Here is a 66,035-nt window from a genome sequence, read left to right on the forward strand (position 1 = left end):
TGTCGGGAGTAGGTGATCACTGTGGGTTGTTATTCAGCGTTGCAGGTGATATCTGCCAATGGTAACGTATGAATTGGAGATGCATTGAGGGACACTGTGTTTGATCCCTATGTGATCTTCATCAAGTAGTTAATCTTATGGAAAATCATGTGGAAAACAGAAATGGAATTGTACTGAATGAGGCACAGAAACAGACTGAGGCTGATACAGTAGGATGGATCCATTTATTCAATGGCTTGCAGCCAACCCTGCTGGTCTCTATAACTAGACCATTCTAACAATTCAAACTATTTATTATTACTTACATTCTCTGAAGCTCAATTTACAAGCACTATTAAAACTGGCAATACACTAACCACTAGAAGACAAAATCCATTCTACAAATGGCCTCCGAAAGAGGATAAGGCTAAATATCACAGAAAGCAATTACAGGTCAATCAGGCACCAGTTCCTGCTTGCACACTCACAACCCAGTTCAAGAAGGCAAAGAGTTACAGGGAAACTCAAACCATGGGCCATGAAAATATTGGCACCCCATTATAAACAGGTTACACACAAAGACCAGATCATCACTATATACACAGCTCAGTCTGTAACACGCAGAGTTATTCACCCCCAGTTCAGCCTCGTCTGAGTAAGAGACTTTACAATAACATCACTGAGCTCACACCTTATAGTCAGTGATGGACTGTTATTAATATTAATAACACTTTAACATCTGGACTCGAGCTTTTAATGTGGAAAAGGCTTTTAATCATAACTAACGGTCCGTATACAACACAGCACAGCCCGTCTGAGAGAGCGGCCTCTGTAGAAGAACTAAAGCTTCAATCTGCCAGTAAAATGTCTTTTAACCGTCAGCAGTGAGTTTAACACACCTGTACAGCAGGTAGATCCAGCTCTGCTCGGGAACCTCGGTCCTTAAACAGGAGGGGAGTTTAAACAGCCCTGCAGTCACACCATGTTCACTCTCCAACAGTCGCTCCGTCCTCCTTTTAGAGCTCGGCTTCTCTCTCCAACAGTCGCTCCGTCCTCCTTTTAGAGCTCGGCTTCGCTCTCCGACAGTCGCTCCGTCCTCCTTATAGAGCTCGGCTTCGCTCTCCGACAGTCGCTCCGTCCTCCTTATAGAGCTCGGCTTCGCTCTCAGACAGTCGCTCCGTCCTCCTTATAGAGCTCGGCTTCGCTCTCCGACAGTCGCTCCGTCCTCCTTATAGAGCTCGGCTTCGCTCTCCGACAGTCGCTCCGTCCTCCTTTTAGAGCTCGGCTTCCCTCTCCGACCGTCGCTCCGTCCTCCTTATAGAGCTCGGCTTCGCTCTCCGACAGTCGCTCCGTCCTCCTTATAGAGCTCGGCTTCGCTCTCCGACAGTCGCTCCGTCCTCCTTTTAGAGCTCGGCTTCGCTCTCCGACAGTCGCTCCGTCCTCCTTATAGAGCTCGGCTTCGCTCTCCGACAGTCGCTCCGTCCTCCTTATAGAGCTCGGCTTCGCTCTCCGACAGTCGCTCCGTCCTCCTTATAGAGCTCGGCTTCGCTCTCCGACAGTCGCTCCGTCCTCCTTTTAGAGCTCGGCTTCGCTCTCCGACAGTCGCTCCGTCCTCCTTTTAGAGCTCGGCTTCGCTCTCTGACAGTCGCTCCGTCCTCCTTATAGAGCTCGGCTTCGCTCTCCGACAGTCGCTCCGTCCTCCTTATAGAGCTCGGCTTCGCTCTCCGACAGTCGCTCCGTCCTCCTTATAGAGCTCGGCTTCGCTCTCCGACAGTCGCTCCGTCCTCCTTATAGAGCTCGGCTTCGCTCTCCGACAGTCGCTCCGTCCTCCTTTTAGAGCTCGGCTTCCCTCTCCGACCGTCGCTCCGTCCTCCTTATAGAGCTCGGCTTCGCTCTCCGACAGTCGCTCCGTCCTCCTTATAGAGCTCGGCTTCGCTCTCCGACAGTCGCTCCGTCCTCCTTTTAGAGCTCGGCTTCGCTCTCCGACAGTCGCTCCGTCCTCCTTTTAGAGCTCGGCTTCGCTCTCCGACAGTCGCTCCGTCCTCCTTATAGAGCTCGGCTTCGCTCTCCGACAGTCGCTCCGTCCTCCTTATAGAGCTCGGCTTCGCTCTCCGACAGTCGCTCCGTCCTCCTTATAGAGCTCGGCTTCGCTCTCCGACCGTCGCTCCATCCTCCTTTTAGAGCTCGGCTTCGCTCTCCGACCGTCGCTCCATCCTCCTTTTAGAGCTCGGCTTCGCTCTCCGACAGTCGCTCCGTCCTCCTTTTAGAGCTCGGCTTCGCTCTCCGACAGTCGCTCCGTCCTCCTTTTAGAGCTCGGCTTCGCTCTCCGACAGTCGCTCCGTCCTCCTTTTAGAGCTCGGCTTCGCTCTCCGACAGTCGCTCCGTCCTCCTTATAGAGCTCGGCTTCGCTCTCCGACAGTCGCTCCGTCCTCCTTATAGAGCTCGGCTTCGCTCTCAGACAGTCGCTCTTTCCTCCTTTTAGAGCTCGGCTTCGCTCTCCGACAGTCGCTCCGTCCTCCTTTTAGAGCTCGGCTTCGCTCTCCGACAGTCGCTCTTTCCTCCTTTTAGAGCTCGGCTTCGCTCTCCGACAGTCGCTCCGTCCTCCTTTTAGAGCTCGGCTTCGCTCTCCGACAGTCGCTCCGTCCTCCTTATAGAGCTCGGCTTCGCTCTCAGACAGTCGCTCCGTCCTCCTTATAGAGCTCGGCTTCGCTCTCCGACAGTCGCTCCGTCCTCCTTATAGAGCTCGGCTTCGCTCTCCGACAGTCGCTCCGTCTTCCTTATAGAGCTCGGCTTCGCTCTCCGACAGTCGCTCCGTCCTCCTTATAGAGCTCGGCTTCGCTCTCCGACAGTCGCTCCGTCCTCCTTTTAGAGCTCGGCTTCGCTCTCCGACAGTCGCTCCGTCCTCCTTATAGAGCTCGGCTTCGCTCTCCGACAGTCGCTCCGTCTGCAGTGCAGATCTTCTACACTGAGCTCCCGGCAGACGAGACCAACCGAGGCGTCAACAACACATCGCGAGAGTATGTATCTCCATAATGGCTGCCGTATAGGCGCTATTTCAAATTAAAAGTCCCCACCTAAGCTTTTTTGACGGTAAAAAAGTAAATTGGCCAGCAACAAGATCAAGATCTACTATGATAAACTATGACATTTCAGAATCGTTTGAAAGCAATAATTAGAAAGGTTACTTGGATCTTGATCTGCATGGTTACCACCTGTGATAAATTAATCACTGTGTATTACCTACCATAGTTAACACTGGATCACCAGACTTAATGTAAAATACACAGCAAATGACATTTTGTAGAATTTTGAAGTACAAGAAAATAAAAGTACGCACAACCTCTTCAGCAAACTATGTTTCTGCACAATAATTAATCATCTATATATGATTTCAGGGCAGCCTTTACAGTTTAGTTAGCGTGAGATTCCAGCAAACTTAGTCTTCTGGACTATCTCACCAACCGACCACAGTATGTGAGGGCATGGGACAGTGTGCCTGACATGGTGTTCAGCAGCACAGGGCACCGTTCCTCTTCACCCTGTACACAGCAGACCTCATGTACACCTCACCAAACTGCCATTTACAGAAGTTCCCTGATGGCTCAGCAATCATCAGACTCATTACAGATGAGGACAGAGAACTGACCCAGGACTTTGTGGACTGGTGTCTGAGGAACCATCTCCTAATCAACGTGTGATAGAGTTTATATGTAGTAATATAGACATTTTTCACTTTCCAGCCGCTCAATCTCAAACATTACTATAAAGTTGTGTGAGCATCAGATCTCGTCCGTAGTCGAATCTGACCCGTGTCCAGTTCAACACTATATGTCCATTCAAAATAAAACCACTACTATTAAGCAAAATATAATATGCACAAATATAATTTTTGACTAACGTGCTCATAAGATCATGTTCTGTCACATCAAATGACTTGATAATGTGTGACAAAATGTAGGCCTTCTGCTTTTGTTCAGTTCTATTCATTTGTTGTTAACTCTCCTGGTCAGTCTGCACTACTTAGGGCAAAATGCACTCCAAATACAGAGAATATAGCATATAAACCAGTTTAAAAAGTGTTTGTTAGTGGCCACATTTTCCCCATGGTAGCAGGCTATAAGCCCAGATTTCAAATCTAACAGCTACACAGTGGAGATGGGTGAGAACAGCCTGCTTTTAGCTGACCTAACTATGGACTCCACTAAATATCAGCAAATTCTGGAAGCAAAAGGTGACACAGCTAAGAAAATATATGAACTATTACTGTCCTTTTCATGCTTGGAGCACCTGCCTCCTGTTTTTAAGGGACTAGCTGTAGAGCCAGTACAGATTAAGAGTAGCACTATAATATTAGCAGAATTCAAATACAAGCATGATTATACTGATTTAAATTTAGCTCTAACTACAGACAAAAAGGCCTAGCGGGCGCTGAGGGTTCCTCACTGCTAGTTAACTTAGTGAAAATGACTTGCTAAACATGTGTTATCCGTGAAGTTAGACATGAACTATTAACTCAGATTATTCTGAAACTTTATGACTTTAATAGTGAACAGCTCTGTGTTTGAAGGCTCACGCGCGGTATGTAAATGAACACAGTACTTCATCACTTCATGACAGTTTTGAACATTTAGCAGACATGAGGGACCCTGATTTTTCCTTAGGTCCCATTTGACTGATTACCCGTTTGTCGTTGAGTTTAAGAGTTTAGCTTGGGCGACATTTAATTTGACAGCAGCGTCGCTATGGCAGCCATTATCGGGACCCACGTAGTCTCGCGTTGCGTTGTTGACGTGCCGTCGTTGGTGTCTGATAGGAAGATGGATTTTACAGATTTCTCTCTTTTTGCTGAAGCCGAGCTCTAAAAGGAGGACGGAGCGACTGTCGGAGAGCGAAGCCGAGCTCTATAAGGAAGACGGAGCGACTGTCGGAGAGCGAAGCCGAGCTCTATAAGGAGGACGGAGCGACTGTCGGAGAGCGAAGCCGAGCTCTAAAAGGAGGACGGAGCGACTGTCGGAGAGCGAAGCCGAGCTCTAAAAGGAGGACGGAGCGACTGTCGGAGAGCGAAGCCGAGCTCTATAAGGAGGACGGAGCGACTGTCGGAGAGCGAAGCCGAGCTCTATAAGGAGGACGGAGCGACTGTCGGAGAGCGAAGCCGAGCTCTATAAGGAGGACGGAGCGACTGTCGGAGAGCGAAGCCGAGCTCTATAAGGAAGACGGAGCGACTGTCGGAGAGCGAAGCCGAGCTCTATAAGGAGGACGGAGCGACTGTCGGAGAGCGAAGCCGAGCTCTAAAAGGAGGACGGAGCGACTGTCGGAGAGCGAAGCCGAGCTCTAAAAGGAGGACGGAGCGACTGTCGGAGAGCGAAGCCGAGCTCTATAAGGAGGACGGAGCGACTGTCGGAGAGCGAAGCCGAGCTCTATAAGGAGGACGGAGCGACTGTCGGAGAGCGAAGCCGAGCTCTATAAGGAGGACGGAGCGACGGTCGGAGAGCGAAGCCGAGCTCTAAAAGGAGGACGGAGCGACTGTCGGAGAGCGAAGCCGAGCTCTATAAGGAGGACGGAGCGACTGTCGGAGAGCGAAGCCGAGCTCTAAAAGGAGGACGGAGCGACTGTCGGAGAGCGAAGCCGAGCTCTAAAAGGAGGACGGAGCGACTGTCGGAGAGTGAACATGGTGTGACTGCAGGGCTGTTTAAACTCCCCTCCTGTTTAAGGACCGAGGTATTAATATTAATAACAGTCCATCACTGAGCTTTATAAGGTGTGAGCTCAGTGATGTTATTGTAAAGTCTCTTACTCAGACGAGGCTGAACTGGGGGTGAATAACTGACGTGTTACAGACTGAGCTGTGTATATAGTGATGATCTGGTCCTCTTTAGTTTGAGTCGAGCCATCTAACGTATATGTTACGGAGACAGTTGTATCTGTAGTGGTTATAGCTGCTTTTTATTTTCTTCCGTAAGTATGTTGGTAGTGTAATACAACCCCATTTCCAGAAAGTTGAGACACTGTGCAGAATGTAATAAATACAAAATGCAATGATGTGCAAAACCCTATATTTCATTGAAAATACTACAAAGACAACATATCGCTGTTTTCAGAAGAAAATTTTGTATCTCCATTTTTCAGTTTTTCACATAAATTGAAAATACATGTTGTACCTTACAAAGTTTGTAAATTTCATGATGAATGGTCCAAGAGAAATGACCCAAAAAGTTCCATTGACTTACATTAAAAGTAAAGTATGTTTTTTTTCTTTTCCTGTGAAGTCGTCATTTTGGAGATACAAGGTTTTTTTCTGACAACAGAAATATCTAATGTTGAAACTGAGAAGTGTTATTGTTTTATATATTGTTTATATTGTTTGTAATATGTGCACATTTTGAATTTGATGCCAACAACATGTTCCAAAAAAGTTTTCTCCTACTTGATGCCTTCAGAACTGAAATTTTGGTTGGACTACTGCAGTGCTCTGCTAGCTGAATGTCCCAGTGGTAACTTCTTATTAGGTCAGAGAAGACCGACTATATCAGGTCTGTCCTATCCAGCTTTCATTGGATACTGATCAAACGTTGTATTGGTGAGATGCTGTCCAGGTATAAATAAACAGTATTGGAACAGGCCATTTTATTAAATGAATTAGCTTTTATAATCCTCCTTGGTTATCAAAGTAGGATAAGATTGTAGGATAAGATTACTGATAGCAGGTGACCCAAACTGATAGCAGAGCCCTGAAATTCTGAAATAATTTACTTATTCAAATTCTGCTGCTGTAACAAAATTTAAATCTAGGTTAAAAATAATTTAGTTTTTAATTAAAACTTTTATATGATTAGAAGTCATTTTTGAAACTGTCAGCAGCTGATAGCTTTTCCAATGAACTTATTCAATCCCTGACAAACCTGTTGGTCAGAATTGTTGCATTTTGACATTGAATGTTCCTTCTTTTTTTTCCTAGGAGATGCTGGAGAAATACTTCTAAACATGGGAGAGTTTTAATGTGAGCTTTTGGCATCCAGAAGCAGCTCTGCTACTCAGCAAACACCTTCTGATCCTCTCCACACAAAAACATCTCACACAACAATGCAGAAAAATCCCAGCGAAGAGAGAACTCACCACTGCTCGGAGTGTGGACAGAGTTTTTCTCGCAGAAGTCATCTCCAGCGACACCAGCGCATTCACACAGGAGAGAAACCGTATCAGTGCTTAGAGTGTGGGAAGTGTTTTAGTGCACAGGGTAATCTCCAAAGACACCAGCGCATTCACACAGGAGTAAAACCATTTTTCTGTTCAGACTGTGGAATGAATTTTAATCAAAAGAGTCATCTGCAAGTACACCAGAGCGTTCACACAGGCGTGAAGCCATATCAGTGCTCTGAGTGTGAAAAGAGCTTTACTGACAGATGCAATTTCCAAAGACACCAGCGCATCCACACAGGGGAAAAACCTTATTCCTGTTCAGAGTGCGGAATGAGCTTCACTCTGCAGAGCAGTCTCCAAGAACACGAGCGCATTCACACAGGAGAGAAACCGTTTCAGTGCTCAGAGTGTGGAAAAAACTTTAATCGAAAGAGCAACCTCCAAATACATCAGCGCATTCACACAGGAGAGAAGCCGTATTACTGTTCGGAGTGTGGAATGAGCTTCACGGTGCAGATTAATCTCCAAATACACCAGCGCGTACACACAGGAGAGAAACCGTATCAGTGCTCAGAATGTGGGAAGAGTTTTTCACATAATGGTGCCTTCAGAAAACACCAGCGCATGCACATGGTAAAGAAAGCTGGACAAGGATGGATGGAGTCAAACATCTACTCTGGACTTCAAACTTTCAACCTCACAGAAGCAGATCAGCCACCAAAGTGAAAAATACCACGACCCCACAGGCAGGTTTAGGGGATAATTGGGTCATTATTGGCTAATTGGCTCCCACCTGCAACCATAATGTCATGTCCCGCTCCCGCCCGCAGTTCCTTCAAGGAGAAATGACATCCAGTATTTGTCATAGTCTATTCACAAATACATTATCCTCTGCTGAAATAATACAGCTGCCATGGTCATCAGGCTTACTGTGAAGTAACTTCACCAAACACCATTTATTCCCACTAAACACAAAGGGAGAGTTAAACCACAGAACAGTTATTTTTTGTGTTTTGCTGGGCTCTTTAGGTGTGGCCGTCAGACTGAAGGCTTTGCTGTTTCTGTTGGCTGCGAGTTTGAATGTTGTTCACATGATGAAAAAAACTGAAAATTTGTCCTGTGTGGCAGGAGTGCAGACCTATAGTTGGAGGCATTTACGTTTAATGGCATTTTTTAATGGGCACCATCAGTCATTTCAAGCGCCTTAAAGCTATACCAAACATGTTTTGTTTTAGGATAAATCTGACAATGAAAATTTGGTGTCATTGTTGTATTAATGAATAATTTCTAATTCTGAAAGTCATTGATATGTAATAGTATTATTAGCTGTAAAATATTAATATATTGGCTGGATGGGTAAAGTACAGTATTATTATAATCACCCTCTTGTAATACAGCACTGTTTTGAAGCATATAAACAACTCTCTCCATCAGCTGGTCAAGCGAAAGCACAGCCTCAACACAGGGGTGTTCGTTTTCCAAAAGCATCTTATTGTAAAGATCACCGGGTGATCTAAATAAACTGGTAGAGAGGTTTAATGTGATGTGACGCAGAGTCATCTTTGTGCCAAGATACTTTTGGGTTAACCAACTGGACTTAGTTTAAGCTCTTCACTCCAGAAGTGGTGTAACTGTCTGTGCTGCAAAAAATGATAACTTGGTAAGTGAAATCATCTTAACTCCAGTTAACATCTGATATTTCTCATTTTGAGGTTGTTGTAATAAGTTTGCAACATTATTTAAAGGGTCCATATCCTACCTTTTTGTCTTGAAGTCCACTTGGAAAAGTTTGTGTGGGTTAAGGTACCAGTCAGTCATACTTCTTGACCATTTTCCAACCTTTCTTTACTCCCTAAAATTAAACAGGCTGTATTTAGTATCTTTAAGATCTGGTTTTGTGCTTAAAAGGCCAGCACGGTAAACTTCAAATAGTTGGGGCCAGCAAGTGGAGAGGGAGGGGGATGTTATATTGATGTTATATTGATAACATGTTATATTGGTGTAATGTTATATTAACAATAAAAACAACTCACTAATACGAAACTGACCTTTTGTATAGTAACAAATGCATGGCTTGGATCACACTAGAATCACTTGACTGCAGAGTCATTTCTCCAGATTTCTAATAGCTTAATAATTGTCATTCTCTTAGCGTTCATGCTGAGAGGCTGAGCTGGTAAACCTGAACGCAAAACACCATCATGGTGAGCATAACAAAATCATGTAAACTGCATCCAGATTTCATATCTGCATATAACTAGAGTATACTACGTCAAACAGAATATTTTAATTTATAGATGTAATTATATGTTAATTAACAGAACCCAACAAAAGCGCCAAGAATACTGGGAAGTGGAAGACTAGAGTCTATAAGACTCATCCAAAATGAACTGATAAGGTAACAAAAAAGGTAAAGATTTACCTTCTTAACTAAGGATTGTTGCTAGATTTGTATATGTAATTTTAACAAATTAGTAAACCAAAAAAATAAGTGCAAGTATTGGTTTACAGTGTATGTTACTGGAACTAGAACTGAGTATGTCTCAATACAGAGGTGATCGTTTGGGAACCCAGCAGGCCTTTCTGGCATCATTAAGAGAAACACTATCTTTGTTGACCGCTGTGTTGAGTATTGTTTTGGGGCCATACAAGTCTGCATCATAATAGTTTTGATTTGTAATGATGAATCAGAAATTGTATTCATACAGTATGTCTAATATAATTTGCATAAAGATATAACTGCTTTGACCAATTCTGTGTTAGGCAGGGCAAACACATGTGGGTGCACTCAGCCCGACCATCTGTCCACCCACCCAATGTTTGTTTGTGTGACCATGATAAGCTGTTAAAGATTATTTCTCTTTATTTTATGCATTCATTAAATGATGTTCACTTTTTTCTATTCCTGTAATCCTGAAAAAAGCTTCATTATAAAAAATGTATAATCCATTTCACTTTTCAGTTTTTGTGGGGTCTATTGCATCACAGAAATGATGAATGACTGTTTCTCATACAGTTCTACATTTGCATCTTCCGCACACTGTGGTAAACTACCCAACATACTGAATTAGTATTTTTAACATAATGCACTTTTGTCAGTATCTAGACTGTCAGGTGTCTGAATGATGAGCTGAAAGTGTCAGTTCTTGTAGAGGAGCTGATACAACTGATCTGACTCACTAAAGAGTCTGAATGCCCATCGGTAGCTGTGCCAGTGTACATGCTGCTGTCCACTGCATTTTAACTCCAAAAAAACTCTGGCACTTTGATCTCTACACTTTCAGAAATGAAGGTAATAAACTGTCACAGGGGCAGGACCACTCTTGTCACTCTCAAGGGTACATCTCAGCACCTTTAGTCAGTTAGAACATGATAGTACCATAATCAAGTGAAATGATATTTTTCCAAGTTGTATTGACTCCACACAGCGTCTTTTATTATAAGGGTTTAAAATTACATTACTCATCTATTTGACTGGAAAGAAAACAGTTATGGCCTCATACGAAGCCCACTTTCTGAATGTAGCTTATGAAATATGAAAGTTATGAAGAATATGAGGAAGTGCGTTTTGGAACCACTGGTGCTTCTGATCGTACCACATATTGTAAGTGTCAAACAGAGACACAAAGCTTGTTTTTTTTTGGCTTCTTACATGCTGTATCACTGCAATCAACTTGAAATACAGTGGAATGATGAAGTATAGGTATTTTCGTTAACTGCACAATGTTCTCATGTGTTTCACATGTTCTGTGGTTGCAACAGAGATGTGAAGGATTTTTCATCTGGCCAATAGCGGAGCTGTAGAAGTACTACACTACACTAATTAGGGTTTATAGGAACATGGGTGGAGAATAAGATCGGCTGTGATCATGTAGTTCTAGTGTGATGCTCCTTGCAGCCTAGATGGTGGTGCTGTTTCTGTACCTCTTCTGTGCTTGCCCTTATCAACAGTTCAAGCCTCTGCACGGTTACAGAGTTGCTGGAGAAACAACACTGTTGAAAGTAGAGACTTATTTTTTCCATATTGCTTACATTGTGTTTTTAATTGACTTAAATGGTTTGAGAGACGTTCTCTTGTGAAATGTAGGCTGGAAAGCAGCCTTTGTGCTGACCTTTACTGTTTGCTGTTACCACTTTGTTTGACAAGCGCGTGATAGAAAACACAATATATCCTTATCCTTATTAGGATTCAAGACTGTGCTGAGCATGTTAATGAACTGTGCTGAACACTAATATGATTTTAATTTTTTTTTCTTTTTAATTATGAATTGAATTCAGATTTATACGGTCATCATTGACTAAACGGATAATCTTTCTGAAGACCCGTCCTACTTTGCAGCATCAATTCCAAACAACATTAAAACAGACAATACGGAAAAGACAAAATAAGAGTATTAAAAATGTGACTTCACCAATCATATTTAATATGCAGTCATGTAGTAGTATGCAAAGTGGCCCTGACATGTATGTGATAACAGACTAAATTATTACATAAGTTAGTATTTTTCTCCTTCAGACTGTGGTAATCTGTGTGTCAAGTGTCACCTATTAAAACTCGCTTTTTTCCTGGTTGGATAAGTGACTAGAAAGGTTTTATCTTGATTGGTTAGCTGTAATCACATGGTGCTCTTTCTTGACAGTCAGTACAGAAGCTGATGGCTTCTCAACTTAAACGTCTGGTCTAAAAATGCAAAGTGTGTTGTGCAGGCTAGAAGAACACTTCAGTTCATGGTGCTTTTCAAAGAACAATGAAAAGTGTGCTTGAGTTTAAAGTCTTCTAAACACTGGCTTTAAAACTTACCAATTCAGTGGCAGGGCTTAAAGGAAATCAACGCTATCATCTCCTCGCCCAAAACACAGCTTAGCCACGACATGTCTGGTGTCTAAAGCTTGTTTCTTTAGTTTTAGCACAGGAGCTACAAAGCTAATTTAACTTAAAATTAGCCGTATTAGTGCTAAAACTAAAGAAGCAAGCTTTAGACATCAAACATGTGGCTCATACCCCATGTTTTGGGTGAGGAGAAAACTGAGTAAATTTGATTTTTCAGTGAACCACTTCACACTGAAGCTACATCCACACTGCAAGGTACTGATATTTGTGATATATTGTGAACTTGGGAAGCAAATTAAGCACAGAGTGGGCTGGCGGCGCTGTCTGCTTGGCTAAATAAATAAATAAACAAACAAACATTCATTATATGTTACAAAACCACAAAGCTGCGTGACGTAGTCGTGATGTAAAACTCAAGCTTCATGGGGCAGTTTTATTTTTAATCCTTCACTTTGTTGAGAATGTAGTTGGTTTCACCGCCGCTTCAAAGGTGTTTGAACGCTGCTCGCTCGTTTCCAGTAGAGCTGCCTGTTCTGCACATATGCAGACTGAGAAATCCGAAAGAAATCAGATTAAGAGTTCACAGCACTGAAAAATCTGATGACTGAGCTAAAATCTAGCTCTCTTCATTGGATTCCTTAATCGGATTTCTTTGTATTGACCATTTGAATAATTGCACCATGTTCCAAATTATTATGCAAATTGGATTTAAATGTCAAAGATTACATTTTCTGTTTTTCAGTTAAACTCATGGGTGCTATTGTGTCTCAGGGCTCTATGGATCACTGGGCGTGTCAACAAAAAAACAAAAATAGCAGCTGATAAACTGCATTTGAAAGACTGTATTTCAGTTATTCATCAGCCATAACATTAACACTGCAGACTGAAACCATCCACACATGGCAATACAGATATACTGTATAAACACAGAGTCTCTTTAATACCAGAATAATAAAAGTAAACCAAAAAAAATTATTTCCACCAAAACCACTTGAACACAAATCAAGTCTTCCTTACGACCTCCAAAGCCATTAGTAGGAGCTTCCTAGGGGGATTAGAAGGCAGCATAAGACATAATAAAGAACATGCATCAAAACAGTAATAAACCTTACTACCTTCTTTTCATAGGTAGGTTAGTACTTCTGTGTTGTCGTCAAAGTTTTGGTTGCAGCTGCAGTTTCTTTCTGGAATTCTGTAGAAATTCACATTAGTATAAATCAAGTTTATAAGGGTTTGTTAATGTAATAATGTCTCCATTTCAGTTTTCCAAGCACTTTGTATTATAGAACAGTGACGCTTAAGAATGTAATAATTCTTCCTAACTTTCATATTTCATAAGCTACATTCAGAAGGTGGGTGTCATTTGAGAGCTGTATCTGTCTTCTTTCCCGTCAGATAGACGGGTAATGTACATTGAAACCCTTATAATAAAGGAAGCTGAGTTGTTTGCTGAAAGTCGACCCATTTTTCCACAAATCTGGGCTATAAACTATAAACTGATGGCCTCTCTTCAGTGATTTACTCTGGAAAAATTATTTTTATAAAAAAATACAAAGAGTGTCTAAGATTTCTGGCTTTCAGCTGTAAATTGTAAGCATATAGCAACATGTGTAGATCATAAAACACATGTTCGGTTCGTCTGGGGGGAGCTTTTACAATAAATAAATAAATAAATAAATAAAAATGTACATTTATTTCATGCAGTTACTGAATAATTTGCCTTACCATTTGGTCATATTCATTCAGATGGACCAACCAACATGTACCCTGGAGAATAAGAAGTTAAACAGACAAGCTCTTATATCTTTAGTTAGTTGATCACCATTCATATTTTTGAAGATAGGTGCTCCCAACTGGCTCTGTCAGTAACAAGAACAAGAACTTTTACCTCTTAACTTTGATGATTATGATAAAGAACGTACAGGAGAGTGTTAAACAGAACTATATGTTTACTTTTTAATCTCATATGTATATTTTTCCTTACAGGTTGCACACACGTACATATGTAATAACCAGGGATGGCTGTAAATAGTTGGTCATTTCAATTAAAATGCAAACGAATTTAATTCCCATTGCAGTTAGAGGGTATATGTCTGGCACAGGTCAACATTTTAACAAAACAATATTAGTCAAGGCCTGTTTTTGCCCCAGTTTGTTTTCTTCTTCTTTTATAATTACTATACTAGCATGTTGGCCTAAAAGAAAAGAGTTATTTTAGGCCTTATTTGAGTTGGATTAGTTTTCCCAGAGGTGGTGTTCAGTAATGTAATTTTGTGCAGAAGTACTTCACAAAGCAGGATTTCTCAGTTTAGGGGGGTAACTTAAGCCTGTCCACTAGGAAAAGAACTGAGGGGCATTCCTTTTGGATGATCATCATCTTTGAGCTTATCTGGCTTAACTGAGGACTTCTTGTCTGGCCATTCATACAGAATCTGGGCATTTTTCCTTTACCCAGATAGCCGTAGTTACTATATAGGTTCACTTTGTAGATCCACAGTTACAGACTGTAGTCCGTCTGTTTCTCTGCACACTTTGTTAGCCCCCTTTTACCCTGTTCTTCAATGGGACCAGACGTTCAGGGGAAGACTGTATAAGGATCACAGTCTATTTTATCGACTTTGTCCTCTTCCAAAGCTGAAGTGAGTAACTTTAGCCGTCTTTCATCTCTTGTTGCGCTTGTGCAGAGCAGCGAAGCCGGGCATTCAGTCCCAAACACGGCGTCCTCAGCTGAAAAGCCACATGCCTGAAACCCTAGGATACATCTGAGTATCAAACATGAATATAATAACCAGTGGTGGACAGTAACTGAGTAAATGTAATTAGTTTCTGTACTTAAGTAGTTTTTTTCGTGTATCTGTACTTAAGTTTTTCCATTTTGGGCGACTTTTTACTTTCACTCCACTACATTTCAAAGTCAAATATCTGACTTTTTCCTCCACTACATTTTGAGAAATCTATCGTTCCTTTTGGTTTTTGTGAGTATAAAAACGTAACATGTCAAAACCACAGAACCACAAAGCATCATACCGACCCAGTGCAGCACACGGTTCAACATCAGTGCAGCAGTAAAGATTTGGGAGCACATACGTCACCTAAATGATGAACTAACCTAACTTTGTGTAAACAGACCACAATATAGAAATATGTCCACATACGCAGTCGTGACTGGCACGTTTCTTTTTTTCTGAATTCATACAAACACTTTGATTTTATAGTAAATTAGTTTGGGTTAGTTTATGTTTATGAACAGAGACCTACAGATCAACACAGTAAAGGAGAACTTATTTGTGATCCTGAGTTTAAAACCAGTTTTTATTCAACTTAATTTTTATAATTTTAATAGACGTCAGCGTCACTAATTAATGACGTTCTATTAAAAGACTGGTTTACCAAGAGAGACGCTGGAGGATTTTCACCTAAAATGAGTTCATGAAGCCAGTCTTGTTATAAAAATGATAACAGGACATCAGAGCCAGAATTACTGTTTTAGTACTTTTACTTTTGATACTTAAGTTCATTTGAAGGCAAATACTTTAGTACTTTTACTCAAGTTGAGGTCTAGAGTAAGGACTTCTACTTTTACTGGAGTAATATTTTACCTTGGGTATCTCTACTTTAACTCCAGTACATGATTTGTGTACAGTACTTCGTCCACCTCTGAGAATAGCCACAAACGCTCCGAAGTTCAGGAGGCTACACAGGTTGGATCTGCCTGGTTGTTGTCTGAGCTTCTAGCAGTGAGGACTAAGTTCTGTCATCATCACGCCGTTTCTCAGCTCACACCGCCCGGTGGTGAGCAGCTGAAATCTGCAGCCATCTGGCTTCCGACAGATGTTTCCCCCGCCGGCTTTGACGGAGGTAAAGAGTCTTCTGGCTCTCCTCAAGTCTCCCTCCGCTCTCCAGCTCTGCAGGCGGCAGTAACAGCCCTTACTAAGACCTGCCAAGCGTGACTCCGACAAAGAAGAAGAAGAGGGAAACGGCGTTTCGGGCTTGTTTAACAAACACATTTGCTCTTCTTGTTGAAACCATTGAGTTTAATGCGCTCTGTAAGTGTTCCTGGTTTTCTCTGAAAGCTGGCTTGTTTGTTACACGTGCTCCTGGTTTTATTGCATCCAGTGTGGGTTTGTATGGGTTTTGTTATGCTATCATGCTATTTTGCTAATAGCGCTCTGTACAGGTAATGCTGAGTTAATAGTTTCAGGTAAAGTCATGGTGTGGGTTAGGCTTTAGGTTGAGGTTAAGATTAGGGTTAGGGTTAGGGTTAGGATTAGGATTAAGCCCATGGTGTGGATTAGGTTTTAGGTTGGGTTTAAGGATAGGATTAATGCCAAGGGGACAGTTAGGATTAGGTTTTGGGTTGGGTATGAGGTTAGGGGTTGGATTAGGGCCAGGATGAAGATTAGAATTAGGTTTTGGGTTGAGGTCAAGGTTAGGATTAGAGCTAGGCTGAGGGTTAGGATTAGGATTAGGATTAAGGGCAGCGTGACTGTGATGAATAGGTTTTGGGTTAAGGTTAGGGTTAGTATAAGGGCCAGGTTGAGGGTTAGGATTACGTTTTGGTTTGAGGTTAAGGTTAGGGTTAGGATTAGAGCCAGGGTTAGGTTTTGGGTCAAGGTTAGGGTTAGGTTTTGGGTTAAGGTTGGGTAAGTTGAGATTTTGCTTAATGGAAGTACAATGCAAAATCTATTTCATGTAACATGAGCAGTATATCTACATAATGTAAGAAATGTATCAACAGTCCTTTAAGATTTTTACTTATAACAATATATACAGATGCTTCACTGCTCCAACTAAGATTTACATTCATGCCATTTTGACAGACGCTCTTACCCAGAGTGACTTACAATTTGATCATTTTTACGCAGGTAGGTGTAGGTAGTAGAGTCTTGCCCAAGGACTCTTCTTGATATAGTGTAGGGTGTTTACCCAGTTGGGGATTGAACCCCAGTCTACAGTCCTTTAGTGAAGTCATTCACTACATAAACATATGCTGTCTCAGTAATACATACAGAATGAAAACCTGATTGAAATTTCTCAAGCTGTTTAATTATTTGATATGCTTTTAATTATTTGAAAACAGCCTTTTCTAAGACTTAAAAACAAAGGTTTGAAATTGATCTAAATTACTGAGTACAATAGGATCTATGCTCAGCAACCTGCGCTATGCTATGTCTTATAAAAGCTTTCTTTATTTTGAAAATGACAAGACAAGTCAAATCCTGTTTTAGGTCTTATTTAACTGATTACTGGTTTGTCATTTTAAATAATGAATGCTCTGAACAAAACAAGATCAAACGTGGTGTTCCTCTGGGCTCTGTGCTAAGGCTTGAAACAATTAATGTTTGTCCCTTAAGTCAGGGGACTTTCACAACTCACAGTTACATGCTGTATATGAGATGTTATAGATAAATTGTCATAATTTTCTCTTCATTATGCTATCACAACTGACTCTTTGCTCATGGGCTCTAAGGAAAACAGTGTCTTAAATTTTACCACGAGTCTCAATATATATCAAAAGATAGAATTAGGAATGTCAACTATTCAACATGCTGAGAAAGTACATTAGTAGTAGTAGTATGTCGGTATTACCTAAAGGTTGGATTACTGCAGTATGCTGCTGATGGATGCTCCAGTGGGTTTCTGAGTTGGATCCAACTTCTACATACCACAGCAGCAAGGGTTCTTTATTAGAAAAAGATTGCATTAGATGTGTTTGCATTGGATACTGTTTGTATTTTGAGCTGATTACAAAATTCTGATGATGTATAAAGAACTACAAGGCATAGCCCACCTCTGTTTAAGTGGACTGGTGACCTTTTGTAATCTTTCTTGTTTATTAAATTCATAGTGCAGGTTGCTTAATGACATCAAAGGTCAAATCTAAGTTTTGGTTATACCAAGGATCAAAAAATCTACAGCAAGAGAGGCATTTGAATGTAGAGCCTGTAAATTAAAGAATAATTTACCAATTGAAATTCAGCTACTGTAACAATTAAATACAAGTTTAAAATATTGTAACTAGAGATCGTTTTTGTTAAACTGTCAGGAGCTGATACAGCCTTTTATTACTTCCCTGATCAGCTTGTGTTTATCAGACTTTTCATTTGACATTGATTGGTTTATGTCTTTTCTTTTACCAGGAATATCAACTGATACTCTCAGCAAGAAGACATCTCACAGAAAAGTACAGGGAAACAGAGAACTCGGCACTGCTGTTGTTGACAGATTTCATCTCCTATCACTTCCGTGGCCACAGGTGTATAAAACCAGGCACCTGGGCTTGGAGACTGCTTCTACGAACGTTTGTGAAAGAATGGGTCGCTCTCAGGAGCTCAGTGACTTTGAGCGTGGTGCTGTGATAGGATGCCACTTGTGCAGCAAGTCCAGTCGTGAAATTTCCTCGCTACTAAATATTCCACAGTCAACTGTCAGTTGTATTATAACAAAGTGGAAGCGACTGGGAACGACAGCAACTCAGCCACGAAGTGGTCGGCCACGTAAAATGACAGAGCAGGGTCAGCGGATGCTGAAGCACATAGTCCGCAGAGGTCACCAACTTTCTGCAGAGTCAATCGCTACAGACCTCCAAACTTCATGTGGCCTTCAGATTAGCACAAGCACTGTGCGTAGAGAGCTTCATGAAATGGGTTTCCATGGCGGAGCAGCTGCATCCAAGCCTTACACCCCCAAGCGCATTGCAGAGCGTCGAATGCAGTGGTGTAAAGCACACCGCCACTGGACTCTAGAGCAGTGGAGACGTGTTCTCTGGAGTGACAATTCACGCTTCTCTGTCTGGCAATCAGATGGACGAGTCTGGGTTTGTCGGTTGCCAGAAGAACGGTACTTGTCTGACTGCATTGTGCCAAGTGTAAAGTTTGGTGGAGGGGGGATTATGGTGTGGGGTTGTTTTTCACAAAGTGGGCTCGGCCCCTTAGTTCCAGTGAAGGGAACTCTTAATGCTTCTGCATACCAAGAGATTTTGGACAATTTCGTGCTCCCAACTTTGTGGGAACAGTTTGGGGACGGCCCCTTCCTGTTTCAACATGACTGCGCACCAGTGCACAAAGCAAGATCCATAAAGACATGGATGAGCGAGTTTGGTGTGGAAGAACTTGACTGGCCGGCACAGAGTCCTGACCTCAACCCGATGGAACACCTTTGGGATGAATTAGAGCAGAGACTGCGAGACAGGCTTTTTCGTCCAACATCAGTGTCTGATCTCATAAATGCGCTTCAGGAAGAATGGTTAAAAATTCCCATAAACACACTTCTAAACATTGTGGAAAGCCTTCCCAGAAGAGTTGAAGCTGTTATAATTGCAAAGGGTGGGCCGACCTCATATGCATGTGAGGGCAAACAAGCAAATACTCACACAGGATCCTCACAGGAGAAAAATAATATTACTGTTTAGTGTGTAGAATGGGTTTTACAGTGAAGAGCAGTTTCCAAAGACTCCACTGTGTTCACACAGGAGAGAAACTATATCAGTGCTCAGAGGGTGGGAAGACTTTTTCACAGAGTGGTTCCCTCAAAAAAACACCAGAGCCTTCACACAGCAAAGGAAGCTGAACAGGAGGTCAGACGTTTACACTCTGCTTCAACTTCCTTAACCTTTCGACAGCAGTTAAACCAGAAGCCGTAAAGTTGAGAGGATTTAAATGACCCCTAGATTAGAAATGAATCTGCCAAAAAAAAATCAGCTTGTGTATTAGTAGTTTAGTTTTGGAACCGTGTGTGTGTGTGTATGTATATATGTGTGTGTGTGTGTGTGTGTGTGTATATATATATATATATATATATATATATATATATATATATATATATATGTATATATGTATATACACACACACACACAGTGGGGCAAAAAAGTATTTAGTCAGCCACTGATTGTGCAAGTTCTCGTACTTAGAAAGATGAGCGAGGTCTGTAATTTTCATCATAGATACACTTCAACTATCAGAGACAATATGAGGAAAAAAAATCCAGGAAATCACATTGTAGGATTTTTAAAGAATTTATTTGTAAATTATGGTGGAAAATAAGTATTTGGTCAATAACAAAAGTTCAACTCAATACTTTGTAACATAACCTTTGTTGGCAATGACAGAGGTCAAATGTTTCCTGTAAGTCTAAGTACACTGTAGCTGGTATTTTGGCCCATTCCTCCATGCAGATCTCCTCTAGAGCAGTGATGTTTTGGGGCTGTCGCTGGGCAACATGAACTTTCAAATCCCTCCACAAATTTTCTATGGGGTTGAGGTCTGGAGACTGGCTAGGCCACTCCAGGACCTTGAAATGGTTTTTACGGAGCCACTCCTTCGTTGCCCGAGCGGTGTGTTTGGGATCATTGTCATGCTGGAAGACCCAGCCACGTTCCATCTTCAGTGCTCTCACTGATGGAAGGTTTTGGCTTAAAATCTCACGATACATGGCCCCGTTCATTCTTCCCTCAACACGGATCAGTCGTCCTGTCCCCTTTGCAGAAAAACAGCTCCAAAGCATGATGTTTCCACCTCCATGCTTCACAGTAGGTATGGTGTTCTTGGGATGCAACTCAGCATTCTTCTTCCTCCAAAACGATGAGTTGAGTTTTTACCAAAAAGTTCTATTTTGGTTTCATCTGACCACATGATATTCTCCCAATCCTCTTCTGGATCATCCATATGCTCTCTGGCAAACTTCAGATGGGCCTGGACATGTACTGGCTTAAGCAGGGGGGCACGCCTGGCACTGCAGGATTTGAGTCCCTCTCGGCGTAGTGTGTTATTGATGGTAACCTTTGTTACTTTGGTCCCAGCTCTCTGCAGGTCATTCATCAGGTCCCTCTGTGTAGTTCTGGGATTTTTGCTCACCGTTCTCATGATCATTTTGACCCCACTGGATGGGATCTTGTGTGGACCCCAGATCGAGGGAGATTATCAGTGGTCTTGTATGTCTTCCATTTTGTTACAATTGCTCCCACAGTTGATTTATTCACAACAACCTGCTTGCCTATTGTAGATTCACTCTTCCCAGCCTGGTGCAGGTCTTCTTCCTGGTGTCCTTCGACAGCTCTTTGGTCTTGGCCATGGTTGAGTTTGGAGTCTGACTGTTTGAGGTTGTGGACAGGGGTCTTTAATACAGATAACGAGGTCAAACAGGTGCCATTAATACAGGTAAAGATTGGAGGACAGAAGAGCTTCTTAAAGAAGTTGTTACAGGTCTGTGAGAGCCAGAAATCTTGCTTGTTTGTGGGTGACCAAATACTTATTTTCCACCATAATTTACAAATAAATTCTTTAAAAATCCTACAATGAGATTTCCTGGATTGTTTTTCTCTCATATTGTCTCTCATGGTTGAAGTGTACCTATGATGAAAATTACAGACCTCTCTCATCTTTCTAAGTAGGAGAACCTGCACAATCAGTGGCTGACTAAATACTTTTTTACCCCACTGTGTGTGTGTGTGTGTGTGTGTGTGTGTGTGTGTATATATATATATATATATATATATATATATATATATATATATATATATATACACACACACACTTTTTTCCAAGCAAATTTGAGTAATTTCTGTTGGTCCTTTCATCATAAAATTTACACACAGTATATAGCACTACAGGCATTTCCAAATTGTGTCAAAAAATGACAAAAATGGACATACAAGGTTTTGTTCTGACAGCAGATATATAATATAGTGTACATGGTATGTATGTAACATGCTAACATTGCCTATAATAGTGTACTAAATCTATGCAAACACAAAAATATAAGAAATTATTATAATCTCGAAATAAATATTATTCGCAGAAAGAGATGTCATCTATCGATGTCATCTATCACGGCAAATGAAATTTTGACCATTAGGTACAGTAACACAGACAGACAGACAGATGTGTAGGGTGCTTGTAGAACTTTAGATGCTGTCGAGTCTTAAATAACCCCAAAACTTCCACTGGTTGAGATCAAGTCAAGACTGAGTTTAAAGGGTTTTCAAGACCAGGCCTTAACTGATCTTTATCTGCTTCCAGTACACTAAGATCATGAACTACAGTACTAATAAAGAAATGTCTTTTGTAAGTAAGTGCAACCGTTGCCTGCTCTGAATAAATGCAACCATGCATGTATCATGAAATATCCTGATAATGTCTTTAAAAATCACAGCCCACCTGTTTCTGCCTTGATGGCTTAATTGATGGCTAAATTAATCACGTGCTATACTTGGCTGTTTTAAGTAATCCTTTTTTGTCAGTTATGGCATCAAAATTGTATCAATATATCTTGTGATTCCTTTCTGATTGATAGGAAAGTTGAAAGAAAGGCTTTATAGCAAAATGAACTGTTCAAGTCAATGTCCCCCATCTGACGTCAAGACCCTTCCCTGTCCTTTTACCTACTTGGGTCAACTGTCTCTTGTTTTTAAGAGAATATAAACTTTCATTTACTTTTAAAATTTCCATTTGTTGTCATATTGGCATCCTCCTCATGAATGATATACTGGAGATACTTCTAAATGTTCACATCATGGCAAAAGTGTTCCGAGATTACAGGTGTGAGGACGCGACTTGCAGGACATTGTCATCTTTCTGGTCAGCATTAAGAGTCTGTGGTGTTTTCCTCCAGCAGATGGTAGTTCTCCCTACATGGTGGGCTGGCTTTTGGATTATTTTGTTGGGGGTTTTTTTTTCCCAGTGCTGGGCATTTTTGTGTAGCTCGGCCGCTGGGTCGGGTTGGGTCACTCTCAGTGAGAGTGACTTTGTTTTGTTATATATTTTATGCGGCAGTAACATTTTGACTTAAGTTACATTAGTCGTTGACATTAGCTTAGTTGGTTAGCATTGCTGTGTAATTATGCCAAATTGTTACTTTATTAAATTGTTGGTTATGAAATGAAAATGAATATGCAAGAGTTTGTCATTTCTTAAAAATAACACTGAGATTAATAACACTGAAAAAGAAATGTAAACATGGCCCATTAAGAAGGTTCATTGGCGCTACGTTTTCAGTTCACTACGCCCAGCGCCAATGAGGAAGTGAGCAGTATTAATATTGAATAGTATAGAGTGCTCACCACATAGTATCTGGTGCTCACATAAGAGTTGAGTGCTCACCATATAGTATCCGGTGCGCACATGATGGTATTGAGTGCTCAACACATAGTATCTGGTGCTCACATAATACTATTGAGTGCTCACCACATAGTATCCGGTGCTCACTTGATAGTATTGAGTGCTCACCACATAGTATCCAGTGCTTAAAACCCAGTTTCTGTTTGCAGCTGCTACTCACAAAAATCTGGTTCAGTAACACACAGCACTGATGCTGAGTCTCTAAAGTTTGATTGATGCTTGATGGCATTATTTCATTTAGCCAGAAGTCATTATTCATGTTTTTGTTTAAGAGTAAGAGAAAAGTTGATATATAATGATATATAAGTAATTCATTATACATTTACAGGATACAGTCCCACCACTGAATGAACTACAATATGGGTTGAATACTCAGTTTAGCTTGCTGGATTAGTTTCAACATTCACCACTTACTGCATGAATCTACATTAAGATATGATCATACCTCAGTATAGATTGATGGCATTTTTAGTTAATTCATACATATTGATGTAAACAGTGCTTGACAGCGCTCTGTCTCTTAATTTTGAAGGTCTAATATTTTTGGAGTATGTCTAAATGTATAAAGACATTATTATTGTTCCGTCATTGCATTTAACTCAAACTAGATTTTTTCCCCTTTATTCATATGAAATTACGGAGTATATACAGGGCATTGTAGGGCAAAATAGTCCTCAAATAATAGTTTTTTTTCCACCAATATTACATATAGAAAAGAAGACAATTGTAGGGTCACTGGTGGTTTTGGATAGTAAATAAAATGGCTATATTTGTGTTGTAGTCATGGTTCCCATCCCCACCCCTGGTTCCCATCACCACCACTTTAAAGAAATCTAAAGAGTCTGTGATGTAACCCAAAGTCTCCGAAGCTTTCCCGGTGCTGTAGACCTTTTGTGTTTATCACCACTGCAAACATCTGAGAAACGCCTGGACAAAGAAAATGAAACAGTCATTTTGCTAAAAACAGACATTTATAGCTTCTTCCTCTTGTGGCCTTGATGATTAGGAAAACATATACATATGTATATAAAAACAAGAAAACGCAGGGTATGGGCCCTTTAATCCTGAAGAGCCAGATTAGCTCAAACAGGAGTCGAATCAAGTGAAATCAAGAGGCCTGATATTTTGTGTAAGAGCTGCTTTCCTATTTAATGATGACATTTTAGTATACGAATAATAAAAAGTACAATGTCTAAATACCCGGTTTTGATATGGTTTGTTAACGAACAGCGTCTACGTGCGTAGCTGCGTCTCACCTCAACTACAGCAACGCAACTGTGGAATTTCCCTCACAACATAAGCCCCGCCCCTTCCTCCGCCTTCGCGGCGGTTCTGATTGGCTGGAGCAACTTTACTCTCGTCGTTCATTGGTTTTCGGTGGTGCCAATCATTTCGCTTCCTGTTTTTTTTTCTGCGTGCTGAAGTAGAAAGCAAAAAAGTTTAAAAGGCAGCGATGTCAAGGCTGGTAAGTGGAAATTTCACGTTGTAAATTGTTACAAATCGTCAGTTTTTGAGCGTTTGTGAAATGTATTTCTAACTCGCTAAAAAGACTTTTAACTGCTTAACTAGCTGGTCAATGTACTGCAAGTTTGCCTCAAAGAGAAGCTCCGCCGCTGGCTTCTGTAAAGGCCTTCTAACTGCGCTCTAAAGGGGAGTTCCACCTATTTTTCAAAATTTCTTCAAATTTCAACGGTTGAGAGGTAAACGACGTCATTCAGGGTGGTTTGACGTGTAATGGCTCATTGTAGAGACTCACATTTCTGTACAGTGGTGGTGATAGGAACCAGGGGTCCCTGTGCCTTCAACACAAATATAGGACATTTTATTTACTATCCAAAAGCACCAGTGAACCTTTAGCCACATGTCTTCAAAGTTTTATATGCATGTTGTTGATGGTAAAGTAAATATGAAAAAAATTGGGGCTATTTTAGCTTGAACATCCTGCATGTATCCTTCCACCAGGAATGGACTATAAATTGATTAAAATATATTTTAAGCCAAAACTTTGTCACAAAACTACTGTCAAACAGTGTCTCAGGCTGGGTGCTCAGAACCATTTCATGTTAGAACTTTCTGCAAGGGAGCTTTCAGATGTGGACGTCTGGTTCCTATCACCACCACTGTGAATTGCTCTGACTCTGCAAGTTTCTCCACAATGAAGAATTTCACGTCAAAGCACTGTGTAAGACTATGTTGGCATGTTAACCATTTCATCATTGAGAAACTTTGAAAAAATCAGTGTAGTTCCCCTTTCATGTATCACAGCGTTCTTTCTTCTATCACAGCAACTTCTTTTTGCACAAACAGTGAGGTGCTTCCTTCACCATGTCCGGTGTCACACATCAAACCCGGAGGCGGCGCCCCTCAAAAATGTACGTGGTCACGTCCGACCATAAGGTGCAGGACCATCTGGATGGCACCATTCGCCTTCAGAGGGGGCATCTGTGCCAGGAGCAGGATGGTGGAGGGGAACGTGGCGGAAGGGGCGATTACGTGTGGGTGAAGGTAAGGGGTTCCTACTCTCTCACTGATTCACTCACACATTGTCTCTCGCTCTCTGTCTCACTCACTCTAATTCTCGGTCACCTAGTATTAGGAAACCCCACACAACAATAAATTGTTACAGTGACTTGAGTCGTAGTAGTACCAGATGAAAAAAAACTACTTAAACTGAAATCAAATTTGACCTTTTCACTTTAACAGTTAGTTAATAGCTGTTGCTGGTCTTTTAAAGCATGAATCATCATTTCATACTGTGCACTAGTGGTTGCGGGGGTGGGGGGGGGGTAATATTTATCAGTAATGTTTTCCTGTCTGCCTCCTGCCACTCCCATCTACCATCAAGTAAGAGACCCTCCTTAATACCACGTTTTACTAGAAAATTAGTCACAGTGTTGAAGGAAGATGCGTTCTGATTTCCGATTGAAGTTGACTTTAGTTCTCAGTGGTACGTCTTAGTTCATCCAGTATCTGTCGATGTTGGAACTGAAGTTTGTTAAACCTTATTCTTCTCTTTATGAGACCCTTTTGCTCTACAGCTCCAGAGTGAGTGGTGTGAACAACAGCAAAGCAGTTAGCACAACAGAATGAACTTAAACCCAAAAAAGGTTTTCTCACAAATATACTTAAGTAAAATATACTTAAGTAAAATATTATTATACAAATCTATCAGAATTTTAAGTAAATGTGACATTTCAGAGGGAGCCTTGTTTGAATTACAGGTTGGGGGGGGCACGATTGAGTGTCATAGCTCATCAATAAACAGCTCATATCACTTGTCATTACACAAGAAAATTCAAGCAAGCTTCAAGCTAAGGCAGAAAATAGTATATTAAAGATTAAGGCCATTACAGACAAACAGCATTAATCTGAGTTAGTTCTGCAAATGTAACTGAATCACATGAAGAATTGCATCAATTTTTATACCTTCTGGGACGAAGGAGCGGTTCATCTTATTCCTCCTTTGCCCCTCCCAGTTTTATTACCCATGCATAATTTGGGAACCATTCATTCTTAAAGTTGTACTTGTGTTGGTCATCAATAGGTCCTGATTAGATTTTTTTGACAACGTCCACCTTTGTCTGACAAAAGGCTACATCATGTTTTGGGTGTTTTCCAGAACTTTAGCTTTAGAAGTCTCCCTTGTTTCTTGATCAAGGGATGGGCTCACATAACAGTTTATTTATTGGCTGAAATTATAATGGTCTCCTGTTTTCATGATAACTCAGGGCTACATTATACTGTCTTAACGACTTGCTAAAACCAAGCTGTCCACCACGTTTGTATTACATGGGGTATAAAAGTTCACACAGAATTAATTACCCTGTTCACAAGTCTGTTTCACAAGCTTGCGAGAGTTTTTTTTTCTGTAGAAAAGGTATAAAAATTAAGAAATGCGCAAAAATCCCCTACAGAAGCTCGGAAGCTCTGTTTCCCAGAGACATCACTGCAGTGAGGCTGAGAGCCAACTAGCCTGCTTCGTCCTGACTGAGTTCTTAGAAAATTTAAACGCAACACAATTGCCAGCAATTGCTGGCCTTGGGTTTAACTGCCTTATTACAACAGCTGATCGAATACTATGGTGGATATTTTGACTAGGCAGCCAAATCATCCTCTGTTTTAATAGTGCAAGACAAATGACATTTTATATCATTTCCACTGACATTCGATAATTTTTTAAGCAGTTATAAAAAACAGGGAAGTAGCTACAAGGGGTCTAGCTTCCAACTGAAATGGCCTAGGCCACTCCCAGCCCCCCCATCCCCCCCCCCCCCCCCCCCCCCCCCCCCGATCTCTACCTATATAGAAATCTAAGGCCATCATTCTCCAGTGATATATCATTTCTTTTATTGCAGGTGATCGACAATGGCAGCATGGTGAAGCTTGATAAACATTTGCTAAATGAAGTACCCACTGACCTAGCCAGCCTGTTGGAACCAATCACTGACCTAGACCTGCGCTTCAAACTGCTGTCCAAACCTCACCGGCTGCTGCGACTGGCTGCCTTACCGCTGGGTTCACCGGTGTTGGTGCGCTGGAGCCAGACTGGGGAGTTTGCAGAGGCTGAACTTCGTTATCGTGGTCCACTAACCCGAGGAAGCGCTGCTGTGTACTTTGGAGTCCAACTGAAAGTAAAATTCTAGATACAGTGTAATGTTTTCTAACTAAATCTGTGTCTGGTGAAAGTATTTTGGCAAAAAAGCTGTTGACAGTTTTCTCCTCACCCCAAATGCTGTCAGTTAGCCAAGACATATTTGATGTCTCAAGTTTCCTTTGTTTATTTTACATTGAAGCTACGGGGCTACTGTAGCTAACAAGTAACGGAAGCGGGCGGTCAAAAGTTTGGACACAACTACTCATAAAACAGGTTTTCTAGAATGATAGTCATATAAAAGCTAACATATCAGTATGGAATAGTTCACATGTAGCGACTTTTTAAGGATAACTATTATACAGTGTCAGAAATCATGTAAGTATATCTAAAAGCACTGCAGCAAGTATAAAAAACAACCAATTAGATTTTTAAAATCTTTTAAATCAAATTTTACCAGAGGTTTGTGCCATGTTCTAAATCTGAATCTTGAAATATGAACCTTTGCCAGTTGATTAATGATTACCAGTAACACTCTCTCTCTTGTGTGTCTTCCAGGGCTGGGCAGCAGGTAAGGGCAACAGTAATGGAAGCTACAAAGGACACCAGCTCTTCACATGTCCAGAGCAGTGTGCCCTCTTCGTGGCGGCTAGTGAGCTGACCCTCCGCCGGTCCTCTCGAAGTGGCAGCGCTGGGGACCATGAGCCTGAGCGTGAAGCTAACAGACCAAACCACTCCAACCACAACTCCAGCAATAATCAGAGCTGTAGCCACAACCACAATGCAGGGAACATCCTGCAGGCACGGACTGCAGAATCAGCCCCACCTCCTGCCTCTCCACCTCCACTGCAAATAGGACAGAGGGTGTGTTTCAGCCAGGACAGCACGCACCACTCAGGCACAGTACAGTTCTGTGGGCCGCTGCCCGGCCGGACGTCCTTAGGACTGCATGTGGGACTCTTACTGGTAAGTGTCAATGTCAGCTTCGAGAGTCAACAGGAATTTTGTCATCTTGTCTATGTAAGTACATGACTGTACAAAACTCAGAGACCACTTTTCATTTATTTACAGTCAGACTGGCCATTAAGTACATGTTTTGCTTTTTTTAATGTCAGAAAATAAGCCAGAAACATATTTAACAAAAAGTTATGCAACACTAAGTCTAGTATAAAATTCATCAATATTTTGCGTCACTATTTCTGCACTCTTTATTTTTGTCCACTTTAACTCTTCCATCTTTCCGATCTTAAAACCAAAAGGTTAAAAAACTAAGATGTAAAGACAATAGGACTCTGTGGCAATACCTGATAGACCACCAAAGCTGTCCCCATCAGATAAACCTTTCTTAAAGCTTTCTTTTTTGAGAGAAAGGAAGAAAATGAAGCTCCTCTCTTGCTTCAGATCGGAACGTCACAGCAGAAGGATTCTGCCGATCCTGCTGCTGTGACAAAACTCAGTGCTATGGGTCTGAAGCTGTGAAGCTGTTAAAAGGCTTTTCTTAAGAATTTAAAATAGACCAAACAGAAGAAAACTTGCACTAGCACATTGAAACAGGAAACTTTACACGTGGAATAAAGTTTCATGGACTGATGAGTCTTAAACTGAAATCTTTGGAATTAATACAAGGCAGTATGTACATTGACAAAGCAATGAACGACTCTATAACCATCAGTCAAGCATGGTGGAGAGTTTATATAAGTTTGGGGGTATTTAACAGCATCTGGAGTTGGTGATTCATTTTTGATTGAAGGCATCATGAGTGTTACTGAGTACAAGCCAATTTTAATACGTCATGCAGGAAGTACCCTCTGGAAGGCGTTTCAGTGGGACCAACGACCTCCAGCGCACTGCTGAGAAGACATATTTATCGGATAAGAAGCTGCTGATGTGCTCAGAACAACCAGTCGGTCACCCCAGAGTCCAGACCTTAACATGACTGATTGTTTTTAGAGTTACTTGGATCATAAGAAGCAGCTTATTTGGAGTGAACTTGAGAGGTGTGGAAAAATATCCCAGCAGATGAAAAACTGAAAGTGAGTCTCCTGAAAATAATAGAAGCTGTAATGAAGGCGAAGAGTGAACACACTAAAATACTGACAAACTACACATTATGTTTAGTTGTGTCATTTTCTTTTGTGCCTTTTTTCCCACCCTGAGATTTAAAAATGCCTGAATGAACCTAAATGAATGAAAGGTTACTGTAGTGCTGTATACAGTGGAAGTAAGGTCAACATAGCAAAGATAAGATCACAGGATTACACATGTTTCACAATATTGAGTTTTTCTGAACTTTGCACATAAGCCAGACTGGTGGAAAAAAGCACCATTAAACAGTAATTTAAAAAATGTAATTAAAAAAAAGTCTAGAAAAAATAAACTAGGAAAGAAACAAACTCTTGTTTAAAATAAATCAAGCTGATTGAAAATTAAATGAAAATGAAACAAGCTAATGAAATAATTGGCTGACATTGAGTCAAATACTACAGTTTGTGCGGTTACTATACACTGGTCACTGTTTATGGGCTCTCTATAGTTGCTCTAATCTTTTGTTGTTTAGTATTCTAGAAGTACAGATGATGCCTATAAAATACAAAAAAAAAGAATGAAACAGTATTTCTTCACTGACGCAGTGCAGAGAATAAGACAGTGTCTGTGTTTACAGAACCACACAAGTGACCAAGACAGACTAAATACAGTAATGCCATTAAATAAGACACTACAGACAGTATATACAGTGCATCCGGAAAGTATTCACAGCGCTTCACTTTTTCCACATTTTGTTTTGTTACAGCCTTATTCCAAATTGAATTAAATTAATCTTTTTCCTCTAAATTCTACACAAAATACCCCATTGTGACCATGTGAAAAACGTTTTCTCGAGAGTTTTGAAAATTTATTAAAATTAAAAAACAAAGAAATCATATTTACATAAGTATTCACAGCCTTTGCTTAATACTTTGTAGAACCACCTTTGGCAGCAACTACAGCCTCAAGTCTTTTTGAATATGATGCCACAAGCTTGGCACACCTATCTTTAGGCAGTTTTGCCCATTCTTCTTTGCAGTACCTCTGAAGCTCCATCAGGTTGGATGGGAGACGTCTGTGCACAGCCATTTTCAGATCTCTCCAGAGATGTTCAATCGGATTCAAGTCTGGGCTCTGGCTGGGCCACTCCAGGACATTCACAGAGTGGTCCTGAAGCCACTGCTTTGAGATCTTGGCTGTGTGCTTCGGATCGTTGTCCTGCTGAAAAATGAACCGTCGCCCCAGTCTGAGGTCAAGAGCGCTCTGGAGCAGGTTTTTATCCAGGATGTCTCTGTACATTGCGGCATTCATCTTTCCCTCTATCCTGACTAGTCTGCCAGTTCCTGCTGCTGAGAAACATCCCCATAGCATGATGCTGCCACCACCATGCTTGACTGTAGGGATGGTATTGGCCTCGTGATGAGCAGTGCCTGGTTTCCTCCAAACATGACGCCTGGCATTCACACCAAAGAGTTCAATCTTTGTCTCATCAGACCAGAGAATTTTGTTTCTCATGGTCTGAGAGTCCTTCAGGTGCCTTTTTGCAAATTCCAGACGGGCTGCCTTGTGCCTTTTACTAAGGAGTGGCTTTCGCCTGGCCACTCTGCCATACAGGCCTGATTGGTGGATTGCTGCAGAGATGGTTGTCCTTCTGCAAGGTTCTCCTCTCTCCACGGAGGAACGCTGGAGCTCTGACAGAGTGATCATTGGGTTCTTGGTCACCTCCCTGACCAAGGCCCTTCTCCCCCGATCGCTCAATTTAGACGGCCGGCCAGCTCTAGGAAGAGTCCTGGTGGTTCCGAACTTCTTCCATTTACGAATGATGGAGGCCACTGTGCTCATTGGGACCTTCAACGCAGCAGTAATTTTTCTGTATCCTTCCCCAGATTTGTGCCTCGAGACAATTTTGTCTCGGAGGTCTACAGACAATTCCTTTGACTTCATGCTTGGTGTTTGCGCTCTGACATGCAGTCAACTGTGGGACCTTATATAGACAGGTGTGTGCCTTTCCAAATCATGTCCAATCAACCACAGGTGGACTCCATTTAAGCTGTAGAAACATCTCAAGGATGATCAGTGGAAACAGGATGCACCTGAGCTCAATTTTGAGCTTCATGGCAAAGGCTGTGAATACTTATGTAAATATGATTTCTTTGTTTTTTAATTTTAATACATTTTCAAAACTCTCGAGAAAACTTTTTTCACATGGTCACAATGGGGTATTTTGTGTAGAATTTTGAGGAAAAAGATTAATATAATTAAATTTGGAATAAGGCTGTAACAAAACAAAATGTGGAAAAAGTGAAGCGCTGTGAATACTTTCCGGATGCACTGTAAATACAGGGCACAAACAGGCAGACTGTATGAGACCGTATGAGACAAGCTGATGAGTCAAACGCTACAGAAAACCACGTAATATATTATACTAGTAAACTAATGTACAGTTCTTGTCTGGTAAATGAATACAAGGGAAGTGGCTGGCTGGCTGGCTGGCTGGTATGAAGTAGAACCTTTTGTTAACATCTTTTATATCTTTCCTTTTTTTGCGTTGTATATTTTTCCCTGAAGCCCATTTTTCACATTTGTGTTGATTTATATACCAAAAGAATTGTAATTCATTTTCTCATCAAATTTCCAGTGAAAATACCTGTTTCAGTGTCTGTGGTCAAAGCAGAAAACGTTACTGAACCAAACTCTTTGACCCTATGACAATTTTTCATGTTAGTCTGATGTAGTTTGTAGACACCGTTAAAGTTTGTTTCGTCAGGATTGCTTTCGGACGGAGATACAATGTAGAACAGCCAGTCAGAACCAAGATCATTAACCTATCGCTGTTGTCGGGAGGAAACCTCGTATCTCCAAAATGGTAACTTTACAGGAGAAGGAAAAAACATTCCTTACTTTTGATGCATGTCAATGGAACCAGTTGTATTTCCAAGTAAATTTGGACCTTTTCTTTTGACCCATTCATCATGAAATTTACAGACAATGTAAAGGACAACAGGCACTTTTAAATTTTGTCAAAAACTGGAAAATGGAGATACGAGCTTTTGTTCCAACAGCAGTGATATATGAATCTTAAATGCACAGTAATGAAAACAGCCTGGTCAATTCCAATTAGATGAAGAGAGGAAAATATTAAATGCAGGAAAGGTGTAGGACAGGGGTCCTTTGATTGTGTGCATATGCAACAAAAGTTTCTTTTATTTCAAAAAAAGGGTAAAATTTGTTGTTCCATGATATGAGCCCTTTAAATCCAACAGGATACTTCAATTCCTTGCTCTCACAACTGCATAACTTCATTATTTTCATAGACGTTACTGAATAATTTATAGTAGGCACTGAGTAAGACATTTTAAGAGTAATAACTCAGTAACAAGCCTGGAGTTGAAGAGCAGAAGTGGAGAGGTGAGGGAGCTATTTGCTATCCTAAGGATATCATTTTTGTTGTTTTATTTTGTGCCTGTGTGTTTTTGTAGGACAATCCGGTAGGAAACTGGAATGGCTTCTACAAAAACTACAAGATGTGCTCCATCCCTTCTCCTGAATATGGTCATCTTCTGCCCATCTCCAAAGTGGCTGCAGGTAATGTTTCCTGAGCTCAGACATACTACTGGATGCTATGAAGTAGTTCATTTTGATAAATAGGGGCATAGCCAGTAGTTTTATGCAAAGACCTGTTGAAATGGACGCTTTTAACTTCAGTACAATGTAACATTCCTTTCCTATCATTTTGCAGAAACGAGATCAGAGCGCACACCTTCACTTGGATCTACTCCCAAAAGCCCTCCAGCGATTCCTCCATTTCCTTCCTCTAAATCTGCCCTTCAGCCTCCTTCACCCACCCACAACAAGCACCCACCGCAGCCTACAGCACCTGCAAATCCCAACTCAAGAACACTGATACAGCCTGCCATGCTAGCTTTAGCTAAATCTGCCCTACAGCCTCCTTCTTCTTCATCGTCAGCCACTCCAAAAGTCGCTTTAAAGCCTCCTCCTCTTCCTGTCCCTAAATCTGCTCTTAAACCACCTCCAGTTCCGCCCCTTAAGCCACAAGCCCTGCCTCTTTCACCCCCCACTGACCAATCGTATTCTTCAAATGGATTTCACAATCCACCCTCTCCACCAGTTCCCGAGGAGAAGGCAGAGCCTAAAACGTGGTTAGAGGTCGGCTCGATGGTGGAGATGAATGACCCACCAATTTTTGGCGTAATTCAATGGATTGGTCAGATTCCCGGCATATCGGAACCAGTGGCTGGAATAGAACTGGTATGGATTACTGTGTATAAAAGCTGTCTTGAAAAACCAGCAGATAACAAAGAAACTTGCTGCGTTTCCATAGTGATGAAGTTTGATTTAGATTGATCTGATTCTTTCAATGAAGTCGTCTATATAGTAGGTCTAATTGATTTACAGTTGATAAGATTTGTAATACATTATGTTTTACGTACATTTGTATGGCGACCGTTACAGGATCAAGAGTTGAGTGCTGCCACTGATGGCAGTTACCTTGGTGAACGCCACTTTCATTGCCCTCCTTACAAGGGGTTGTTTGTTAAACTGCGGAACTGTAGGCGAGACTCCAGATTCCCCGCCCCCGAGATGCCTATCAATCAGGTGGAGCGCTGCAATTCGATTGGTGAGTTCTGTTCAGTTTTATGCTGGAGCTAAGTTTTGTTTGGGTTCCCTCTGTAAGTTAAGCGATTACTCATGAGATTTGTGATTTTAATCCAGCATGAAATCTGCAGTGTGTGCAATTTTTACAGTTTGACAGTAATGAGTGCAGAGTGAATGATCTTCTCAATGACCTCAGGAATAACAGTCCTGTTTCCATTCAAGCTGTTTATGGTAATTTGGAAAAATCTCAATCAAGTATCCCCTGAGAACAGCAACTAAAATGCTTATCTCCTGAGCTCAAACAGTGCCCCGAGGAACCTAATAACTTTTCGTTGTGTAATAAATGAGCAATGTGTTTTGCCAAAATTCTACACCTTTCAGTGTAAACTGGATGGTCTTAACCTTGGGGAAAGCTTAAATCATCCATGCCCACATTCCATGGGTGTACATCCAATGGTAACATTAATGAGAATCTTACCTTCTTTAAAGGTGCAGATGTGGGTTGGTCTATTGTTAGAAATGGAATAGAATATTTGAAACCATGTTTTCAGTAGAGTATAATCACCTGTAACTACTAATCGTTGTGTTTTGGTTAGCTTAGAACAAGCCAGTCGTATCCACATAGAAAGCGGATCCTCTGCGAACAGAGGAAAATCACGTTTCGCAGCATTGTTTCTAAAGTAACCCGATTTTTACGTTTTACATCATGTTTTTACATTGTAGCGGCAGCTTTGGTGGAGCTGTAGCTCCAGTTGGAAGACGTAAAAAGAGGAATCAGTGGTGCTGCTGCTGGCTAGCAAAATGAAATTGTGAGAGGCGATGAGAGAAAACTCTATGACCGTAGGTCCTACCACATACTTGGAAAGGGAGGAGTATTCATTTGGGTTTAACCTGCAACCTCATCACTAGATGCAACTAAATCTTGCACACTGCACTGTTAAGATGTCACCTTATAAAAGCTGAATAAAAGTTTAAAGGAGCTGTGGACACAGCAAAGCAATCGTGGGCTGGAGGTTAGGGAACCAGCCTTGTGACTGGAAGGTCCCTGGTTTGATCCCCTGAGCCGACAGTATGTGACTAAGGTGCCCTTGAGGAAGACCCCTAACCCCCAACTGCTCCCCGGGCCCTGTGGATAGGGCTCCTCTGAGCAAGTGTGCTCACTGCCCCCTAGTGTGTGTTCACTGGTGCATATGTGGTGTTTCACTGCATGGATGGGTTAAATGCAGAGGTGAAATTTTCCCGTTAGGAGACTAATTAGGGTCTCTTATTCTACAGGACCTCCTTTGTATGTAGAGCCTGTCTTACACATTTCTACACACATTACTTTTAGGTCCGCCTCTGAAGGCTGGGAATGTAGGACAGGGCGTCAGTTACACTTTGCCGATAGAATATTAGGACTACACCCAGACAGTTCTCGAATAGGTCTGATCAGCCGTTTTTAAGCTGTGTTTTGTCGTATTTCTGTCCCTTTTTTTTATTCAAACATTGTTTTAATATGTGATGGGGTTGCTATCAATTTTTGTGTGCATGTTTGTCTGAATTTCAGCATTTGCGGAGTGGGGCAGCAAACGCGTTGAGGAGAACACTCCGCCAGTGCTGGGGCAGGAGGCTCGGCGGTTGTATGAGGGCATTAAGAAGGGCATCCAGGGTCATCTCAACTCCTGCTACCTGGATGCTTCACTCTTTAGGTGATAATACATAAATGCCTGCTTCCCTGCCTTCACATGGTCTATGTAGCTTTTCCTTTTAGCAGATTATTAACATGTAGTGTTGGTGACCAAGTGATATATATAAGAATGTAAAAGTCTCTTTCTCTGCCTGTCTCTTTCAGTCTTTTCTCATGCTGTAGTTCAGTTGATTGGGTTTTGTTTTTCCCCTCCAATGAGGACGGTCATCGCAGTAAAGATGCTCAGGAATTGCTGCGCTGTGAGATCGTCAACCCTTTGCGGAGGTTTGTGTCTTTTATCTTTGAGCCATCGTGTACGTGTAGGAATGTGGCTCTTTTTTTTCCTGATGCAGTATTTGAAGTTTTGTAGGTATGATTGTGTTTGTTAATGCTGGGCCATTTCATGTGAAATCATGAAAATGGTTACAACGATGTTTCATACCCAGTAGATGGTGTTAAAAAACTTGCTTGTTTGTTCATTATTTTCAGAGATATTTTAATCTATTTAAATGTATCTTAATTAAAAGATTTAAACCGTTTAACCTCCAAGAAAAAAAGTGGCCGTATTTAGACTGTGCTAAAATAAGATGGTAAAGGTTTGAAAATTTGGTCATAATAAACCCAAATATTATTTAGCAAATTATTACCCAAAAAAAAAATTCTTTTTTATATTCTATTTATTTTATTATTATATTCTACTTTTATTTTTTGCACTTTTATTTCATTTTCTTTCTTTAATTTTCCTATTTTTGTTTTCTTTATTTCTCTTCCTTCTTTATTTTCTTACTATATTTTGCAAATCTAGCTTTATGTTTTTTCCTATTCACTTTCTAGAGCCTCTGTGTCTTGGTAAATATTGAAGATCCAGATCTGTCATTTATAAATACTGTCAAGTAGTAAACAAATCTGAAATGATCCATAACCTTGTCTGAATAGTGGAGATGTGCGGCCGATTTACCCGTTTTGTTTATGTTTAGGTATGGATACGTGTGTGCCAGTAAGACCATGGCTCTGCGGAAGCTTCTGGAAGCTGAGACCACAGATGCAGGCTTTACTAATGAAGAGAAAGGTAGACACAGAGAAAATGAGAAACATTCTTTGCTGCCTGTGGCAAGACAGACAGGATTCTTTATGTGTACTTGTCTTATATGTATATGTGTTTAGACCCAGAGGAATTTCTCAACAAGCTTTTCCAGCTCCTCCGGGTAGAACCACTTCTGAAGATCAGGTATAACCCTTTTATTCCTCTCTTTCTCTCTCTCCCTTTTATCTTTGATATCTTTCTCTCATTACCTCCCTTCATCTTTTTTTCTATAGTTCTGACCATTCATCAGTCGTCTCAGTACTCCTGCTCCTTTTCCTTCTCCAGGTCAGTGAGCCAGGAGCCGCAGGAGTGCCACATCTACCAGCTCTTCCCTCCCTCCGTCTCCCCCTCTCCGTCCTCCCCCATGCACTCTCCTCTGTCTCCCTCCCTCACTTCCTCCCTCTCACCCATCCCTCTCTCCTCGCCCCATGCTGGACTCATGAGGGTTGCTAGCGTGCAGACGTTGCTGGAGTCCTCCTTCATGCATTCTGGCCTTAAATTCTCTGAGGTAATGGCAACCCTCACTCAGATTAAAATTGGAAATCAGCCTTTTTTTACCTAGTTAATTCACGTCCCTAGTGACAATACATAATGAATATTTTCCATCAAAATGTAATGATTTTTCCTGGCTCAAAAACATCATCTCAGTCTTTCTTCATCTCCCACTCCCACCACCCCCACTAAGTAATACGACTAATACGCTCGGCTAGTTTAGAGACCCTCCCTGATACCATGTTTCACTGAGCAGTATATCAAGGTATGGAAAGAAAATGTGTTATGTTTTCTAATTCACATTAAGTTTAAAATCACCCAATGGTTTCAGATGTTAAACTTTAGTTTTAATAGTAACAATATGTTTTGCGAAAATTTACCAGAGTTATGTTTCATAAATATATAAAACAATTAAACGAATTAGCTAATTTAATACTAAGGTAGTGTTTTATTCCTGCACTTCAAGTGGGCCACTAGCTAACGCGTTCTCGTAAATGAAGTTAATCACTCATAGAAGGAGACAGAAGCAGGAGAGCAGTGACTTTGTGTAAGGTGCACTATTCATATTTACACCAAAAATTGCTGTACAATTTTACTCTACTTACTTATTTTTTACTTGCATATCTGTATATATCTATATAGTTTTTACCACTACATACCGTCTTTCTGCACTTTATATGTCAACAAGTACTACTGTATTTTGCACTTCTGATTAGATTCTAACTGCATCTCTTTGGCTCTGTACCTGTACTCTGCACAATGACAAAGTTTAATCTAATCTAATCTAATCTAATCTAATCTAATCTAATCTAAGAGATAGGAACACAGGTAGCTGACTTATACATATTGCTACCTCTGATTGGTACTTTGGCAGAACTGACATAAACAGCGCCAAATTTAGTCCCACTCACCTCAGAATGAACTGAAGAAAATTATAGAAAAAAGATAATCTGAAAAATCTTGTGAAAGAAAGACCACCAGCATTCTTTATGTGCCAGTTCATAGTAAAAACATCACGAAAATTTAAGTAAAAAGTACTAAGTACTAAAACTAAAGGTAATAGAGGAAACCAGGCCAGTTTATTATTTATTACATATACCTCTCAGCACAGTAATAAAATCAGCTTGCTTAATTCTAAGGATAGAAAATTGTGATGTTAAAATGAATTCTGACTTCTTTTAGTACATTAAACCTTGAAAAGCTAATGTAGGATATGGGAGCATTAACATGCCAGTTTGGCCCAGAAAAGAGCAAGTAATGTTATTTGTACTGCAGCTGATGAAGTGCTGGAAATGTGCTATTGTTTTGTTTTTTTTTTGTGTGTGTGTGTGTATTCATTTAGCACGTGTAGCCTTGGATTAAAAATAAATAAATGAATACAAATATGCCAAAAAAGGGGCCATCAGCATAATCTTTTCAAAAAATCAGCAACGATTAGCTTGAAGTTTAGCCATTTTAACACATAAATTTGAGAATGTATGAAAGTGTATATAATTTTGACCACAGAATCGAATATCATGTCAAACCTGAACACGTGCATCTTTGCACCCCTATGAAACTATGAAATCCTTATTTCATATCATGGCATCAGAGCAGATTGTTTGCTTAAGGGCATAGTCTCAGACCAGGTGCTAACTGATTGATGTTTTCCCCCATTTCGTTTTGCAGGCTCCGTCCTGTCTGCCGCTCCTCATGCCGCGCTTCGGTAAAGAGTTTAAGATGTTTGATGCCATTCTGCCCTCCCTCACGCTCGACATCACTGACCTACTGGATGAGAGTGAGAATACATTGTATATCACTCATCACTGTACATCACTGAATAACAGTATTGATACATATACAAAACAAATTATTAATAAATTATATATCGAGTCCTCTGTATCCAAGCCAGACAGTTGTATGGGCACTTAATTTTCTGCTGTTGAAATGCATTGTCACTGTTAAGACAGCACAAAACATAAACATGTTTCCTACATTTTAAAAAACATTCTCTTTATTTCCTTTCTAGCACTCAGACAGTGTAGTATATGCCAGTCAGTGGCAGAGTGGGAGTGCCTGCAGTGTTATGAGGATCTGGACATCACACCTGGCCAGTTAAAACAGTACTGCAAGACCTGCAATGCGCAGGTATGGGCTACACACATTTTTGAGGACCTTTTGTCCTGCTCGACAATAAAACTTTGAATGTTTGTTATTCGGTTAGATAGTTGCATCTTTTCTTTCGTTTCTCTACCAGGTTCACGCTCATAAAAAGCGCCAAACACACAAACCGCTGAAGGTCAGAATACCCAAGGGCACATGGGAGGGACCAGTGCACGGCACTCGTCAGCAGTTGTCTCTCTTCGCTGTGACGTGCATTGAGACCAGCCACTATGTGAGCTTTGTGAAGCACGGACCTCTCCTTACTGACTGGCTGTTTTTTGACAGTATGGCTGACAGAGAGGGTACGTAACTGATTATTGACTAGTTTGTGGTAATTGAATGTCACCAATTTTTCAAAAAGTCTGTATAATTAAATTACTATGGTGTAAACAAAGTCATTCAGACTGTTTCAGTGTGAGACGTTCTGTTCTAGAGATACTTACCCAATCAGAATTTCACAGTGGTGGTGATAGGAACCAGGTGTCTGAAGAGTTTAAAGCCTCTACAACATGTTTTTAAAATCCATTTATGGTGCATTCAGGGCGTTTAAAAGCAAAATAGTCCCCAACTACAGTTACTGTGTATTACAATTTCATTTTCATTCAAGTTTGTCATTGACACATGTTTTCAGATCACATGGGCAAAAGTTTCACCTAGAGTTATTAATGTCATTTTGTTGTACAGTTTAATTGTTATTATATCATTATTTGCTTTATGTAGTGAATTCTGTTTACATTCTGTACTGGTAGGCTTGAGTGTGCGCTTGACTTTTTTCTTGTTTGTTTCAGTGTCAAAAAATTTTACTTTTTTTTTTCTTTCCACAAAATATTAGCCACGTTTACATGCAGCCTGATAATCCGTTAATGATCAAACTTATAGCTCAATCGGAGTAGAATGCATTCGTGTATACACCTCAGTTAAAATAGTCTAGTCCTATTGAGGTCATTCAGAATAATATTTCTGTCCGGTTGAACGAGGTGGGTAGTCCTGTAAATAATCAGTTAAAAAGAAGAATAATAACCGCGTAAACGCTTGTATCTGATTACGTTCCCTATCATAAAGTTTAAGTACGTTCTGCGCATGCGCGCCACGTCATAGTGAACGTTTGCACCGTTCAACATGGTGCAGGATACTGGTCTGCAGAGGAGACGGAGTTCATGCTCTGATCTTTAAAAGACGGCAGTGGGACGGACGTCCAGCTTATGTGTCTCGGAACACGACGTCTTCCTCTCGGCCTTCTTTAATAAGTACATATGAAGCAGGTTTTCCTGACTCTGACATCATTTTAAAGTAATAGAAAACACAAGCGCTGCTCATCTCACTCTGAATGGACGTACGCGATGCGCGTTGTCATGGTAACATCTACACTGTGTGGTTGTCTACACATGCATGTAATTTTGGATCTGATTATTTGTAGTGAGCATGTAAACAGATTTTCCATCAGATTGTTAAATAGAGTGAGCACAAAAACCTGAGTCTTAATCTACAGGGTGAGTCAAAAGTCACAGGACACCGTTTTATTTTATTTTATTTTATTTTTTATGCTATCACAAGCCTCCACGATGCGGTGCTGAAGGTGGTGTTTGTTTTCTCAGCATGCACCATTTGTTTGAGATGACCACAGAGATAAAAGTCGATAATAAAATATAAAATAAAATAAAACCTGTCTTGTGACTTTTGACTCTGTATAATCAGAATGTATTGAATCGGATTGCTAAAAATCTTTGCATGTAAACACAGTCACTGTATGCACAATACCTTCTTTAATCAAATTTAAATCATAATAAAATATCTCCTGCTTACAAGCACAAATATGATATTGATTAAAAGTTCACGAAAGGCCAAAACTTTCAGTAAAATTTCCCAGTTACTTCAAGTGAGAAATACTAATACAAATGTTATTATGCTTCTGTTATCACCAGTGATACCTTTTTATATTGAAGGGTTCACTATAAAACCAATTTGCTTATTGATTGTTTGGTTTTGTGTGACACTTTGACAGGAGGAGAGAATGGCTTCAATGTGCCGCAAGTGAGAGCGTGTCCAGAGGTGGGACGTTACCTCAGCCTATCACAGGAGGAGCTGAGCCGTCTAGACTCCACCTCCCTCAAGGAGCCCGTCCGACGATTACTTTGCGATGCGTACATGTGTCTTTATCACTGTCCTGAACTGAGCCTATACAAGTGACACAAACGTAGCCCCTGCTCACTGTTGTCCTGAGCTGAGTAGCTCCGACCATGTTGGTCACCTCATCATGTTGCAACACAAAGAAGTATTTCTTAGTCAGCCAGGTAGTCAGTATCAGCATCTTTATCATACTGGCAACCATCATTTTGTCTTGCTTATTTGCACTGGTCAGGTGCTTAAGCAGCTGTCCATAGATTTATCAATAGGTATATCTATTAAGAAACGTGTCAGTTATTGTCAGTTATTGACAGATACAGCAGATAGAGATTAGGGTGAAAACGTTAATCAGGCTTGTCTGTTCTAATTTAATCAGGTTTAAATTACCCAGTTTTGAGAACATCCACCCTCCACCGCCCACCCTCAGAACCCCCCCTGCCAGCTTTATTCAGCATTTGGTCACTATATAATAGGGTTTTGACCAATTCCATATTGAGACTGTACCACATTCCACACCATGTTTTTGCACTTTGTCATTTTTATCTATTTTATTCAAGAAAAGAATATGAATGTTGTTGTGTGTATATAATATTTGATGAATTAATGATGCTTTTTGAAAGTTCTGTCATTTTTACATTTTATAAAGTCATAAAATCTACTTTTTCTCAACATATGGCAGTCATTCAATTTATATATGAACATCTCGCTACTGGTGACATCAGGACTACTGGACAACATCTCTTCATTTTTGTCGGGTTTTGTTTAGTTTTTTACATAATTTGTAATTGTCTGTTGCCCTTTTACATTGTGTGTAAATTTCATGAAGAATGGAGAAAAACAAAACAGCCCAAAATGATGTGGGGAAAAAAGTCTGGTTCCATAGACTTACATTAAAAGTAAAGAAGGTTTTTTTTCCTTCTCCTGTAAAGTTACCATTTTAGACATACAGTTCAGTTCCAACAACAGCGATATAGTGTAGCTGTCCAAAAACATGTATTTTTAAAATAGTAACTTTACAGCAGAACATTCTTACCGTTTATTGTAGGTTAATGTAAAAACATTTGATCCCAAGTGAATTTGTAGTAGACAATGTTAGAGACCTGCATTGTTTAAGTGACATAGAAAATCTGTGTGTGTGTGTATGTGTGTGTGTGTGTGTGTGTGTGTGTATATATATATATATATATATATATATATATATATGAAAAACCTTTTTTTGGAAATATATTTATATATGTAGTGTATGCTCGTCTGTCTTCACACGCATAAGAACTTGAGTGACATCCCATTTTTAATCCAGAGGGTATAATATGACGTTGACCCACCCTTTGCAGCTATAACAGCTTCAACTCTTCTGGGAAGGCTTTCCACAAGGTATAAGAGTGTGTTTATCGGAATTCTTTTTGTGAGGTCAGACACTGATGTTGGGCGAGAAGGCCTGGCTCACAGTCTCCACTCTAATTCATCCCAAAGGTGTTCTATCGGGTTGAGGACAGGACTCTGCAGGCCAGTCAAGTTCTTCCACACCAAACTCGCTCATTCATGTCTTTATGGACCTTGCTTTGTGTACTGGTACGCAGTCATGTTGGAACAGGAAGGGGCCTGCATTGAAATTGAAACTGAAGTTGTCCAAAATCTCTTGGTGTGCTGAAGCAGTGAGTTCCTTGCACTGGAACTAAGGGGACCAGCCCAACTCCTGGAAAACGACACCACACCATAATAATAACCCCCCCTCCACTAAACTTTACACTTGGCACAATGCAGTCAGACAAGCACCGTTTTCCTGGCAACCGCCAAACTCAGACTCGTCTATCAGATTTCCAGATTTAGAAGCATAATTCATCACTCCTGAGAACACGTCTCTACTGCTCTAGAGTCCAGTGGTGGTGCTTTACACCACTGCATTCAACGCTTTGCATTGTGCTTGGTGATGTAAGGCTTGGATGCAGCTGCTCAGCCATGAAAACCCATTCAATGAAGCTCTCTATGCTGTTCTTGTGCTAATCTGAAGACCACATGAAGTTTGGACACACACACACACACACAAAACATTGCAGAGTTCAGCACAATGCCTCATTAAACATACCTCAGCAGGTAATTAGCAAGACCTTCATGAACTGAATTCAGAGCATTATTTGAGGGTAAACGTTAATGTCTGCAGCACTTTGGCCAGGAGGTCCTCAGTTTGAAATGTCTGCTTTAGATCAACAACGGGGGTCAGTTTCTGGTCACAGAACTTCTTTTGACTGAATATGTTTGTGTGGCAGACCAACCTAAGCAGTGACATTGACGTGTGCTTAGTCATCTGATACATTTGTACCATCACCACACATGTTACCATGTCAGCATCACAGTGGTGATGGTTCCCCAATCAAATAATAACTGGTGAGCAGCAGTCCTATGGCCAGAACCTGACCAGTTATAATTGGTGGCTGACACATTATGTATGACGTGCAGATGAACTGCAAAATTGTACATGCATATTATGAAGGCGGGTGTAGTTAAAGTGGCCGGTAAGTGTGGGTGCAAAGTGGTTGTCTAGTAAGTTCATCTGGAGAATAAAACCAACTGGACAGTCAGTCACGGCTTTGATCATCTGCTGCGATCAATTTCTGATGGATGTGGACTTTTCTAATGACAGTACGTGCACTGCCATTAAAAGTTTGGAATCATTTGGCATTAATAATCAATGTATTTATATTTAATAATAACTTATACAGTATAAAATTGAATAATCAAGCAATCAGCTTCTTTGCGTGTCAATAAGTACAGCAACAGCCCTGAGATTAAAGTGGTTTATTAAAGTAAAGGAGAAGAGAAGATTAAACAGCAATAATACAGAGTTTTTTGTGTAGGCCTTAAAGGGCTCCATTAAATAAGAAAGTGCCCAGAAATCATTAGGCCTTCTCTTGAAGCCTGAAAGGCCATGAGGTTTTCCCACTGGTAACCACACATCAGACCCTTTAACCCTCAGCATGCAGGTATCTATTGGTATCTTAAGAATTCTTTTATAATGGCTTATTCAGCAAAGACAGTTTTATGATGATACAAATGACTGATGATTCCCAAAAAAAGGATTACATGAAAAAAAAGGTCAAAAACATAAAACAGTAGGAAAATGGCATAAAAGGTTTATACAGCAAAAGCAATTAACACATTGAACAGTACAATAAGCACCGAGCAATACAGAGGAACACTGCACAAGATTCTGTTGCGAAGTTAAGCTGTCAGACCTGTTTGAGATCTGTTTGTGTTTGGGGTGTCGAGACCATGAGAATCCTTCTGCAGACCAACACACAGAGCGGTGGGTCCAAGATCACTCTTAAACTCCACAGAGAAACCTCTAGCCAAGGTGCCCCGTAATTCAAGAAAAAGATATTTATGATGACAAAGACATACAGAAACATTGTGAAACTGCTAATGGCCAACAGTGTAAAACCGAGAGGGATGTTGTCAGTATGGGGTGAAGCTCTGCAAGTGACTATACATGACGTCAGTGTTATAACTACAATAAACGGAAGCCCTAAGGCTACAGCAATATTTGAACTGAAATACGTACCAAAGTAGAAAGAAAAGAACGCAGTGATGGAGGTTATGACGGAACAAGAAGGATAGACAACACAAGTCGAGCAGAGCGGCTGTCTTAAAGAGAGAACGCCCTCCAGAGCCACCACTTGATGAAAGTGAAGCCCAAAGAGATTTGATCCAAACCATAACGAGAACAATTCCTGACATTGTGTGGAGCAGCCCAGACCTGTCAGCAGTGTCACCATTATGTATAGACCCAGAAGCAGCTCCAGCAAGTCATTAAGAAGAAGCATTATGATGAAGACTGAGGTGCGGCCTCCACTCTTACGATGACCATACAGAACACGCAGCGCCCAAACTAGAGCTGGAAGACCAACACACTCTCCAGCGATGAAGAAGAAGCAGAGTCTGATCTCACCAAGCAAACGTCCTGCTTCAGCATCTTTATATTCAACATCAGGCTGAAAATCAGCCTGAGAAAAGTTATAATCATAGATGTGAGAATATGCCATTGTCTTACTGACTCACTCACTGAGTTTAGAGGCTCTTTGTCCTGTAATAGGAACGGCAGGTTAGAAATGATTCGTTTGGCAGCAATAATCTGTTTAACATTACAAAGATTGTGTCAGGGTTGGACTACTTACAGAAATGATGGGCTGACTGCAGAGAGCAGAGGCAGCTACTGCACTAAACACAATTCACCACCTATCTGCACAGGACACAGGAAGTGTCAATGTCATCAATAAAGGAACAACACAACAAACAACACAAGAAGTCACCATCCATTAGAAACATGTACAGTGCTATGAAAAGGTAAGGTCTCTGGGACTCCAGTGAACCACAGTGAGAGCCATTATCCACAAATGGAGAAGGCTTGGAACAGTGATAAAACTTCCCAGGTCTGGCCAGCCTACTAAAATTTCATCAAGAGTGCAATTGACCACTCATCCAGGAGAACACAAAAGAACCCAGAAGAACATCTAAAGAACTGTAGGCCTCATTTGCCTCAGTCAATGTCAGTGTACACAATTCCATGAGAATGACCACTGCTGACCAACTGAAAGAACACAAAGACTCAACTTGCATTTACCAAAAACATCTAGATGACCCCTAAGACATGGCTTGAGTTAGAAATTTCACACTAAGGTTTGTTCCCACCCTAATAAGTCTACATTCTCATCCACGTTTGGGCCTCAAACTCTGCAGTTCTACACATGAAGCCTCGTAATTATTTCAATAGAACTCATCTGCTTTGTTGTTTCAGGCATGGTTTGTGCTTGTGAAATGCTTCTTTACTCTAGCTAGTGTAAAATACTGGTGTGGTCACAGTTAAAAAATGATACAGGAGAGTGCAGGGAACAACCTAATGGGGGAGTATATGATAATTAGCTATGTTATGTAGTTAAACACATAAAGGTAGAACAAGCTTTTGGGCAGCGCTGTTGTCTCACAGACCGGCTGGGTGACCAGGGTCCTTTCTGTGTGGAGTTTGCATGTTCTCCCCGTGTCTGCTTGAGTTTCTTCCAGTTGCTCGGGTTTTCTCCCACAGTCTAAAGACGTGCAGTCAGGCCAGTTGGACACGCTAATTACTCCTAGCTGTGAACGTATATGTCTGATGTCTGACTGTCTATCTGCCCTGTGATGGACTGGCGACCTGTCCGGGGTGTTTTCTGCCTTCCGTCTAAGGGTGTCTTGGATATGCAAACAACATGAAATTGTATTGAATTAATAGTGCTTGTTCCAATTAACTGACTTTAGCACCTGTTAGTGTGAGCCCCACAGTCTGTTACAATTAACCCCACCTACGGGGTAAGTTGTAACATTTGCACTCATGTGGCTTTTTGGTTAAATTGTTTACAGACGGCTGATGCTTGAAACCAGTTTTAGTTTGTATCTCTAGCAGAGAGAAGAACTTTGCTTGTATTAAATTATTAATCTTGCTCAAATATGTTTTAAAAGTATTTAGAAAAGCCAAAATGTTAGGTTGTGCCCCCTCTCTCTGCCAGCATGCAATAGCTACCAGCCCAAATAACTACTGTTGGCTTATATTCCCTCCAGTAAAAGCACACCCACCAAGCAAGTCTCTTTGTCTCAACGACCCCAAAAGGCCCCCTTGATGGCTGGCTGCCTCTACCTTTGTAATTAAAATGGAGGTGTTGAGCTCCACCCAGGAATTTACAGTCTCCCCTGTTGCTAGATTTGGAGGTATAGATAACCAGATGTCAAGATAAGCTAACCATTGGGGGTCGTTACATGGCAAAGGCCTGCTCTCTACACATCACCTAAGAAAAGACATATGAAATGCAAATGAGATTAACCCAAATGGCAAGGGAAAACAGAAAGGAACAGAAGTTACAAAGTTAATAAAAACTATTAACTTTGTTATTAGAAGTTATTAAAATTAATAATATTTAACACTACTATACACTGGTCCAAAAAAAAATCGGTCTTACAACTCCGTAGTAGCTTGCAACATGAGCTCAGTAACATCAAAGCAATAACCAAAAACTGCAAATGACAAACATTATTTTCCATGTTCATTTATGTCTGTGTCAAATTCCACACAATGTACCTCTTACCTCTTAGAGCTGCTCCTTACAGTGTTACTCTCAAAGAGTGAAATGTCCTTCTGAAAAAATCAGAAAAGACCTTCACACCCTCGAGTGACAAGAGGAACAGGAAGAGGGCAGATGCAGTAAAGCAAATCTCTTAGTGTGAGCTGAATACTTAAGACAAAATCAATCGGTCAGCTTCCCCACTTTTTTCAACTTTAGGACCAATCATGCTGTCAAATGCTCTTGAGTTGTCCAACCCTCTAAATAATCACTGCAAACAAAAACATAAATATACGAAACATTTGGTTCAGAAAGTAAGCAGAAGACATTAGGTCAAAGGTTTAAAAGTTAAAAATGTGAAATCAAATGTATTTCATTGATCGCTGATCCATCTCCCGGCCCATTCATGCAACTTTAAAAATCTATTACAATTTTATTCATTTTTCATTGTTTTCTCATTATGGGCAAGGTTATCAAACTACACACATCAAACATGTTGCTTTCATTTCATGTAGATTAAGTTAAATGTAGGTTTATATTAAGGTTTTAATATACAAACCCCATTTTTGATAAGTTAGAACATTTTGTAAAATACAATATAGCAAGAATCTGTCATTTGTTAATTATCTTAAATTTCTTTTGAAGTGAATACAAACAAATGACTTAATTATTTGGCTGCCTGACTTTATTGTATTTTGTAATAATCAGCAAATTTTCAACAAATCACAATAAGCAGGTGAATTGGTAACAGGTGAGGGTTTCTGTCCTCAAGCAAAAATGGGTTGTGAGACAAAAATAACATCTCTTAGTACAAAAAAGGATTTTCTATGCAGAAACGCCGCTGAGTTCTTTGGGCCCGAGCTCATCTCAGATGGTCTGTAACACAGTAGAAATGTGTACTAGGTTCAGATGAGTTCACGTTTCCGCTAGTTTTTGGGAAAAATATACAGTCAAATTCTCCTTACCAACAAAATCACAAAAGCTAACACCTGTCAGGGTATGGATGCATCAGCACCCACGACCTGGGTGACCTGCATATATGAGAATGTACCATTAACGCGGAGGCGTACATTGGGATTTTAGAGACACATTTGCTGCCATTTTGTTGTCCATTGATGTCTCCTCCTAGGAAGTTCATGGTTATTTCAGCAAGACAGTTGCAGACTTCATTCTACATGTGCTACTACAGTACACAGGAAGCATGTATGCTTGATTGGCCTGCCTGCAATCTAGATCTGTCTCCTTTTGAAAATGTATGGCGCATGGTGAAGAGGAGATAATGACGACCATTGACTTTTGAACAGCTTAAGTCTTTTATATAGCATGAATGGGCAAGAATTCCACTTTCCAAACTGGAAATATTAGTATCTTCAGTTTCTAAATGACTAAAAGTGTAATAAAAGGACGTTTGATGCAACATAATGGTAAACATGCATCTGTCTTAACTTTTCTCAGTGTGTTACAGGCATCAAATTCTAAACTTGTTCATATATACAAAAACAAGTAAGGTGGTCAGTGACAGGTTTGGGGAAATTTTCTTGGTACCTTTGTCAATTATATAAAGTTTCAAGACTAACAAATCACAGATTCTTGACTATATTGCATTTCACATAATGTCCCAACTTTCCCAGAAATGGGCTTTGTATTTAAAAAAGTCTAATGTCTTTCAACAAGTGGAATAAAGGCCACAATCTGTAGGGGCTGATCAAACTTTAACAAGTTAAGGGATGCAAAACATCCACTTCTCCTTCGTAGAATGGCCCAGCAAATGTTGTTGCTTCGATTTGTTCTTTTAATGGACGAGCCAACTTGTTCTGTTGGTGGATGTGCAGAAAGCAAAGCCTGTAGCATTCCCTCCTGTGAAAAGACTTTGAAAAGACTGTGGTAGAAGTAAATTCTGCTATCAACAAACCAGACTTTGACAAAGCACACCACCAGATGCATTAGGGAACATTCAGAGGTTTGAAACATGACAGGCCATAAGGGATGAGGGCAAATTTTTGAGCCACCATCACCAATTCCAGATTGGTACTCTTTCTGTGGACACTACACTGTTTTACACTTAAGATGTTTTACACTAAATAAATTACAACAATTCAGTGCTCATAATCCACTAATAAATAGGATGTGTACAGATTACTGGTGGCTACAATGTGAGGTCTTAAGCCTGCTTACTGAAGCGTCAGACCACCGAGAGGAAAACATACCACACTGAGAACAAACCACCAAACGAATGCACGATACAGGCAGGGGCTGCACTATTTTAGTTCTTACATTTTAAAATGTGTGGGAGTGAGAGTTGAGAGCATGTGAGACAATTCCAAACAGTCTGTTTCATTATGAAAGACCATGGACAAAATCACGTGCAGACGAGGAGAAAAGGTTGAAATGTATTAAATGAGGGGATCTGGAACAAAACACACTGTGGTAGACGGATCCGATGACCTTACACACATTCCAGCTTCCAGGGTTATGAGACAGAAGATCTAATTATCTTGATATCTTCCACAAACTTGGTACATTTGGCTGAATCATTTCTACTTAGTTAATAATCATAAAAAACTGCGTCATTAAATATCATGGGACGGTCATAACAAATATGCATTTACGAAAAATGTGCGACGTCAGTAACTTTTCTTGTTATTGATAGTTAAAAATGTATTAATGAATAATGTTTTGTCATCAGTAGCAATGCGGAATATTTATGTTAATGTGGTTTGCGTAATGTGTGGGTACTTACCTACCTGACTGTCACTGTGTGCTGTGTTGAAAGAGCAAAACATACGTGAATATGACATTTTTCTGCACAATTTTGCACAATTCCATTTGATTTGCCAAATTTGGGGGGGGGGACATAAAACATATAATGTGGCATAACTTTTGAGGTTTCATTTTATTTCACCATGTTAAATTCAGCCATTAAGTAGTAATTATGTATTAAAATATGCAGAAGTTTGTTATTTTCACTTAGAAAATCAACAAAACCGTACTTTTTCCGGGGGCTCCCAAACTTTTGCATATGACATAGCATCCTGTGCAATCAGGTCACATTAATCTGAGAAGCAAACTAATGTTATATTACATAGAACTCAATATACTGCACAAACTAACCATTGATTAAGTGCAAATGCAATAACGCCTTGTTTACACATTGTGTACTGCACCACGATTAAAAACTCGAATTAAGCCCGATTCTCTACATCTGTTTAGACTGAAATCATCTCCCTGAAGCTGGAATCTGATAGAGTTGGGTGCGGGCTGAAATCCGATCTTATTGCCTGATCTTACTCTTTTTAAGAAGAGGAAAAACAGTAGTACATCGTGAGAGCATGTGTGAGATGAAGCAGTAGGAGGCTTTTTACTAAAGCAACAGACCACTAAGAGGAAAGCAGACCGCTGAGCAAAAACCACTCAGTAACTGCACATCACACGGAAGAAGACAAACTCACCTCCACCTTAACCCATAAACACAAAATGAACAGCATCTCATACACTGTTGGAAATAAAGGTACCATGCAGATTCATGATTCGTTCATCAAGGTACAAACAATGTAAGTGTACCCTCAAAGGTGCAACAGTGGTTTTAAGGTCCAACTCTGCACCTTAAATACGTTTTTCCTAGTGGAAAAGCAGACATTTGTATCTTTTTATAAACAAATGTTTATATTTAATGCTTAATGGGGTGTGTGGAGTCCATTTAGAAAATATCACTTCAGTGGATTATGGTACAGTTATGTTCCCTGACTAAAGGAACCCGAGATGTACCCCTGAGGGTACCACCCCAGTGACAAAAAGAGTTTTGCCCCAGTGACAGTGTCATACCTTTTTTTCTAAGAGTGTAACAGCTCAATCTCTAGATACTGTTGAAATGTTTACTCAAGGGCGTAAGGTCATGGGTCCTATTTTCATGTGCATAGTGATGAGATGAGAACTTTCAGTGCTCGCCCTAGCCTGGTGCAGGGTGCTGCAGCTGTAAATGGACAGAATTGGTATAAATATATTGGGTTTGTCTGAAATTATATAGTTGCAGGTTAAAAAAACCCAAAGAAAATGAACCTATATATTTCCTTTTTGGTTTTGGACAGCAGGAGGCGGGCTTTACTGCTAGAGAGTGATGATTGATTGGCGAGCAGAGCAGCTGATTGGCTGTTCTCACTCACTGACGTCATGGACGTTCATGAGGCGCCGTTTTAAATGCTCCATATCAACCCGTTCATTTTGGATTCACTCTAGCGTTTAAGAAAGCCGGAGGACAGAGTGGGAATTCTCTCTACAAGTTCTCTGGTAATACTTCTCTCTACAAGGTTTCTCTTACCGTCTCTAAACAGTAAGAGGCAGCAACACACCACAGCAGTATCTCTCAGCCCAAGTCAGTAGAAGAAGAAGAACATGGACGCGAATGAGTCCAACAGATGGCGCTGTGACTGTCCAATGTGTCCCTGCTACGGCTTCAGCGTCAGCGGCCTCATAACGCTCCGAGGGGAACAGTGTAAAAGCTGTCATACGCAATTCTGTCATTTTAATTTAATATACAGCTCAACAAAGCTGCTGTTGGAGCCCCAGAGAGAAAGAGAGGACGGTCCTTCTGTAGCCGCTGTAATCATCTGACGGTGAGGCTGTTCGTCGTTGTCTTAGCAACTGTTAACTGACGTTAACTGTAGCTAGTGTGCTAAAGCTAATGTGTGTGTTAGTAAAATAAGTAACGTTAGACTAATATTAGAGACACGTTTTCAGTTTTGTGTATATTATATCCTATAACACAGAAAATACATGCAGAGGAGACGCGGTTTGGGTAACTTTAGTGACGCTAATGTGTCACGAAGCTCAAGATAGCTCCCTGTTCTCCAGCTGCTTGTTCGAACTGTCCCGTTCCACCTTTAACTGGCGAAGCCGTTTCCATCACGGATGCGGGATTATATGGAAACATTTTCAGTATTCGGCAGATTTTTGCCAACAGATTTAGATTTGACCAGTATTTAACTTGGCTGTTGCGCTCTGGCAACGCTTAACCTTCAGGTGATGCTGGGCTTCCGCGCTTAAAAGCCAAAACGTTATTAATTTAAACCGCGTTCATACCGTCTTTTTAAGGTGTAATCCTAGAAAAATGTGTTACATTTCTCTGTAAAGCTAATCGAGTTTCACCTAAAAGGTTCTATGCAGTATCAGGGTTCTTTGGCTTGTAATAATAGTGGATCTCTTTTCAAAAAGGTTCTATATAGAACCTTCTGCAGCTCATCCTCTATCATCCGAAGAACCCTTTCACGATGCAAAGAACGAATCCGTTAATCATGCAAATGGTTCGTTTTAGTGTTGTTATCCTACAAAAATGTCTTCCGTTTCTCTATTATGCCATTCGAGTTGGTTTCATCCCAGTTTATGCTTTTTTTAAAGTAATGTTTCTTTTAATTAGTGAAAGAATGGGTCGCTCTCAGGAGTTCAGTGAATTCCAGTGTGGTACTAGGACTTCGCCTGCGCAAGTCCAGTCGTGAAATTTCCTCACTACTAAATATTCAGCTGTCAGTGGTATTATAACAAATTGAAAGCGATTGGGAATGACAGAGCAGGGTTAGTGGATGCTGAGGCACATAGTGTGCAGAGATAGTCAACTTTCTGCAGAGTCAATCACTACAGACCTCCAAACTTCATGTGGCCTTTAGATCAGCTCAAGAACAGAGTAGAGCGCTTAATTGAATGGGTTTTCATGGCTGAGCAGCTGCATCCAAGCCTTACATCACCAAGCACAATGCAAAGCATCGAATGCAGTGGTGTAAAGCACTGCCACTGGACTCTAGAGCAGTGGAGACCAATCATGCTTCTCCGTCTGGCAATCCGATGGACGAGTCTGGGTTTGGTGGTTCACAGGAGAATAGTGCTTGTCTGACTGCATTGTGCCAAGTGTAAAGTTTGGTGGAGGGGGGATTATGGTGTGAGGTTGTTTTCCAGGAGCTGGGCTCGGCCCCTTAGTTCCAGTGAAAGGAACTCTTAATGCTTCAGCAGACCAAGAGATTTTACAATTTCATGCTCCCAACTTCCCTTCCTGTTCCAACATGACTGCACACCAGTGCACAAAACAAGGTCCATAGAGATATGGATGAGCGAGTTGGGTGTGGAAGAACTTGACTGGCCTGCAGAGTCCTGACTTCAACCTGATAGAACACCTTTGGGATGAATTAGAGTGGAGACTGCAAGCCAGGCCTTCTCGCCCAACGTCAGTGTCTGACCTCACAAATGCACTTCTGGAAGAATGGTCAAGAATTCCCATAAACACACTCCTGGGGATATACTATATGTGCATCAGCTCACAGTTCCCATATCCGTGCATCCCTAGTTTCCATGTTGATGCTTTCTGTATTGTTTACATTGACAAAGAACTGACAGGTGGGATTTCACAAAGCAGGATAATAAATAATTTATTACAGAGAGAACTACATTAACACTATAATAATCTTAAGATTTTTATGGTACTGTTTAATACTTCTTTATAATATATATTCTTTCTCTCTATCTCTCACTTTTATATTTATATAGATATAGATATAGATATATAGATATACACACACACACTATAACATTTTTATCTATATTATTTTCCTGTAGAACAGTAGAGTAATCTATAATAAATTTGCCCTGAGATTCTTAAAAAAACAGCACTTGCATTGCAGTAATGATCCTGACATAACTTCAGGTGTGTGGGACTAAGTGGGGCAAATATTTGAAAACTTTTCTTTATTTGTTTATTAGGCTAATTAGCATTTGGTTACCAGGCTGGCATCATGTCGTCACCAGGGGGCCAAGGAGGAGCTCTGTCCACGAGGGGTGCGGGAGGACCTAAGAGGATGAAATGGGCCCTGGAGCTGAGTTTGGGCAACACCAGGTAAGCAGGGTGGAATAGTTTTGTCATTTTTTCACAATTACAGATGCATGTAACTCACCCACACTTGGATCAATATAGCACAGTTATATGTTGAGGTAAGTGTATTTACCTCCCGCTACGAACTTTGGAGGAACTCTCAGAGCTGGATGGGTAAAAATATCAGTTTATTACACTGTGTTTATTGTTACACAGTTGTCCTATTAATACATTATTAAGTTAATAAATTATATGAATAATAAATAATTATATAATTAATTAATTAATTAACAAATTAATATTATTATCTGGAGTTCGATGGACTGGAGCAGACACAATAAAGTTTGAATGCCACATATAAAGCTTTAAGCATTTTACTGCATCACGATTATTACGATTACACTCTGATGGACTCCCTGCATTGTAGGTTCTCAAATGGTGCATGCAGATGATCGTTTTTCAGGTCATGATAAGATCTAGGACATGCTTAGTAGAGCTCATCATAATGTAATTTGTGACAACATTGCAGGTGTACATTGATACTGATCCTGTTTTGGGTATCAGTCTGATACAGCACACCTAACTCGTACTCATAAAAATTGGCCGATACCAGATGCGACATGAGCCGAGTGTAGCTGCTGCTCTGATGAACAAATGCCGTGAAACAGGCTCTGCTCACACAGAGGAGTGTTACTGAAGGCTGTCGGTCACTGTAAACAATCTGCCTTGGCAGGAATACACTGTGTGATTTTAGTTTGTTCCTAAACACTAACAGTCTCAACTGCTTCCTCAGTAAAAGTGGAGACACACAGGACAACTAAATGGAGGAGAAAACAGTCGACATTTACTACCAAAGTCCTTCTATGCTGGGCTTACAGTGTTTGGCTGAACTCAAAAGTGAGGTGTAATCAGTAATATTTTTTTATGTTATTTGTAAAATAGACTGTAGCGACAACATGGTTCTACTGTGTACATCGCTGCTTTCTTTCAGCTGTAGTACACAGTGTTAGATTCTCTGTACAGGCTGTGTTTCACATGTAAATCTTAGGCTTTGTCTTTACATGACGTTCTGTTCAAACATGAAGTATGAGTCACCAAAGAACAAGATTTCCAAAATCGCATAGTCTATCTCTGGCCTTAGAGGACATTTAACTACAGCTCAACAACAAAATACTCCCAGCAAGATACAACACTCGAAACATAGGTTAATTAGGTGGGTTAGTCTCAGATGTGATTCTTGTTGTCACTGAGCTACAGAAACTTGTTAAAATAGAGGCGAGGAGTAAAACTTTGACTTGTACTTTCAACTCTACAGAAGCACTTTTCTTTTCCACTGTAGCGCTACTCAGTCCAAGGTATTAAAGTAGCACAGCTAGCTAAAGCACGTCATTTAAAATCAGCTGGATTTTATTGACTTAATTTTTAGAGTACATTGCACTCATTTACATGAACAACTACCTAATTCTAAGGATGGTTTCTCAGTATGGTATCAATGCAATGAATGCTTAAAAATGTACTAGTACTCTGTCTGAAAAAAAAAATTGGCACCGATGCATCCCTGTAACTTTGTTCTGTCACTATATTGTCCATCCTGCTTGAATGAACGTTTAACATGGGTCTGATTCCTTCCTCTGTGCAGGAGCCGAGGGGACAGGCAGAGTAAGGAGGGGGATGTTATGTACCCTGTGGGATACTCGGACAAACCAGTGCCCGACACCAGCGTGCAGGAAACCGACCGCAACCTTGTGGAGAAAGTAAGATTCCCATAGAGAGTGAGAGGAGTACAGACCAAAGTGGTAGAAATTGTTGCATGTTAATGGCAGTAGTAGTGATGATGATGATGATGATGATAATTAAAACAAGATTAGGGCTGGGATGATGAGCAAAAATGTTCAATCACAAACACAAATTGATGCTCCAAACTCAATTCCCCATACATTTTTTTTCTTAATAACTTAAAGGAAAATTCTTTTGCCAAAAGTTGAGTTGAGTTGACAATCTCATTATACACAAACTGCAAATCTTCCAAACTCTATTTGCATAACTGTAGTCACAAGGTATGTTTCAGAGTGCATTTGGCTTCATACTCTGCCAATAAATAAACAAAACTCCAGCTACTATAATCAAACAGGTTGTTGTGGTTCACACACTAGTAAGCTTAACTTTTGGCATTTTTCTGAAGGTGCAGTTAAATACTGAGAAAAGTGTGTTCTTCAGCTTGAAAATACAAAAAGGAGACTTACTGATAAAATGGAAACAAGAACCAGAGGAAACTTGCAGGGTAGAGGAGGTGGCCTGGTAAGGTAAAAAGACAATCACGGGAAGACCGTGTTTAACAGATGGGATACGTGTTCAACTGTGTTCTTGTTCATGGTGTGGGAATTATAGAAGCTGGACGAAGTGTCTAAACTGCTTCAATAGTCAGGATGATCGGAGAGGAAAACTAATATTTATTCTAATATTCTAAAATATTTGAACTTTTTGTAAAAGCTTACAAAAATGATCTGTTTTCACACGTCCAGGAATAACTCACTACAGACAGGGTCCCATTTGGTCTGCCACAGCCTACAGTTGGGATGCTGTGGCACAGTAAATGCAAATATTTCTAAATATATTTATTTACAAAATTGTTTTTTTGATAGAACATATGTTTTAGATTTTTACTTTTTCCTACAACTACATGGCATCTCCATGAATAAAAGTCACCCATTTGTATTTTTCCCACCCATTTGAATTTTACTTTTTAATATTATTTTTTAATATTTTACTTGCATGCATCTTTTATTTCAGTGGCATCTGTGATGAGTGTTTTGAAGTTACAGTAGTGTGTAATTTCTAACCTGTAGTGTCTGATCATTTTGGTGGGTTCATTCCAAGCAAAGTTAACACGCTTTTGACTCAGTGATTTCCTTTCTCAGGAAGTGTACTTTTTTTTTTGTTTTATTTGTGCTTAGGGAGTTAAAAAATCATATCAAATTTCAGAAAATTTATTTTAGCAGTTGTAAACAAAAATCATTAATCAATATCAGTAAATTTCTGGTTGTGCCACAGGGAGGCGACAGAGCCTTTTCACAGTGCAGCTTTTACAGAAAGAAATTTGAAAGTACATTTGAAGTTTTGAAAATAAAACAATGAACACTAATGCCATCAGTTGTAGTAATAGTAATAAAAATAATAATGATGACGGTAACGATATAAAAATAATGCACAGTCTTTGACAATCAGGGTTTTCTGTCTATTTGGTTGAGGAGCATGTACCGTTTGTTGACTGATGTTTGAACAATAAACATGAAGATGATGCATAATATGCAGTAAGTTGCAACTAATGTATACATAATAGAGGTGTACAAAAGTTCTTACAATAATTCATAGCATTATTTACATCATTTAGCCTTCAAAGCCCTTTTTGTTGTTGGCATTATTAATCATCAGTCAAGCTGATAATATGTAAATGTGCAGAAGGTTGTATGTCATTGTGTTCAAAAGCCAGTTATCTTGTTTGGCGTAATATCTGTTGTCTCTTTCTTTTTTTTTGTAGAGATGCTGGGACATAGCTCTTGGCCCCCTGAAGCAGATTCCTATGAATCTGTTCATCATGTACATGTCTGGTAACACCATTTCCATCTTCCCCATCATGATGGTGTGTATGATGGCCTGGAGGCCCATTCAGGCACTCATGTCAATGTCTGCCAGTGAGTAACACCTGACTCTACTGTATTTTAGCTATGCCTCTAACCAAGCACACTAATGGCCTATATTTACGCTAGCAGTTTGTATCGGCCAGTGGGTGCCTGAACAGAATAGCAAATAGCAAGTGCCCCTCAAAACCACATGCTTTCACACCACAAAACACCCTAACCTGTAGATGTCAGATCAGAAATGTAGTGCCAGTCAAAATGTCCACTTTGGAGCCTTGCTTAAATGTTTATTTCCTAAGACAAATTTTAGAAAGGTGTCCCAGGAACCGCTCATTAAAACTAGTACGAATGATATGTTTAGCCCTTTTTTCTCATTATTGCATGACGTGGCATTTCATGGTTTTTGGCTTCACAATTAAAATGAAAAATAATACAGTGTATTCTATAAGTAGGTTTGAATGTTACTGTGTAGCAAAATAATTAAAGCTGACCTTCCAGATTGCTGTTAGTTCATTAGGAAGGGTGTATTCTATGTAGGCCTGGGCACTGTAACCAGACGTTATCAGTGATGGATAATAACCTGATGGAGATATGTAAAAGGCAGTAATCACTGTTTTAAAAAGAGAACTGTTACGTTTCCCGTAACAGTCCAATAGTCCGTTTTTTCTGTTAGAGGGCGTGAAAGAGAGAGTTTGTGAAGAAGCTACGTGTTTGTCCTGTCTGTTATGAACAGTAATGCTAGTCATACTTGCCCCATGACTCTTCACCTTATTGTACTTCACATTTGGCTTGAGTGCATGGAAGCGTAAATACATACTGAAGTGCTCTGGAACCCCAGCTTGCTTTAGTAAGAGAGAGCTAAAGTGAGTAGGGGTTAGCGTAGAGCAGCCTGCTCTGAACTTTTTTGATCCCCATCTATGACAGGGAAACGGGATCAGAAGAAAGGTAGTAATAATATTAATAATATGTACACATTGTTTTATTCACTTCTATTGTCTGAGTTATAGTGGTGCCATCAAAAGGCTATGGTAAAGTACGTTGTCTGTACAGCTTGCGTGTCCCAGTGGCTAGTTAAATTATGAGAACTATGCTGTAATGATGGCGAACAGCAGGTAAAGATGGCTTTGGAAACCACTTGCAGTCTGTGATACATTTGTCATCAAGATTTTTTTTTTTATTTATTAAAAAATATTGTGCTAATTATTTTTGATGTTGCCCAGGTGTAATTCACTTTCTTATGGAGACATTAAGCCATATATTACATTTAATGTTCAATTAGGTATAAGGTTTGCATCAAAAGGCAATATCCAGAGGTAGTGATGATAGAAAGCCCTGATAATTGCTATTCGCTTGGAGCTTATATGGTTTGAATGATTCTCAGTGAGCACTACTGTCCAGAACACCACTTCTATGTAGTGTTTTTAATAGTGTTTCCTTTTCTCAGCCTTTAAACTGTTGGAGAGCTCCAGTCAGCAGTGGCTCCAGGGCTTGGTCTACCTCATCGGCAACCTACTTGGCTCCGCACTGGCAGTCTACAAGTGTCAATCGATGGGTCTTCTACCAACACATTCATCAGATTGGCTCGCCTTCATTGAACCACCACAGGTATGGTGCAAAGATAGCAGAGCGCGTGTGCCTGTAGGCCTCAACATATTGATGAATCTCTGATCAAAAGGTCACGTTTTTCTTGCTTTTGTGTCTGAAATTGTTTTCTCTTTCTTATCCTACAGAGGTTGGAGATAATGGGTGGAGGAATGGTGTTGTGAACCTCAAAAACCCATTGACACACACATGCACACACTTAGACTTTGCCCTTGTAACCCCAGTTTCTTTAACTTATGTATGATCTGCTGTCTTTGATGTTACTTACGCTTCTGCTGTGAATGAAATTTACAAAGAGATTGAATAAAACTATTTCAGAAATAATGTTTGATTCAAGCACATCTGTGTTTTTATTATGTGCTGCTGTTCTTGTGCTGTTAGGTGTTTGGATTTAGGCTCCAGCGCCCAGCGCAACCTCTGAATGGCCACGGAAATCAGCAGAATGTGGATTGGGTTCTTCAGAAGACTTCTTTAAATATGTTCTCGTTCAGGTTGAAAAAATTTGCAAGATGTTAAACATGCTTACTTGAGACCTGTCAACGTGCTGTTTTTTATAGCCTCTGATGCAAGATTGTTGACCTAAGTCTGTCACAGTGCTGGCAAAATCCAGTTCATCAAAATCAGAGCTTTTCTGTTTCCTATCACTGCATAAAAATGCATGAGGCTTCTTTTACTGTTGGATTGTTTATTGAGAACGGTTTGATCAATTAACGTTTAGAATAAGTAATTAAATTGTTCAACAGTAGCAGTGCAACATCTGATGTATTAATTATATTCTGTTCATGTGTTCTTGCTTGAAAAATATACTTTGTGAGACAAGCTAACCAAAAAAATTCTATACATTTTTGGCTGACATGCCATTTAAAATGCACTGTAAACCTGAAGCCTGGGGCCAATTAAATTCTCCCTCTGGGCTGTATTCGGCCCTGGAGCTGGACTTTGGACGCCCCTGGCTTAAATGCACAAAAAAGCCTACAATCTGTCATAACCCTGTGACCTTTCACACATATACAAAAAATATTTGAAATGAATAACAGGCTTTGCAACAAATATATTTTGACAAAAGTTATACACTACACTCTCCAAGTTTAAGCATTTACTTAAGGGAGAATTCCATAGACTTTTCAAAATGCCTGCATCAAGCTGGTCGTTCAGAGTGGTTTGATCTGTAAAGCTCTGTTCCAGAGAAACCAGATGTCTATAATATAGAAATGTATTACAAGAAATAGTTATAAATACACTCCCTGATGCACAAACAAAAATATAGTCCCTAAAGAAAACGTTTTACAGATTTTCCACTATTTTACTGTTATTATTTTATTATTGCATGTAAAGCTTGTGTTGGCATTGTTTGCATTGTAGACATCACAAGCCCATTATAACCCATTCTCTGCAGTGCACCATTTCACATCAAGCTACTCTGAATGAATCACTCTGAATCACTAAGTGTCAGTGTTTAGTTTACACACTGTCCACATGTTGCTTGGACAGTGATCAAAAGATAATTCAAAATAACTGGACAACCTTTCCTCTAAAGGCACACCTATGGCACACCTATGTCTACAAGTCTGGAATGTATGTTCTGACAAACCAGGCCTACAGGTACATCATGCCACTGCATTCCCTACAATCTATTTCATGTCCAGGTTACAGCCTCACTACATCCATTTGTCAACAGAGCCAGAGCACACCCTCCTGGACTTATTAACTAATTCTACCTGTTGTGCAGCATACTTTACAGCCTTGGCAACCAGTCAAGAAGCCAAGGTGAGACCTACATGAGTTACCTGCTCTGTTTTGTCTGATCATATCACAAACATATCACAAACATATGTCTGAAAAGTTTCTGATAACTTGGTCAGATATGTCAAAAGGATGAGGGTCACTTGATTTATGCCTGCATAGAGAGGTCTAGGAAAACTGTCATGTAAGCATGAGGTCATTTCAATGTATATGTTAAAATATGTACCAAAACAGTCACAATTCATTTGTACATGACCTCCAATGACTCTTTAACCCACAATGTTTTGCTTCTCTGTCTTGGTATATGTAAATGGTGTCTTTATGTCATGCCTCATTTAAAAAGCGGCCCAGTCCTAATAACTTCAAAATAATGGCACAAGGCTAAACTGCTGTAGGCGGAAGGAACAGCTGTACAAATGTAAATATGTTGAATTTTGTGACATCACAAAAGCAATGGCTAGACAACGTGGACTGTATGAACAAGGGATAGAATATTGCTTCCATCGTACATCAAACTCTTTATTTACATTTTTTCTTTGATCATATCATACAAACACACGTCTGAAAAGAAAGGAGAGATTATTTATGATAACCGGGACAGATAAGTCAGACGCATGAGGGTCATTTATGCCTACAATTGGCAAAAATGTCATGTAAGCATGAGATCGTTTCACTTTTGAAGAGATGTTAATCAGATGTTTGTGTGACATTCAACGTATAGCAAAGCAACAGTGAGAAATGTCTGTGTAATGACCACACAAGAACAGTGCAATAGAGACTTCCTGCAGGGTGACTTACAGGGTTACAGGCTTTAAAGAGAAACCCATTAGTCATGTTCACCATGCAAAAATATAGGCAGGACAGACAGACACCGCAGCAAAGTATGACAAAATTGATCCTTTAGACACAATACAGTCTTCAGGTTTTCACATTATGATGAGGTTAGAATTTACAGCCATCTTTTAACCAGCTGAATATGTCATTTAATATATCATTAAGCCTTTCCAGCATTAGCTAGAGTGTGACATCGTTTTGATTGTGTTGTTTTCTGTAGGACTCACTCCACTACAACCATATGACATCATCAAAGTGCAACAGTGGGGGCCTATAAGTAGAGGAATTTGTCTTGTTTATATGTAATATTTTAATAGCATTGGACACGTGCACTGTTTTAACACATACTTTTTATTTTCAAGTCTTAACTGTCAGGTAAAGTGCTTGGCTGGTTTAGAGACCAGCAATATGGAAGGAAATGTCTTTCTCATTCGCAGTGACTTTAGCTGTCTACACCACCGGTGACCAATCTTATCTGCAAAGGGCTGGCATGGCTGCAGGTTTTCATTCCAATCAAGCAAGAGCACACCCTGATTCTGCTTAATCAGTGAAAGGACCGGCCGTTTTTAGTCCGTTTATGAAGAGGAACCAGGGAGCGGATCACCTGTCCTGTGGAATCTCTCAGTCTCAGCGGGCATGCCCGGTGCAGGAAGACAAATTGATTGTGAGCTCTTGCTTTGTTGGAATGAAAACCTGCAGCCACACTGCCACTACACCATTTTGCTCCCCAAGAAATATACATAAAACATAATAGCTCATATTGGGCCCATCACAATATACCTGAATAATGTGTGTGTAAGATCTTTTATATTTATATTTATTTATTACATTTATTGATCATCTTTTTATCGACTTTTATATGGAAGGATTGATTATCTAAAGCCTCACAGCAAGGAGGGCCTGTGTCTCCCCGTGTCTGCGTGGGTTTCCTCCGGGTTCTCCGGTTTCCTCCAACAGTGCAAAGCCATGCAGTCAGGCCAATTGGACATGCTAAATTGCCCCTAGGTGTGAGTGTGTGAGTGAGTGACTGTGTCTGTCTGTCTATTTATAGACTGTCTGTTTATACCCCTCTAGCAGACGCTTGGCACTGGGTATCGTGAACTTAAGCTCCTGTGAGGCCTCTCCAAATTGTCCCATTCTATTGGCAATGCTTACCCTTTTAGATTACACAAGCTGTTTGTGCACAATAGCACTCAGCAATGAGTACACCCTAAAGTAGCTGAATTCACTAATTATAAGGGGCGTCTGGATGCATTTGGAGTGGTGTGGTGTAGTTTGTTATTACACACTTGCAGTCATATTTTCATGTCACTAATACAAATATACTAAATGTAAAAAAAGTATCCAGACACTACTCAATTCAGGTACCTTTAGGTGCACCTACTGCTGACACAGGCATTCCATTGTGTACATATAGCTTGTGTAATCTCCAGAAAAACATTGCCAATAGAATTGGATCCCTGGACAAGCTGCACATGGACCTAACGTCACCAAGTCCAATGCCAAGCGTCAGCTAGAGGATTATAAAGCCCCCGGCATTGAGCTGTGGAGCAATGGAGCTACCTTCCCTGGAATGAGGGCGCTCCATTCAATACCTTTGAAATGAATTGGAGTAGCATTTGTGATTCAGAAATAATCATACATCATCATGTGACTGGATATAATCAAATCCTTACAGCAGTGCTCCAATATTTAGTATAAAGCCTTTTCTTACAACCCCAATTCCAATGAAGTTGGGATCTTGTGTAAAACATAAATAAAAACAGAATACGATGATTTGCAAATCCTTTTCAACCTATATACCATTGAATACACTACAAAGACAAAATATTTGATGTTCAAGTGGATAAACTTTATTGGTTTTTGCAAATATTTACTCATTTTGAATTTGATGCCTGCAACACGTTCCAAAGAAGTTGGGACAGGGGCATGTTTACCACTGTGTTACATCACCTTTCCTTTTAACAACACTCAATAAGCGTTTGGGAACTGAGGACACTAATTATTGAAGCTTTGTAGGTGGAATTCTTTTGTTTTGACATGTTGGTCATACCAACCCAGTGCAAGCACACGGTTCAACGTCAGTGCAGCAGTGTAAACATTTGGGAGCACATACATCTACCTAAATGATGAACTAACCTAACTTTGTGTAAATAGATCACAATATAGAAATATGTACACATACGCAGTCGTGACTGGCATGTTTCTTTTTTTCTGAATTCATACAAACACCATTTCATTTTATAGTAAATTAGTTTCGGTTAGTTTATGTTTTATGAACAGAGGCCTACAGATCAATACAGTAAAGGAAAATTTATTTGTGAATCTGAGTTTAAAGCAAGTTTTATTCAACTTGTAACTAATTTACAAAGTAATCTTAAACTGAAACTTTGCTTGTTTGTAAAAAGTGATTTCAGAGCCACTCGGTTCTCCCTGATGGAAACTGTTTGCCTTCATTATTTTGCGCTTATGATCATTTTAATAGACGTCAACGTCACTAATTAATGACATTCTATTAAAAGACTGGTTTACCAAGAGAGACGCTGGAGGATTTTCACCTAAAATGAGTTCATGAAGCTATTGTTAAATGAGTTCATGAAGCTTGTTATAAAAATGATAACAGGACATCAGAGTCATAATTAATCTTTTAGTACTTTTACTTTCAACACTTAAGCACATTTGAAGGTAAATACTTTAGTACTTTTACTCAAGTTGAGGTCTAGAGTAAGGACTTCTACTTTTACTGGAGTAATATTTTACCTTGGGTATCTCTACTTTAACTCCAGTACATGATTTGTGTACTTTGTCCACCTCTGCCTGTATGTACCTTTCAGCATTAATGGTGCCTTCACAAATGTGCAAGTTAGCCATGCCACAGGCACTAACACACCCCCACACCATCAGAGATGCTGGCTTTTGAACTTTGCGCTGATAACAATCCAGACAGTCCTTTTCCTCTTTGGCCCGGAGGACACGACGTCCATGATTTCCAAAAACAATCTGAAATGTGGACTCGTCAGACCACAGGACACTTTTCCACTTTGCGTCAATCCATTTCAGATGAGCTCGGGCCCAGAGAAGCCGGCGGCGTTTATGGGTGTTGTTGATATGTGGCTTTCACTTTGCAGGCAGAGTTTTAATTTGCACTTGTAGATGGAGCGACGAACTGTGTTCACTGACAGTGGTTTTCTGAAGTGTTCCTGAGCCCATGTGGTAAAATCCGTTACAGAATGATGTCGGTTTTTAATGCAGTGCCGCCTGAGAGATTGAAGGTCACGGGCATTCAATGTTGGTTTTCTGCCTTGCCGCTTACTTGCAGAGATTCCTCCAGATTCTCTGAATCTTTTGATGATATTATGGACTGTAGATGATGAAATCCCTAAATTTCTTGCAACTGCACGTTGAGAAACATTGTTCTTAAACTGTTGGACTATTTGCTCACGCAGTTGTTCACAAAGTGGTGAACCTCGCCCCATTCTTGCT

General features: G+C 40.3%; 4 protein-coding genes across 9 annotated transcripts in view; 3 read left to right on the forward strand and 1 right to left on the reverse strand.

Annotated features, from left to right (window-relative positions):
* LOC108412091 (zinc finger protein 239-like) overlaps positions 1-2,976 on the reverse strand; it is a 5,120-nt gene extending 2,144 nt beyond the window's left edge. Inside the window, exon 1 of the mRNA XM_017683978.2 lies at positions 879-2,976. The gene's annotated coding sequence lies outside the window, so the exon portion shown is untranslated. The remainder of the gene's footprint in view (positions 1-878) is intronic.
* Positions 1-10,070, forward strand: part of LOC108412088 (gastrula zinc finger protein XlCGF26.1-like) — a 17,438-nt gene extending 7,368 nt beyond the window's left edge. Inside the window, exon 3 of the mRNA XM_037532965.1 lies at positions 7,086-10,070. Coding sequence (XP_037388862.1) covers positions 7,086-7,842 — 757 coding nt within the window. The 3' untranslated portion in view covers positions 7,843-10,070. The remainder of the gene's footprint in view (positions 1-7,085) is intronic.
* Positions 10,071-24,463: 14,393 nt separating this feature from the next.
* si:cabz01101003.1 (ubiquitin carboxyl-terminal hydrolase CYLD) lies at positions 24,464-42,471 on the forward strand. Of its 5 annotated transcripts, XM_037532962.1 has the most exons (17): positions 24,501-24,526; positions 24,631-24,761; positions 25,347-25,566; positions 27,417-27,692; positions 28,211-28,618; positions 33,157-33,262; positions 33,417-33,946; positions 34,151-34,316; positions 35,841-35,982; positions 36,126-36,245; positions 36,938-37,029; positions 37,125-37,188; positions 37,330-37,552; positions 39,205-39,313; positions 39,545-39,663; positions 39,773-39,980; positions 41,681-42,471. In XM_037532962.1, the coding sequence occupies exons 3-17, from the start codon at positions 25,387-25,389 to the stop codon at positions 41,863-41,865; spliced, it is 2,928 nt and encodes a 975-aa protein (XP_037388859.1). In that variant the 5' UTR covers positions 24,501-24,526; positions 24,631-24,761; positions 25,347-25,386; the 3' UTR covers positions 41,866-42,471. The 5 variants fall into 5 exon arrangements, with proteins under 5 accessions (XP_017539468.1, XP_037388859.1, XP_017539471.1 ...); XM_017683979.2 differs by lacking the exon at positions 24,631-24,761 and having other exon boundaries at positions 24,464-24,526; positions 25,369-25,566; XM_017683982.2 differs by lacking the exon at positions 24,501-24,526 and having other exon boundaries at positions 24,556-24,761.
* A 9,802-nt stretch (positions 42,472-52,273) lies between these two features.
* emc4 (ER membrane protein complex subunit 4) lies at positions 52,274-60,299 on the forward strand. 2 transcript variants are annotated; one of them, XM_017683992.2, is made up of 6 exons: positions 52,274-52,495; positions 54,650-54,759; positions 56,375-56,489; positions 58,274-58,427; positions 59,818-59,978; positions 60,104-60,299. In XM_017683992.2, exons 2-6 carry the CDS (start codon positions 54,659-54,661, stop codon positions 60,137-60,139), a joined length of 567 nt encoding a protein of 188 aa, XP_017539481.1. In that variant the 5' UTR covers positions 52,274-52,495; positions 54,650-54,658; the 3' UTR covers positions 60,140-60,299. The 2 variants fall into 2 exon arrangements, with proteins under 2 accessions (XP_017539481.1, XP_017539480.1); XM_017683991.2 differs by having other exon boundaries at positions 52,276-52,495; positions 54,627-54,759.
* The last annotated feature ends 5,736 nt before the right edge of the window (positions 60,300-66,035 follow it).

This window comes from Pygocentrus nattereri, chromosome 22 (genome assembly GCF_015220715.1).
Source record: "Pygocentrus nattereri isolate fPygNat1 chromosome 22, fPygNat1.pri, whole genome shotgun sequence".
In the NCBI taxonomy this organism is placed as follows: domain Eukaryota; kingdom Metazoa; phylum Chordata; class Actinopteri; order Characiformes; family Serrasalmidae; genus Pygocentrus; species Pygocentrus nattereri.

What these genes read in the sequence shown, in the direction of transcription:
- si:cabz01101003.1 (XM_017683979.2), top strand. Translation starts at nt 25,387, where the DNA reads ATGTCCGGTGTCACACATCAAACCCGGAGGCGGCGCCCCTCAAAAATG. An exon ending in GGAGCGCTGCAATTCGATTG is followed by an intron (nt 34,317 to 35,840) that starts GTGAGTTCTGTT and finishes TCTGAATTTCAG; the next exon opens with CATTTGCGGAGTGGGGCAGC. An exon ending in CACTGACCTACTGGATGAGA is followed by an intron (nt 39,314 to 39,544) that starts GTGAGAATACAT and finishes TTTCCTTTCTAG; the next exon opens with CACTCAGACAGTGTAGTATA.
- emc4 (XM_017683992.2), top strand. Translation starts at nt 54,659, where the DNA reads ATGTCGTCACCAGGGGGCCAAGGAGGAGCTCTGTCCACGAGGGGTGCG. An exon ending in CTGAGTTTGGGCAACACCAG is followed by an intron (nt 54,760 to 56,374) that starts GTAAGCAGGGTG and finishes TCCTCTGTGCAG; the next exon opens with GAGCCGAGGGGACAGGCAGA. An exon ending in ACTCATGTCAATGTCTGCCA is followed by an intron (nt 58,428 to 59,817) that starts GTGAGTAACACC and finishes TCCTTTTCTCAG; the next exon opens with CCTTTAAACTGTTGGAGAGC.